This window comes from Lactuca sativa, chromosome 5 (genome assembly GCF_002870075.4).
Source record: "Lactuca sativa cultivar Salinas chromosome 5, Lsat_Salinas_v11, whole genome shotgun sequence".
Lineage (NCBI taxonomy): Eukaryota > Viridiplantae > Streptophyta > Magnoliopsida > Asterales > Asteraceae > Lactuca > Lactuca sativa.
Genome location: NC_056627.2, coordinates 94103567 through 94175655, shown reverse-complemented (window position 1 = coordinate 94175655; position 72089 = coordinate 94103567). Strand labels below are relative to the sequence as shown.

At 37.3% G+C, this 72089-nt stretch overlaps 3 protein-coding genes and 1 long non-coding RNA gene across 5 annotated transcripts in view; 2 read left to right on the top strand and 2 right to left on the bottom strand.

The window, feature by feature from the left end:
* Positions 1–2798, top strand: part of LOC111900797 (putative F-box/kelch-repeat protein At1g15680) — an 8198-nt gene extending 5400 nt beyond the window's left edge. The window contains exon 2 of the mRNA XM_023896678.1: positions 1196–2798. Coding sequence (XP_023752446.1) covers positions 1196–2638 — 1443 coding nt within the window. The 3' untranslated portion in view covers positions 2639–2798. The remainder of the gene's footprint in view (positions 1–1195) is intronic.
* A 44831-nt stretch (positions 2799–47629) lies between these two features.
* Positions 47630–48436, top strand: LOC128134171 (uncharacterized). Its single transcript, XM_052771646.1, has one exon. It carries the CDS (start codon positions 47630–47632, stop codon positions 48434–48436), a length of 807 nt encoding a protein of 268 aa, XP_052627606.1.
* A 3828-nt stretch (positions 48437–52264) lies between these two features.
* LOC122198238 (uncharacterized) lies at positions 52265–54747 on the bottom strand. Of its 2 annotated transcripts, none has more exons than XR_006192266.2 (6): positions 53930–54747; positions 53708–53834; positions 53471–53517; positions 53233–53272; positions 53028–53123; positions 52265–52712 (listed from the first exon to the last, which is right to left on the bottom strand). It is a non-coding gene; the product is annotated as an uncharacterized LOC122198238 (long non-coding RNA). The 2 variants fall into 2 exon arrangements; XR_006192267.2 differs by having other exon boundaries at positions 53233–53517; positions 53930–54401; positions 54492–54746.
* A 3966-nt stretch (positions 54748–58713) lies between these two features.
* Positions 58714–63528, bottom strand: LOC111900795 (F-box protein At5g49610). The gene is made up of 2 exons (XM_023896677.2): positions 62108–63528; positions 58714–58810 (listed from the first exon to the last, which is right to left on the bottom strand). Exons 1-2 carry the CDS (start codon positions 63377–63379, stop codon positions 58745–58747), a joined length of 1338 nt encoding a protein of 445 aa, XP_023752445.1. The 5' UTR covers positions 63380–63528; the 3' UTR covers positions 58714–58744.
* Between the last annotated feature and the right edge of the window lie 8561 nt (positions 63529–72089).

Sequence of the window (72089 nt, the reverse complement as noted above, 5' to 3'; positions counted from 1 at the left end):
TTATGTTTCGGTATTGACGATGACATCCCAACTTTTTAAAATGAATAAAAATGTATTACTTCGAAAATTCTTTGATAATATATTTATCATGTTTTTTTGGAAACAAATTATGCAACATTTTCTTAAAATGGTACTTTGATTTTATATAAAGCATAAAGAAAATCATTATTTTCCGGCCGTAAAAACGGAGATGTCACACAAAGCAAGATGTCGACTTTATACCTCAAGAAGACTGATATTGGTGAAGAGTTTTTGGATCTATACTCCTTCTAAGCTATATGTTTCCAACTTCCAAGCTCCTTCCAAAGAACCACCAAAATCTATTCTCAAAGCTCTCACACACTCAATCTTGAAAGGATAAACGAACTTAGGGTTTATGGATAAAGGGAGGTTGGTAAGGAGGCCAACCAAGGGGGTTAAGTCCTTTAAATAAGGTGCAACACCCTAAAATTAGGGTTTCATCTTCAGCCGTCAACTCTTCGAGTTGGGACACCCCGACTCGTCGAGTTGGGTCATTAAAACCCCCTGCCACAAAGTTCTCAACACGACGAGTTGGAGCTCCCCAACTCGTCGAGTTCCCACAAAATTCAAATATTTGAGATATGATTCATACATGAATCAAGCGTTACATATCATAGAATGCCAAAAAAAAAAATGAAAAACATAAAATTTTCAGCTTTGATATCCCGATTTTGAGAGACTGTAAGTCAATGAATATAAACCCAAAAATGACAAAATTACAGTCTAAAATCAAGTTCAAACTATAAAATACATTCTGGAAAAAACCTCATGTCAATCTGAATTAAACGAATGAGATATGCATGGTTTTAAACTTTTCGAAAAAATTGGTTTCGGTCCCTAAAACCGGTTCTGGTTCCTAACACTGTTCTGGTTCTTAACACTGTTCTGTTTCTTAAACCAGGTTTACCCGGATCCGAAGGACCCAAAACCCAGAACCCGGGTAAAGCCATTATTTAAACCCGGGACCTTCTACATGTTCCGTTCTAACGGTTCCCGTCCTATTTCGGATCCGATTTTCCGGTTCTAAATCTCATCCCTAATAACAATCATTTTAGTGTAAGATTAAAAAAAAAACAAACAAACTTAAGGACGTAATATAGACAAAGTTAAAACCATATTACATCCTAGTTTGTTAACCCTTAAGTTAAATCAACTCACTGGTGATTAACTCTAGTCTTGTCCCGCAATCCATTACAACCCTATTAAACCCTACCTCATCTCAATTAAACCTGAATTCACTTTTAACCATACGAAAATTACCAGTTGCGGTTCATGGAAGACGACGATAACAGTAATTCAAGAAAGTCAATTTAACTATGATGCCGATGAGAACCGAATTGTTCAGCAACTTCTGCTCACCAATATTTCGTGCAAGAGCAAACAATTGTTTTGGTATGATATTCGAAACTTTCCTGATTCGTTGCTTATTGAAAATCTCGCTAGATTACCCGTCAAATCGATTTTTAGTTTTAAAAGTGTGTGCAAGCATTGGCAAACCCTAATTTCTCACCCTTCCTTCTGCCGATTCTATTACTCCATTCTCAATTCATCCCTGCGGCCTATCAGAATCTTGGATAGGTACACTTGGCTACCGAACTTCAAGGAGTTTGTTAATCGTCTTGGTACTAAAATCCACAGTTCGTCCGAATTTTCTGTTCTTTTTCTTGCTACCTATGAAGAACAACAACGCGGTGCAAATGATCAATTTAGGGTTTTAGATATGAGTAATGGTTTGATTCTGTTTTGTTCGAGGTCGCAAGCATTTGTTTACTACATATGTGATCCACTCACTCGACAATGGATCACTTTACCTAGCAGGAAACCCCGATTAATAAGTTTCATTAGTGAGGGGCTTATTACTAGGGTCGATGAAGATTATACGCTTATTGGTTATACAATTGTTACAGTGGAACTCCTTAAATCTCGATCGAATTATGTCAATATAGAGATATTTTCATCTGGAACAGGCAAATGGATGGTCTACAAGCTACCTTGCGATAGTCCAATCCGATTGTGGAAAGTGGTCAGTGGCCCAATATATTGTTACGGGGCTCTTCATTGGCAAGTTATTAAATATGATAGGATTCATGGCTTGCTTGCGTTTGATCCTTACAAAGATCCAAAATCGGTTCGCCTAATTCCACTCCCAGATGACAGAGATCTCCAGAGTGAGGATGTCGACATGGGAGTTTGTGAATTATGTGGTGAGAGCCAAGGGACCCTTCGTTATTTCGAGGTGGCTGATGATTCCATTTACACCAAGTTCTATTTGTTCAGCATGTGGGTTATGAAGGATTATGAGAAAGGAGAATGGTGTTGTGAGTTTAAGGTGAGACGTAGTGATCTTCATTGTAACGATCTGGAATTGAATAATTGGCTGTTGGACGTCCGAGGGTTTCATCCTTTATCATTTCATCCGTTGAATCCAAATGTTGTGTATTTGCAATGCATGGAGCCTGAGCGTATTGTTTCGTATAATATTATGAATAGAAGGCTGGATGTTGCTTCTAAACGTATTGATGTCGGTCAATGCATTTCATCGTCTCTTGGGATCCCGTTTGTGTTACCTACATGGCCGGTGCTTGTTCCACCAATTGCCACTGTTAAAAGCAAATAGAGAGGGTAAAGTGCTGACTGGAGAAACACTATTCTTTTTTATAAAATGAGAGTATATTCCCATTGTGCCCTTCTGTCTATATGAGATGTTGAATAACAAATGATTGTTTATTCGAAAACTCTTTCGTTTAAAAAGAAATGTAAATTCATATTTTAATTTACCGGCTACTATTTGTTTTTTTTTTTAGATTTTTTTTTGTTTGTTTTTTTTTGCTGTCGATTTTTGTTGACTATCAGAACCACAGTTTGAAGCAAAAACATAATTAACTTCAGATAGGCTATGCAACCATTTTTTCTTCTATTATTTGATTGCCAAACATTAACTAATCAGAATCATATATATATATATATATATATATATATATATATATATATATATATATATATATATATATATATATATATATATATATATATATATATATATATATATATATATATATATATATATATATATATATATATATATGAAGGTTTTTTGCCATATGTCAATCACCTAATTCAATATGCCACATGACATTTTTAAAAAAATTTCAATTTCATTTAAATCTATTTGGCAAATTGTGGTTTTTTGGCTTTTTATTAAATTATAAAAAAACTAGGGTTTAGGTCATTTTTGGTCACTTACTTTTGATTTTGTGCTTATTTGGTCACTTAACTATTTTTGAGTTTTAAAAGATTATCAAACTTTTGACTTTGTGTTCATTTAGTCACTTAACTTTTGGTTTGGTCACATTTAGTCACGTAACTTTTAGATTTATGCTCATTTAGTGACCTAACTTTTGAAATTGTGCTCACTAAAATTCTAAAAAAATTTAAAAGTTTAATTTAAAAGTTTAGTGACTAAATTAGCACAATTTTAAAAGTTAGGTGACTAAATGTGGTCAAAATAAAAGTTAATTCACTAAATGAGCATAAAACCAAAAGTTTTGATGACATTTTAAAACTTAAAAAGAGTTAAGTGACCAAATGAGTACAAAACTAAAAATATCGTCAAACCACATAATTACCCTTATAATCCTTGGATGGTTATATCTAGGGATTATATTAAAAAAAACGATGCATATTAAAAAACGATGCACATATCATTTTATAGCACTTGCACAAGGAGTCACATGTACCAAGGGTCTAATAGGTTTTCTCCATTATTTCTCGATCGAGACCGTTCCTAATCTGCATATTGCCTCTCTATTTTCCCTAAATCGATATCCCTCCTCTCGATTTTTCTATCAGACACTTGATCGATTCAGAGCTTTGATTTATGGAAACTCCATGGAGGGTCAGATTCCTATTTTGGAAACGTGTTGGAAACGGATACGACATGAATACGTCAAAGAAACGTTTCGTTGAAAAATCGGGAATGCAAGAAACGTTTCGTTCAAGTTTCATGAATGTTTCTATTTTATTTTAGGTTTTCCATGGGCTTTTTTACTCCAAAAACAGCTAATGGGCTATCCATATACTTCTAATTCCTAAAACGATCAACTTTTTAACTCCGAAAACGTTTATATATCCCATTTGTCGTCGATCACCAATTCACCATTCACCATCAAGCATCATCATTCATCTATTGATTATGGCTTCTCAAGAATAAGGAACACAATGATCATCATCAACTACATCAATAGACCAACCTCTGTTGTGGGACTATGTGGCTAAACTAGAAAAACTTGCTGGAGCAGGAGGATGTTGGAAATTTAAGTGTAACCTTTCCGTTGAACCCTGACAAAAATCATATTCTAGAGATAGAGCACATTTGCTTTGTATAAAAGGTAATCTTTGCAGTGTTTGGATTATGGTTTTCTAATTTTCTAATCCCTGGATTTCTATTTGCATTATATGTAGTGAGATTTCTATTTGCAAGAAAGCAACAATGACTGACAAACTTAAGATGAAACAATTAGAAGATGTGTATGAAGAGAAGAAAGCCGAGTCACAAGCGAAAGAAGTCGAGTTTCCATGTGAATTTGGTGTTGGATTTAAGAAAAGAAAGGTATTTCAACACCTATTGAAAGAGCTTTTTGTGTTGAAATTAAGGACCAGCTGGATCAAGAAATAGCAAGGATATTTTATACCGGAGGTTTTCCTTTTAATCTTACAAGAAATCCACACAATCTCAGGGTTTTTCAATTTGTTGCTAACAAAAGAATTGATGGTTATGTTTCTCCATGTTATAATAAGCTAAGAACAACATTACTACAAAAAGAAAAAGATAATGTTCACAGGCTATTGGATCCACTTAGGTCTACATGGAAAGAAAAATGTGTGACTATTATGAGTGATGGCTGGAGTGATCCTACAAGAAAGGCTCTTATAAATTTCATGGCAACCTCAGGTAATGGTCCTTTGTTTATATAGGCAGCGAATTGTTTAGGGGAAGTAAAGGATAGATTTTATATTGTCGAATTAATGAAAGAAGTAATCAATGAGATTAGTCATCAAAATGTTGTGCAAATCATTACAGACAATGCAACAAATTGTAAGGCGGCTGGAGAGATTATAGAGTCAGTTTCCTCACAACTATTGGACGCCATCTGTTGTTCCTACGCTTAATCTTGATTTGAAGAACATTTGTTCACCAAGGAATGCGGAAACAAATGAACTAACATATAAACAATGCAACTGGATAAAAGAGGTTCATGAAGATGCGCTTGCAATAAAAAATTTCATCATGAACCATAACGTGAAACTCTCGATTTTCACCAAGTTTACTCCTCTTAGACTACTTTGGTTTGTCGACACTCGCTTTGCCTTCATTATTATAATGCTCAAGAGATTGAAACTTATCAAAATGGGTCTTCAAGCTGTAACATCTGGTTTGAGAATTGGTTGGGAACTCGTCATATAAGAAAGTTTTGTGCATGGATTCGGTGAGTTGGGAGTCCAGCTCGCCGAGTAGGGTCGCGTATCATGAACACGGGTCCGAACTAACTCGCGTGAGTCGAAGGACCGACTCGACGAGTCCAGCCTGTTTAAGGAAAAACCTGATTTCAGGGTTTGCCCCCTATATAAGCCTCATTAAATGCTCTTGTAGCCTCCCTTACCATCATAAGAGACTGTGTACGGCTGCAAACTCCCTAGTGTGTGAAGTGTGTGCATTTGAGAGCTTGACTTTTGGTATTTGGGAAGGATTCCAAGTTTGGAGAAGAAGAATCAAGGGGAAAACATTGGATCTAGCATCTAGTTCGTATTGGGCATCAAATTGAGGTATGAATTTGTTACCTTAAGCATATATTCTGTTTGGGAGTTCATGACCAAACTTTGAGGAAATGAAAGAAAGCCTAGATCTGGATCTATCACAAGGGTATGGTTCCAGATCTGAAGCTCACTAGGTCCTAAATATCATAAAGTTGAATGCTTTGTAAGCCTATTCCCTCCCCATGTATGAAAACCTTGTTGGAGGATCAGTTTTGGTGTTTACGATTATAAAAGGACCTGCATGCACTTAAAGTTTGTAACTTTACGTGAAACCTACAATAGGAGATGATGGATCTAAAGTTTGGGACCTTAAGTCCCACTGGAAAGGACCGAGTACGGGGGAACTTGTCGAGTCACTCTAGTGACTCGGCGAGTCGGGAGGGTGTACGGCCAAGGGTTTACGGTCAAAGGTATAAGGTTGGTGGTTTACAGCCATAGACATCAAGGAACTCGACGAGTTCCTCGGGTGACTTGGCGAGTCGATGAGTTAAGCAGGGAACCCGACGAGTGAATGATTGTACTCGACGAGTCAAGGTCAATATGGACTGTTGACCTTGACTATAGACTTTGACTTTGACTAGGGTTGACCCTGGGGGTATTTATGGGATTATGCTGAGTTATTTACTCAGTGATTATAAACAGTTGGGAAGAGTAGCACGGGACATACCTGAATTCAGTTGTCGAATCAGCTTTGTGAGGTGAGTCTTCTCACCATACCAACGGGTCTAAGGCACCAAGGCCGGCCCATTTTCTTTTTGTTGGTTTACTTGCTTCGTAGCGGTGTGATATGTATGAATGCATGGTATACGGTAGAGATAGCCCTTGTGACTACTGGTAGAGATAGCCTTATGAAAAAAGGAAGAGATAGCCTTATGGCTAATGGTAGAGACAGCCTTTCTGGCTGACGGTACAGATAGCCTTTTGGCTAATGGTAGAGATAGTTTCATAGTTAAAGGATGTGTGTTATGTGTTAGAGATAGCTTTTGTAGCTAATGTGATATGTGGCTTGTATGGGGTATGCTCTGAGGAACTCACTAAACTTTCAGCTTACAGTTGTGGATTTGTCTCAGCTACATCGAAGCCCAAGGGTAAAGGCAAGGCGTGATGATGTGGCATGCACTCTATCTCTCTCTTTCATGGTTTGGGGACACTCTGATTTTTTGAAAATAATGTTGTAATGATGATGGATTTGAAAAAAAATATTCGGGTTTTTGTGAATTATTAATTATGACTGAGTAATCAAAAATGAAAATTTTCTTTATAAAGTTTTGGGTTATTACACAAGCTATGGTCCTAAGTGAAGAATGGTCTTCTTATAGATTAGGACACTAAGAAAGTAAAATGTGTGAAAGAATATATTTTAAATGATGAATGGTGGGACAAAGTAACATATATTCTTAGTTTCACTGGACCTATATATATGAGATGATTAGCGTTTGTGACACCGACAAACCATGTTTACACTTGGTGTATGAGATGTGGGATTCGATAATTGAGAAAGTGAAGATTCAGATCCACAAGAAAGAAGAATGTTTGGCATCTCAATTAAGTTGCTTTTATGATGTTGCACATCGTATTTTAGTGCTCGATGGGCAAAGAATAACATTCCCCTACATTGTTTAGATCACTCTTTAAATCAAAGGTATATGATTTTAAATTATACACTTGATTTCTATTTTATACTTATGTTTTAGATATTATAGTGATGCATGGTTACTTGAGGATTCTATAAGATGTTCTCCACATAGGGATGGAGAAATTTCATAAGAAAGGATGAAATGTTTTCAAAGGTTGTTTCCTAATGATGATGAGCATAGCAGAGTCCGAGTCCTTGATGAGTATGCAATTTTTCAATGAAGAGTGATCCTTTTGACCGTTAGAACTAAGTTCAATTAGGATCGTTAGATTCTATGCAAGCAAACAATTATGAATGTAAATATAAACACGAGTATGGCTTTGAATATGTCGTATGATTAATACTTCAACACCTCAGAAGAGCTAGATTAAGAACTTCGACTGTAGAGGTGTTTAGGGTTACAAAATAATAAATGCAATACTCGACAGCGTATAATGCATACATGCATGCATACTTATAGTAAAACCCTACTGGATAAATAAGGATGGACATGCCCAATCTGGATACAAAATATAAAGCCCATGACGCAACACAATTAAACTCAACAATCTCCCCCTTTGCGTCAATGGAACCGAAAGCTAACTTCGGTTGAACTACAGAAGACTTCTTTATGGTTTTGAACACCTTCGGAATGATAGCCAAAAGATGATGACGGAACATTATGTACCACCGAAGCATGTCCGTGAAGTTCTTTTTGTCTGCTTCTGAGTTCTGCTTGCACCGATGAATAATGTTGATGATGTGCTCCAAGCAGTCAGTTGAAAATAAATGTTTATCAACAAGAGAAAATAAAAATATGTGACCTTCGCCTTTGGTAAACATCACAATGAGATGTGTTGAATCTATTTGGCCCATCTTCATCTTATTTACATCTCCTGGTTTCGGTGTTGTCTTGATGGTCGGTTTCCTATTCATCACTCTCGTTATCTCTTGATCCATAGCTACAACCTCATAGATATAAGAAGCCAACATCCTCTTCAAGTGCTCCAATATCGGCTCATATTCCCTCGAATTTGTGAGCAGAATATTAAACAAAAGAATCCAATCGTGAGGATTTAGATTTGGAAGATCTGCTAGGGAGATAATCGACACCGAGTTTGCAGATCCTCGTGTGATTTTGAAATTGACATTTACAAATTTCCCAGCAGTCGTAGGTTTCAATACCTTGATAGTGACTATCTTCTGTGTGCTCCATGTCAAGTACTGAGGTTGCCCATACTTCAGATAGAAATCAATAAGCTCTCGGTCAACCTTTGGATGAGGAAAAGGAACCTCGGCAGTCGAATCAAAGCAGAGAAACGTGAATGCCTTTCGTATTATCGGCATGTCAAACTGCGAGTCCTTGGAATTGTCACAGTCAAACGAAGCAATAGGTTCCAACCAATAAACACTTGGAAACTCTATAGCTTGATTGATAAGTGCCTCTTTTGTCCATAAGGGAAACAAGGCCTTCTTGCAGTTCAAGGCTTCTTCTTCTTCCTTATTTCTCCTTTCCCTCTCCTCTACTTCCCTTGCAATTTTTAGATTTTCATTAAACTCTCGGTCTCTCTTCTTTCTTTTGAGAGCCTCAGCAATGGTTTCCTCAACATCATCATCGCTATCATCTTCAATCTCCTTTCGCTTCGCTTGTGAACCAGAACCTGAAGCTACATTATCCTTCAGTTCGGTTGTAACTTTATCAGTTTTAGTTTTAGCCTTCGGTTGATGAGCACCCTCTCCCCCTTGTTTTGGAGCAATAAATATCTCCAAAACACCCTTCATCTCGTGTAACAATGCAAGGGTAGGAAGAAGTTTGGTAGTGAGATGATTCCGAATGTTTAAAGTGAGGATAGGATCATGAGAACCAAGAATGTTGGTGAGCATATCCATTACATCCCCTGCATAGCTGCAAAAAACAGCTCTCTCTGTCTTCAACAAACCAATTTCTTTTTCAGCTTGAGCTAGCTGAACCTTCTGAACTTCAATCGTGGAGGCTTGTCGAGCAAGTTCTTCTTTCAGAGCACTTTCTTTGGCAAGATCAGCATAAAGAGATTACATCCGAGAAGACATTGAACTAAGAAGTGAAGTGTTCTTTGCGTGGATGGAAGAATGAACATCTTCAAACTTGGTGTGCTCTTCTTGACCGGACTTAGAAAACGAATCCATAGAGGCTTGCACCTTGGCTGCATTTATATCAGCATGCCCTTTAAGAGAGTCGAGAAAAATCTGAGTAGTATGAACAATGTCCGCAACATCAGCAGAGGCCTTTTGACAGGAAGAAATAGATTCATTAACAGCCTTAGTTGATTTGTCGATGGATTCAGTGTATTGCTGAATGGCAGTTTCCATAAAGGCTTTTAGCACAACACCACTATAGGACTTGTTGTCAGCAAGTAATTTATCCAACTTCTCATGAATGCTCTACAAGTGTTGGCTGGTGATTGGAGCATCATCATCCTCATCAGTAGGAAGCCGATAAGGACTGAAGTATGTAGAGTCATACTCATCATTAGTACCACCGAGAGTGGCACCAGAATCGGTTGAGTGTGAGGTGAAAGAGGTTTAGTGATGACAGGAGGTTCGGTTTTAGTAGTTGCTACTGTATCAGATACGTTGACTCCTACTGTCGGTTCAGGAATAATAGTGGTGGTGGATTGGGAAATTACAGTAGGTGGTAAGGAAGTTGTAGAAATAGGAATCGAAGAAACTGGTAGTGGTGGTGGAAAAGAAGGTGTTGTTTGTGATGTGGTAGGTGGAGGAATCGAAACTGGAACTGTCTGGTTCGGAGATGGAGGTGGGGTTGGAAGTTTGTTATGAGGAGATTCGGTTGGAGTAGGAGATCTGGGAGGAGTATTACCTCTCGGTGAGTCATGATGAGTTTCCTCTTCTTCATCTTCCTCGTGATTTTCTGAGCTAGGAGGAGTAGGACTCTTGGACTTTTTCGCCATCTTTTTAATCTTCCTAGGTTTAAAAGAATCCCCTTTTTCTTACTTGCGCTTCTTTGACTTAGAAGACTTAGACTTAGCTTCCTCGATAGCCTCCTTCTTAGTTGTAGCCCGTTTCCCTCGGTTGTCAGGCTTGTCTACAGCCCCCAGGGCAGCCTGCTATTCTGGAGATAGGAGTCTCGGTTCCTTAGGAGTAAGTTTGCGGTAATCAGCCATAACATGACTCTTGTCTGTGACACATCGATACATAGACTCAGGAATAGATCCATTGTGAGGGAACTTTCTTGGATCAGAAAGGATGATCTTCTTGGTGTGAAACGTAGCAATTGACGCGACTAGGGCATCCTTCATTACAGGAATATCCAAAGTATCAATCGCCCTTCGTGTAATAAGAGTCCAGAAAAGACCACATGAAATTTCCGAATGCCTCGTAGAAATGTTAAGGCTCTGCGCCACTTGAGACCAGATAATTGTCCCATAATCAAGATTGAGACCATTGTAAAGGCCATAGAGGTCAGGAAACCCTTGTTGGTGCCATCAGATCCAACACTCCTCTCTGCCAAACTCTTGATGAGAAAAGTAAGCAATCCATTCCACTGAGATGGTAAACAAGACTTCTTAACCTTTGTAACTATGTTGAGTAGATCCGTATAACCCATCTCGTAAAGCATCGAAAACAATTGAGTAGTTGTGATGAAGTCTGGGGAGATAACGGAGGAATCCACGGCAAGATGCAACAACGAACAAAATCTACCTTTTGAAATAGAAGCCTTTTGAGAATGGATTTGAAAGTAGATTCGTTCTTTGTTCTTGTCATATGTGGCAGTAGAGTAAACATGGGATAAGAGTGACATCAGGACGGCTTCCACCTGCGTTAGGGCTAGAACCAGCGATGAATACTTCAAACATTCAATTACGTGCAGCATATATGAATCATACAGAAACAGGTTGAGTTCGAGGATCATATTATGATTTGGCTTGATCAAAAGCAATATGGACGAAGCAGTCTGATCGTGAACTGATGAAGAAGTCGCCATTGTTGATCAAAGAAGGAAGATGAACAGTTTGAACTTGCCTTGTAATTTGAGAGACTTTATTGCTGGTAAAAGACAAATAAAAGTAGAAACCCTTTATATACCATTGCCAGGAGAGAGAAAAATCATTATGATAATGACATGATCACTAAAACGTCGCCTGAAAAAGCGCGAGGTGACAGGTTGGTTACTCCTAGGTATACGTCAGCACACGTGGGTATAGAGACCGTTCAAATTCACGCGCCCAAATGCTTATCCTCAATCATCGTTTTGAAATTCAGTTTCGCTACTAGAAATAAGATTACCCCTATTTAGTTAAAAGATAAACAAAACTTGAACTTACAGCCACCAGAATATTGGAAAATTAAATTTTTTGTGCAATCACAAGGGACCCACTTCTCATCCTAGGAGTTAGCAGGTATGAAATAGTCCCATCTCCGTCTCTCCGAGTTTCTACTACTAAGTAATAGGGTGACAAAAGATAAAGAAATAAGGCAAATGTGTATTGGATGTGAGTGATGTCTTATTATAAGACAAAAAGCAGGTGATTCCGGGAAAGAATCGCTTCCTTCAAAGTCAAGAGAGACTTAAAGTGCTTGTGTGGTTTCTCGAAAAATACGATCAAGTGTTTATAAAGAAACATTGAAAGGCTTCTTTTTAAGTCATAGGCTTAAGGTGGCTTATCTTCAACCGACCGTCGATTCTCAATGTAAGACTGAACATTGGAAGAAGTACTTGTGAGACCGATGTGGTCTATTGAACAAGTAGGTAGGATATATTTTATAATGACTAAAGAAGTTATAGAAATCTCAAAAACAAAAATAAACTAGATCTTTATGGGAAGAAAATCCTTGGTGTTAGACAATTTCATGAAAGATCACTCAAAAGTAAAAAAAAGAGATTTCAGTAGGTAACCAGTAAGATCTTAAATATAATAATTCACCGTCAATTCATTATAGGTGTTGGATTTTGGGTTTCACTCAGCACGTGGTATACGTATCTAAGATCACAAACACAAATTTTATGCAACCATAAACCTCAGTGGTAATAACCGAGAGACTTAAGGGTTACAGTGGTGAACCGAAAGTTCATGGAGAATGTAGCGAGGATGGCTAAAGAAGCGAAAGTACCTTCTGCGATAAAGACGTGACTAAGCAGAAAAACTCTTAACTCATATGAGAAGAGTAAGTTTTCTCTAGACCGAGTGGATTTTAACAGCCTGATTTGGAAGAAACGATAAGTATAGATCGAATCATTAAGGCCTTGCTCTAAGTCGTAGAGGCGTTGGTCAACATGCAGCAGCATGCTTCTAGGGACCCTTAACTAGTTCATAAAATAATAATCATACATGCCTCAGCTCCAAATTCTGTTGTACTGGTATACTTGGAACCTATTTAAAAGAATGAGCAAATAAACACACCACACAAACAAAACGAACAAACAATTTTTTTTTGAGATTTTGATATTTTCTAAATAAAAACAGAAAGAGAAAATATTTTTGGATTTTTGAAGTTTTCTGAAAAATAATAATAAAAAAAAAGAGAAAGAAGAAAAAATATTTCTGGATTTTTGAAGTTTTCTGAAAAATAAAAAAAAAAACAGAAAGAAGTTAAAACAATAGAGATAATAGAATATACAAAATATATAACCAAAACATTATCTTTATTGAGTGAAGCGAAATAGACCGAGCGTTCGGTTCCTTAAAAAACTTGAGCCAAAATAGACTGAGCGGTTGGTTCATTTCGGTTCCCAAAAATTATGGAGCCAAAATAGACCGAGTGTTCGCTCCATTTCTCATGTCTAATTTTAGTGAAAGATTTGAGGATTCGGTGCCGAATCTGCTTCCATCATTCCCAGACCTTGTAGAATTTTATTGAAACATGTTTCAGGTAAGGCTTTAATGAATATGTCAGCCAGTTGATCATAGGATCGAACAAAATGCACTTCCACGTTCCCATCTTCTACATGATCCTTGATGAAATGATATCTAAGTGCAATGTGCTTAGTTTTTGAGTGTTGCACTGGATTGTGAAAAATCCTTATTGCACTTTCTGAGTCACAATAGAGAGGAATCTTCTTCATACTTAGCCTGTAATCTCTCAGTTGACTTTGAATCCATATTACTTGAGAAGTACAAGATGTTGCAGCTATGTACTCAGCTTCTGCCATTGAAAGTGACACACAGGTTTGCTTCTTGGTCTGCCAGCTAACAAGTTTTCCGTCAAGAAATTGGCACCCACCTGTAGTGCTCTTCCGGTCCAGACCACATCCTCCAAGATCAGCATCAGAAAAAGCTTGAATAAAGAATCCAGATTTAGCTAGATACTAGAGACCGAGAGATGAGGTTCGCTTGAGATAACGGAAGATATTCTTCACTGCCACCATGTGAGGTTCTCTTGGATTAGCTTGAAACCTAGCACAATAACAAACAGAAAACATAATGTCCGGTCTACTAGCTATTAGATACATAAGGGACTCTATTATTTGACGATATAGTGTTATGTCAACAACAAGTTTTTCCAGAGATGGTGTTAACTTAGTGTCAAATGCCATATGAACCTTCACTTTAGAGTCTCCTGTCATGCCAAATTTTGTTAACAGGTTCTTTGTGTACGCCTCCTGGTTGATAAAGATACCTTCTGGTCCCTGTCTAATATTTAAACCAAGGAAAAAATTAATTGGATCCATTGTGCTCATTTCAAATTTAGTCTCCGTCAACTTTCTGAATTCAGTTGTTAAGCTAGGATTCGTAGAGTTGAAGATGATATCATCAACTTAAATCTAAACTATCATTAGATGTTCGCCTTCTTTCTTTCGGAAGAAGGTTGGGTCAATCGAACCTTGCTTAAATTTTGACATTTTCAGAAAACGAGTTAAAGTTTCATACCAGGCTCTTGGTGCTTGCTTCAAACCATAAACCGTTTTATCCAGTACATAACAATGATCAGGAAATTTCTTGTTCACAAACCCGGGAGGTTGCTCAACATACATTGTTTCTTCTAGTTCTCCATTCAAGAAAGCACATTTGACATCCATTTGGAAAACTTTGAAGTTTTTATGAGCAGCATATGCCAGGAAGATTCTAATTGATTCCAACCTAGCTACAGGAGCGAAGGTTTCCTCATAATCTATCCCTTCCTCTTGGCAATATCCTTTCACTACCAACCGAGCCTTGTTGCGAATGACGTTCCCCTCTTTGTCCAATTTATTTCTAAAGACCCATTTCAAGCCGACCACAAAAGCATCCTTTAGTGTGGGAATCAGCCTCCAAACTCGGTTACGTTCGAACTCATGGATTTCATCTTGCATTGCTTGAACCCAATCAGAATTATCTAGTGCAGCATTAACTGTTTTCAGTTCGATTTTGGAGATAAACGAGTTAAACAAACAACATCTAACTTTAGAAAATAATGCAGTTTTTTTCGCTTTCAACTGAGAACGAGTAAGAACTTTCTCAGAAGATTCACCAATAATTTGTGCTTTGGAATGGTCCTTTGTCCATTTTACCAACGGAGGATAATTTGGGCCATAAGCTGGATCCAATTCAGCATTCACTTCCTCTTCAAATTCTGATTGATCATCCTCGCCTTCTTCAGTTGCATTCTCTTTCTCCCCCTCAATTGGCGAAGTGTAACCTGTGGCAGCATCAGAGTATGCATCATCTGTGGGAGTTGGATTCTCCCCCTCGACTAGGCCTTTATGAGTTGGGGACGATATTGAATTCCCCCCTCGAAAGATACTTCGGTTGTCTTTGGTGCTGATGAACTCTCCCCCTTGAACATTGAGCCGTTGATTGGCGAGTCAATTGAGGGTTGTGTGCCTGTAGTTTTAGGAGGTTCACTTTCCGTTTCTTTTGCAGCTTCATCGATGATCTTTTTGAGATTATCAATTTTGTTATCTGCTGCTTTCGCCTCTGAGTGTGCCGCTTTCTCTGGTTCATCAAATAACCGAATGTACTCTTCGAACAAGTTGGATATGGGAACTGAGACTTGTCCTGATGCAGGAAAAATTTCCCCTAAGTCACTTTCGCTCCTTTAAACTTTCTTCATGTAATTATCGTCAAAGGTTACGTAATATGTTTCTTCAATCCATTTGGATCGTTTATTCAAAACTCTGTAACCTTTTGAAGAGAGTGAATAACCAAGAAAGATTCCCTCATTGGCTTTGACGTCAAACTTGTTTCGGTTCACCTTTAAGTTAAAGATGAAACATCTTGAACCGAACACGTGGAAAAATTTAACATTGGGCTTTCAATTATTTAAGATCTCATATGGAGTGATTGATAATCTTTTGTTAAGGAAGGAACGGTTCTGAGTGTAGCATGCGGTTGCAACTACATCAGCCCAAAAGTATAACAGAAGATAGGCGAAACTGAGCATGGTTCTAGATGCCTCACATAAAGAACGGTTTCGTCTTTCAACAATCCCATTTTGTTGTGGTGTATAAGGGGGCGAAAAGTTGTGAATTATCCCTTATCAGCCACAAAGTCCTCAAAATCTTTATTCTTGAATTCCAGCCCATTGTCACTCCTGATATTCCTTACCGTCTTTCTCAGCTGAACTTCCACTTGCTTAATAAATGTCTTCAACTTTGGAGTTGCGTCTGATTTCTGTTTAAGAAAGAAAACCCAGGTGAAGCATGAAAAATTGTCTACAATGACAAGAATGTACTTACTACCACCGATGCTCTCGATAGACGAAGTTCCACATAAGTCAATGTGCAATAGTTCAAGAGCTTCAATAATCTTTGTATTGACTCGTCTAGGGTGGCTCTTTCTGCTCTGTTTGCCCATCTCACACGCTGCATTGTAACACCCGTTTATTTAATAAATAAATAAATTAATTAATGATTGTATTATAGCCCTAAAATCAATAATTATTTAGCAAGGTGTGATTTCGAGGAGCAAATTGTAAATATTTTAGAAGTCGGGGGTTAAAAGTGTAGGTTTCAGATGGGTTCCGTAAAGAATTATGAGGGCAGGGATTACTTGGTAATTATTGGGACTTCATTTGAAAATAATTTGTAGAAGGAGGGTTGTTGAGTAAATTTTGGACTTAATTCGAATGGATTTTAGTTGCCAGGGGTTAAAAGGTGTCACACCCCAAAACCAAGAACGGCGGAAACGTTCTGGGGCGAAGGACGTCATGTATAATATCACAACAATGTAAAGTAGTAAACAAGCAACAACATCATCCATTGCATTAATAATATAATTATTATACAAATGTGTTCTGTCAAATTTTGATAAACACTAAAGCATAAATCAAAATGAAAGATGAGTCTTGAACAAGCTCCGTCTTCCTTTCTCCTTGCATCGGTACCTGTCTATGATGACCTGAGGATACAAGTAATTTTGAAAGCGAGTATCAGCTTTGAAGCTGGTGAGATCATAAGTATTTTAGTGTCTTAATTTGTATGTAAGAATTTGTATATGAACTGTAAGTATGAAGATGTTTGTAAAACAACTGTAAACGTTTGAAAAACCCTAGAAATCCCTATGATTCCTATTAGTAACAAAAGGAGTCTTCTACCAAGACTTAACTGATCTCGATGTAGCCTTCTTCCAAGGCAATCTAGTGTCTATGTGTGTCTCTAGTAAGAGTGTGTATTTTCCCAAGTCCGACTACTATTAGCCAAAAATATAGTTTTCTACATTATCGTACGTCGTGTGAAATATTCACGAAGTGAATGTAATGGGAAAATGAAATAGTACTATGGTGTAGTACCGAACTACAACCGTACCAATTACCTTAAGACCAAGGTAATACTTATGAGTACTGCAGCATTCGAAATAAATGACTACATCGGTACCCAACTGCCTTATTTGAGGGATAAGGTATAATGTGATGTCTAGATCCCAGACTATACGCTCCCCTATCAAAGGGATTTTGGGACCTACCCATGAATCCTGCATGTATGCAAGCATGAGCATCCACATTACTATGATCATGTATACTCGATATAATGATCACAATTGCGTTGTGATTCATCGGTATAATTAGATCCTGAACTCGTTCCATGCTATAGCACCTAGTGACGTCTGTCCTAAGTATATGTAAGCATACTCATGTAAGTGTGATCATGTAATTGTACTTATGTAAGTGTGATCATGTAATAGTATAGTAATGTACTATAATGTTCCATGTGTGCTAGCTGTAATGTGTGTTCTCTCTATCTAGCAAGTATAGTAATGTACTGTAATGTTCCACGTGTGTTAGCTGTAATGTGTGTTCTCTCTATCTAGCAAGTATAGTAATGTACTGTAATGTTCCACGTGTGCTAGCTGTAATGTTCGTTCTCTCTATCTAGAAAGTATAGTAATGTACTGTAATGTTCTAGAAAGTATTGACTCATGAATGAACTGACTCGTTGTATGATATCGTGTTCTAGTAATAGTTCTAGTATCTTCCTAAACTACCCATATGGTAGTTTACTAGTAATCTAACTGATACGTATGGACGTGGAGGTATACCCTTGCTACCCAAGGGCATCTGGTGAACTGGAAGGACCTTTTATGACTATATATGTACACATGATATATAACTAATATTTAAACGACTTTCGGACGAATACCCGATGTTCCATCAGACCACATCTCAAGCGCGAAAAGGAAATAGGGTGGATAGCCTTCCTAAGTCTTTTAAACATTTCTTATATAATTATACATATAGAGGCATGCAATTTATAATATAAAAGCATAAAATAAGATTTGTAAAACCTTTGAACATAAATATTTTCTAAGAAAAGATCGACTTGATGTTGATCTATAAAATAGTTTTGAAGGCATGGGTTTGATAAAGCAGTTTAGTATAAAGAACATTTGTTTGAAAACACAATTGTAAATAAGTTTGAAATGTAATATACAGAGTAAAAATATACAGTGTAATAAGGAGTTTTAAAAACATATAAAATGTTTATGAAAAACATTTGAAGGAAACTGTTTTGGTAAAACGGCTAATGTGTGGTAAATCATTTGAATATTGCATATTAATCACATGTGATTGATATAATAACTAGCGTAATTCTACTTATTAATCACATGTGATTGATATAATAACTAGCATGATTCTACTTGTATCCCCCCCATAAAACATTTAAAAATAGTTTAAAACATCAGTTAAGGGGTATGAACTCACCTGCAGTAAGTGACTGGAATCGAACGGACTGTTATCGTAAGGAAGGATCGGACAAGTGCTTGGTGTCAAGTGAAGACTTTAGACACACACAATGATCCTAATTACATATGAAGACATATGTATATAAATAATTAGTGATTAAAACACTAATTATACAAGTATAAACATTTAAACGCGAGGAAAACACTTTTGGTCAAGTGCTAGGAGGCTAATGGGTTGCAACAAAGGAGTGCAATGCCTTTAATGGAAGTTTATGGTCAAATGACCATATGTCTTGAAGTTTACGGCCCAGGGGAGTAAAATCCTGGCCGTAAACTCTCAATAAAGCCCCTAAATGAAGTCTAACAATTATACAACTCATGTGGTGAATTGTTTCAAGGCTAAATCAAGTGTTTGGGTGTCATAATAACTCCTTTAAGGAGTTTACGGCCCACGGACCATATACCCTTGGGGTTTACGGCTGTAAACTCCCTTGGGAGGGTGTTTATGGTGTTTTCAAGTCTCTAAATTAACTAGGAACTACACTAGGCTTTTGTACTTGGCTTTAGAAGAGTTTATGGCACCATTTGGCACCATTTTATGGAGTTCACGGCCCTAGAACCTTTTGGGCCGTAAACTCCCTTACTCTTGGTGTTCTAAGTGTTTTAGCTAGTCCAAAACTCATTTAGGTACATGCCCAAATTGGTCTCTTGGCTTAAGGAAGGAGTTAGGGTGTCATTTGACCCCTTTATAGGTGTTTACAGCCCAAGAACTTGTCTTGGCCGTAAAGTCCTCAATACTAGTGATTCCTTATGTTTTCTAGGCTATAAACACTTTAGGGTACTTGTCCTTATTTAAGCCTAAGCCTTAGGAAGTTTTCAAAGCATTTTGGCACTTAAATATGGAGTTCACGGCCTAAGAAGCTCCTTGGCCGTGAACTCACTTCTAGCCATGAATCCTAATTGTTTTGGTGTTCTAAATATGAAATGAAGGCTTCTAGTTCGAGTTCTAAAGCTTTGAGGGTCATTGGGACACTTTAGGACCTTAAAATGGAGTTTACTCTCCAAGAACGTTCTTGGGCGGTAAACTCCCGATCCTTACAGATTTGATATGAAATTGATGTTTCTAAACACAATCTAAGCTATATAACATAACTAGATCGAGGTACTCACAATTTAGGATAAAAACCCGAAGATCCGTGAGAGCGAATTTTGACTTTTCTCTAAATGGAATTCAACAAATGAACCAATTAGGTTCAGAATTCTATTTATAGTCCTGAGTTATTTTTGGCAGAAAATATTTTTATTCCTAGAACGAACTCTAATGTCCTAGAGTATTGGAATAACAGTGTTGCACAAAACCCTAGTGCATCCACTCTCCTAATATCTCCTTAAGTGTAATATCCCGAAAATTGCCAAACTTATACTCGGAATCTGAGTTTTCACTGGAACTGTTCTACATCTATTGGCTTTATATGGTTTGTTCGGAATGGAAATTTCGGGTTGTCACAAAAGGTAAAATGGGGGATTCGTTTGGAAAGAAGAGGAGGGCGGAGGGACCATTCTTGACATTATGTAAATAAGTTTGGAAAGGCACGAGTATTAAGCTCCCGTCTAAACCCTAACCCTACCTTATTATTCAGTCACCATCTATGGATCTTCCCCACTGCCGTCTGTCAACCTCCATGTGCTGCCCTCCTTCCCGTAGCATCAGCCGTGGACGAGTCGACGACGGGTTCGAGTGGGTTGTTGCAACCGTTCACGTCTTCAGTTGTTGTTCGCTGCCGCTTTTGGCTATTCCGGTGCCTTTCCAACTGTTGTGTTGCTGCTATTGGGTTCGTCCTTGCCGTCGCCGCTGCAGCCGCCATCTCACGCAGCTACTGCCTATCGCCGAGACGTTTCATGCCGTTGTGAAGGGGTTATTGCGTTCGATATTTTGCCATCAGATGAGTGTTTGTTGCTGTGAAGTAATGGGTGTTGTGTTGTTGCATTATAAGGAACAAAAGGAATCACCGCCACCACCGTGAGGTGGTGGTTGCCGATGTGAAATCGTTCTGCTACCGGCATCTGTCACCGCCGGCCACCACAGGTGGCTGTATGTGCAAGTTACCGTGAAATTAGGTGTGTGTGTGTGCTATGTAATCGAGAATTTATGAAAAACTCACCACCACCACCACAAGGTGGTGGCTGCCGCCATGTATCGTCGTGGATGTGTGTGTTTAGTAGGTGTGTGCGCTTTTATTTGAGTTTTAAGCAATGTAAAGTGTATTGCAAAATGTAATAATGAAAGGAAGTTGAAAACCACCACCTTAGGGTGGTGGATGCCGCCATCGGCCGCCGTGTCGGGTGGCGGTGTGCTCGTCTTGTGAGTTGACTCGATTGGGGATGCTTGAAACCCTAATGGGCCTTGTGAGCCTAATGGGCCCAATGAAGCCAAATGGGCTTAGTGAAAACCCTAATGAGTCTAATGGACTCTAAGTGACCCAATAAACCCTAATGGGCTTAATGACATTTTAGTGGGCTTAATAGACCCAATAAAGCCCTAATTGACATAAAAGGCCAACAAATTGATAAATGGGCTAATATTTGGATTGGAAAACCCTAATGCAATCAAAACCCTAATTTTGGGAAATTAATCGAGACACACGGGAATTATTTAATAACTTGAGATATTAAATAATAATGATTGGCAAAGATTAATCTAAGCAATATTGGACTTAATGGATTAAATCCTTAGTGGATGAAACCCTTAATGGGTTATGTAGGAAACTTAACCCTCACCGTCATTTGATGAGAAACCTTAATTTCACTTGGGTTTATTTTTGGTCCCTTCTACCGGGCCTTGGTGATCAGGTTATTAAATGGGACATACAAGATCAAGCAATTAGAATAGAATAATCTAATTGGCCTAGGGTAAGGCCCATGTAAGGGTTTGGGGCCAATTTGGAAAATTGGGCCATAAATGGGCCATAGTTTGGGCCTTAATGATTGTATGTGATGTTGGGCCTTAGAATAAAGTCACATAAAGGGTTTGGGCCCAATTTGGAAAATTGGGCCATATGTTGGACTTAGAGTCCTATTCGACTTTGGGCCTATGAATTGGGCCTTCGGCTTGAATAAGCAAAGCTGGGGGGGGGGGGGTAATATAGTAATTACCCAAAGTATGTATTTGGTTATGTAGTGGAACCCAATTACTAATTAGGTGATGTTTTGTTATTGACAAATCGGGAATCTGTCATCCAGCAGCTGGGGTTTAGTCCGCGGGACTTCAGCAATGTGGGGTTGAGTCTTCGGGACTTCAGCAATATGAGGTGAGTTACCTTCCAGTAGCGGTGGGTTAAAGGCCACAATGCCGACCCACCAACAAGGGTAGTTAGTAGATAATTGTCTTTGTGATAATTATCTTGGTATGTTTATGTGATATGCTCATGAGATATGCTTATGTGATGTGCTTATGAGATATGTTTATGTGATATGCTTATGTGATATGCTATGTGTGTTAGTGGTAGTAGCAGGGAATAGTTTTTCCCTGACTCGATCGTTAGGATCGAAGGGTAGGTCAGTACCCCAGAAATGCCTGACTGTATGATTATATCATGATATTATATGATAGTAGTAGGGGTGAAATAGTCACCGGTTACCGGTTGAAAGATACCGATGGCGGATACCGGTTGAAAGATACCGATGGCGGATACCGGTTGAAAGATACTGATGGCAGTTACCGGTTGAAAGATATCGAAGGGGTATACAGAACCCATGCAATGCTTATCTGTATGTTTATGATATGTTAGTATGTGATCAGTATGTTTATGATATGTTAGTATGTGATCAGCATGTTTATGATGGTAGTATGTGATCAGTATGTTTATGACATATTATTATGTGATAGTGGTAGGGGTGAAATAGTCCCCGGTTACCAGTTGAAAGATACCGATGTCAGTTACCGGTTGAGAAATACCGATAGTGTTATGTGGTATGTGGTATGATGGGGGAACTCACTAAGCTTCGTGCTTACGGTTTACAGTTTTGGTTTCAGGTACTTTGTTTCAAAGGAAAGGAGCCAGCTTGGTCGCAGCGCATCAAACTATGTTTTCCGCACACGAGATCCTTGGGATTATTCTCTTATATGGTTTCATAATATTATATTTTGATTATTCACGCTTTGGTTTTATGTAATAACCTAATTAAAAATGAAATTTTTGGCCTTAATTATGGGATGTTACATGCACACAGATGTTCCTTGTCAAACTTAAGAAGAGGGAGGCCTCAAACATGATCACCAAGCACCAACTTATTAATATCTTTGAAGTTTAGATGCGATAGTCGTTGATGCCACAACCAACTTTCATCTGTGTTTGCCTTTGACAGCAGACATATTGCTGGTTTTCCTCGTATTGGGTTGAGATTTAAAGGATACATCTCTCCCTTGCGTTCAGATTCTAGCAGAACCTTTTCGATTACTTTTCAATTATTTCAGAGCCCTCATCATCAAATGATACTTTCAGAACTGTTCCCACAACTAATTGTGACACGCTGATGAGGTTATGCTGCAATCCTTCCACATACGCCACTTTTCGAATCGAGAAATCTCCATTGGTTATCATACTGTATCCCTTGATTGTTCCATAGGAGTTATTTCCATACTTTACACACCTACCATATTTTAGGGACCAAAACTCCCTCAGCTCTTCGTTCCTTCCTGTAATGTGACGCGAGCAGCCACTGTCTATATACCATTCATCATCGAACTTCGCGTCACTAATTACCTGCAAATTCAAGCAGATTTTGGAACCCAAAGTTTCTTGGGTCCTGGTAAGTCTTTCACAGAAAAAGGAATTACAGAACAAATGTCAACCAAATATGTTCTTTTTTACTATAGTGGTTTGATCTTTTTTTAATGGTATACACCTTGATTTTGGTTTTATCTTGTTTAATTTTTGGTGCATTAGTTGGTGTATTGTTAGATGGTTTAGGATTTTTCTTTTGAATCCTAGGGTGAGCTGACTTTTTCTTATTATGGAACTCAGAATCTGATGCTAGCTTTCCCTTTCCTTTGATGTCCTTCATAGAATTTATTTTGCATTGTGAGTTAGAAGGACCGAAACTAGACTTGGGACCGAAACTTGACTTTCAGTTTTGAGAGCTGATGTGGGGACCGAAACTTGACTTTCAGTTTAATACGCTTGTTTGGGAATCGAGAGTAGATGTTTGGTTCGGAAATTTGGAATAGTAGGAATTTGGGCTGAAATTTTCTTTTCCTTTCAGTTTTTCCTTCCCTTTATGCGTTGATTCTTTCTTAGGAGGTACGTAGTTGAGATTTTGAGATTCACAGTGACATTTTTGCTCATTCAGGTTCTTTGCGTATCTTTTATTTCTTAAGCGTTTCTGTTCCGCTAACCCTTTCTGTGACTTGTGGATATTGAAGCTAGCCTTTGGCTTCTGATTTTGACTTTCGGTTGTATTTGTTGGAACATTTGATTCTGTCATCCGTTCTTCAGGGATTTCTTTAGTTCCACTTGTGCTTGGTTTGTCGAAACTTGAGGGTTTTTTGATGGGTTCAGCAACATATCTTCCTTTAACCCTCCATGAAGTTTGCTCAGATAAGCCTACGGTTTCGTCTGCGTTGTCAATAGGTGCAAACCAGAAGTAATCGTCGCACCCTTCAACATTGTCTTTGTCAACCAAGACTCTTAATTCTGCCGTTTGTTTTGTAGTGACCCCTGTAACTGCATAGACCTAATTTGGCACAGTTTGAACCTTTTTATAAACCATAGCTTTTTCTTTGAATTTTTGTTGCTTGTCTTTTGACATGCAAGCGAATTCAACCAAATTTTTAGAAATGAGGGGTTTCTCATTCTCGGTTTCGCTCTTCATAAACTTAGAGCAATCAACTACGTCTTCTACTGAGATTTCACTCATCTCACTTTCCTCATCAAATTCAGACGCATTTTCTAAGTTCATTTTATTTTCTTGAGTTAATTTGGAATTAGACAGATCAAATGATTGAATAGTGTCTGACTTAATTTTCAACCTATCGTTTTCATCTAAAACATCTTTTAGCATACATTTGTGTTCCTTTGAATCAATGAAGGTTTCTATCTTGTCCAGTCCAATTTTGTAAGACATGGATGTCTCTTCTGATGACACTACTGATTCACATTCTGCTATGACCTCATCCTCCTTAAATTCAAGGAAGGGTAAAATCATCTTATGAATTTTCTTTCCCATCTCACAGCTTAAATGTAATTGAGCGATATTAGTATATAAACGCTTAGCAATTAAACAAAAAACATTCCTTTGTTTTAAAAACTTTAAATTGTCTCTTTGCAAATAAATACTTTCATCCCTAGCCTTACTTAACTCCGCCTCCTTCAGCTCAATCCACATCCTTCTCACCTCACTATTTAAAGACACCCTGCTGATGTCACACCCCAAAACCGAGAACGGCGGAAACGTTCTGGGGCGGAGGACGTCATGTAAAGTATCACAACAATCCAAAGTAGTAAACAAGTAGCAACATCATCCATTGCATTAATAGTATAATTTTAATTACAAGTGTGTTCTTTCAAAGTATGAAACAACATAATGAATAATCAAAATAAAAGACGAGTCTTGACTGCTCCGTCTTCACAAAACCTTGTCATCGTACCTGTCTATTTGTGACCTGAGCATACAAGTTATTTTGAAAGCGAGTATCAGCATAAAGCTGGTGAATTCATAAGAATTTTAGTGTCATCGATTTTTAAAGCTTGTAATGAAAGACTTGTAAAACTTGTACTGAAAGACTTGTAATTGTTTTGAAGAAAAGTTTGTATAAGTATGAAAATGTTTGTAAGAAATTGTAAACATTTGAAAACCCTAGAAAATCTTATATTTCCTACTAGTATAAAAAGTAGTCTTCTACCAAGACCCGACTGATTTGAAAATAGCCTTCTACGAAGACCCGACTGTTTTGAAAGTAGCCTTCTACCAGGACCCGATTGTTTTGAAAGTTTGAACCTCTACATAAGTCAAGGTTCTTCACTTATACAACTATTATTATTCAAATCTAATCTACCTCATCGATTATGTGAATGTCACCCAAGGTAAAGGTAATAAGGAAAATAATATAATAACTAAAATTGTATTCTTTTGTATCTGTCGAATGTAAAGTGTAAGTACTGTAGTATTTGTAATAACTGACTACTATTGTACTAATTGCCTTAAAATGAGTATTAAGGTATAATTTGATGGTTAGTTCTCATACTAAACGCTCTCCTTGAGTATTAAGGTACGTTTCTTCTCAACAACTCTTATGCCTGTGTCTTATTCGATAGTGGTGCAGAAAGAAGCTTCATAAACCAAAACTTTAAACACTTACTTAAACAATCCTCTCAACCACTAAAAGAAACATTCGTCGTAGAGATGGCTAACGGGAAGACCGAAAACTCTAACGAAATCTACATAGGTTGTACCCTCACGTTAGACGATCACTCATTTCCAATCAATCTCATACCAGTCTCTATCAAGAGTTTCGATGTCATTGTCGGTATGGACTGGTTGAGTCTCCATCGTGCCAATATCCTATGCTTCGACAAAGCCATTCGCCTAAATCTTCCGAACCACAAAACTCTATTGATCTATGGGGATAAACCCGGTACAAGCCTTCGCATCATCTCTAGTATCCAGGCTTAGAAATATTTGCGTAAGGAATATCGCGCCTTTCTTGCTCACATCGTCGACACAAGACAAAAAGCGAAAAATCCAAAAGACATCCCCGTTGTATGCGATTTCCCCGATGTCTTTATGGAGGACCTTCCGGGTCTGCCTCCCAAGTGTCAGGTTAAGTTCAGAATCGACCTAGCCCCAGGAGCTACCCCCGTAGCAAAGTCTCCCTATCGGTTAGCACCTGCCAAGATGCAAGAACTATCCGGTCAACTTAACGAGCTGCTCAGTAAGGGCTTTATAAGACCGAGTTTCTCACCTTGGGGAGCTCCGGTCTTGTTCGTAAAGAAGAAGGACGGATCGTTCCGTATGTGCATCGATTATAGGGAACTCAATCAACTCACGGTCAAAAACCGCTACCCTCTTCCTCGTATAGACGACATGTTCGACCAACTACAAGGGGCGAGTTACTTTTCCAAGATTTATCTTAGGTCCAGGTATCACCAGTTACGAGTGCTTGAGGAGGATGTTCCAAAGACAGCCTTCCGAACCCGTTACGGGCACTACGAGTTCGTGGTGATGCCCTTTGGACTGACTAACGCACCCGCGGTATTCATGGACTTGATGAATAGGGTATGCCGTCCATATTTAGATCAGTTCGTCATCGTCTTTATTGATGATATACTTGTCTACTCTCGGAGCGAGGAAGAACACAGAGATCATTTACGACGAGTCCTGGAAACCCTACGATCAGAAAAGTTATATGCGAAGTTCTCTAAGTGCGAATTTTGGATTCGAAGAGTTGAATTCTTAGGACACGTGGTTAGTGAAGACGGAATCCACGTGGATCCCTCCAAAATTAAAGCTATTGAGAACTGGTGAGCACCGAAGACGCCTAAAGAAATTCGTCAATTTCTAGGCCTTGCTGGCTACTACCGGAGATTCATCCAAAACTTCTCTCGGATTGCGAAACCTCTCACCATGTTAACACAGAAGAGCGTAACATTCGATTGGAAGGAGAAATAGGAGAAGGCATTTTAGACCCTGAAGCGAGCCCTATGCACCGCACCAGTATTATCCCTTCCCGAAGGAACAGAAGATTTTGTTGTATACTGCGATACATCGAATCAGGGGCTCGGTTGTGTCTTGATGCAGCGAGGCAAGGTCATCGCCTATGCCTCAAGACAGCTAAAGACACATGAGGTAAACTACACTACTCACGACCTCGAGTTAGGAGCAGTCGTCTTCGCACTAAAAATCTGGAGACATTACCTGTACGGCACGAAGAGCATAGTGTACACCGATCATAAAAGCCTCCAACACATATTGAACCAGAAAGATCTCAACATGAGACAACGCCGATGGGTCGAGCTACTCAACGATTACGACTGCAAAATTCGATATCACCCGGGGAAAGCCAACGTGGTAGCAGACGCCCTAAGTAGGAAAGAGTATTTTGGTCAAAGAACCAAGTCATTAACGATGACTATCCATTCGCATCTATCCGCACAGATCAAGGAGGCTCAGTTTGAGGCCTTAAAGCCTGAAAATGTGACGGGAGAATCCCTGCGTGGAATGGATAAGAGTTTGGTGGTCAAGGGTGACGGATCCTACTATCTCATGGGCCGAATCTGGACTCCGCGCCACGGAGGTTTCAGAGATTTGGTCATGAAGGAAGCACACAACACTCGATACTCCGTCCACCCAGGTTCGGATAAGATGTATCGGGATCTCAAAAAGCTATACTGGTGGCCTAACATGAAGGCAGAGATTGCTACCTTCGTGAGTAAGTGCCTTACTTGCGCAAAGGTCAAGGTTGAATACCAGAAGCCGTCGGGACTCCTCCAACAACCGAAGGTACCGGAATGGAAGTGGGAGCGGATCGCAATGGACTTCATTACCAAGCTACCCAAGACAACGGGTGGGCTGGATACCATTTGGGTCATCGTCGACAGATTGACCAAGTCCGCACACTTCCTACCCATCAAGGAAACGGACAAGATGGAGAAGCTCACGAGAACATACCTTAAGGAAATAGTACGCCTGCATGGCGTCCCTATATCTATTATCTCGGATAGATATAGTAGATTTACCTCGAGATTTTGGCAATCACTACAAAAGGCTCTAGGGACGAGGCTGGACATGAGTACAGCTTACCATCCGCAGACCGACGAACAAAGTGAGAGGACGATCCAAACTTTAGAAGACATGCTGCGAGCTTGTGTGATCGACTTCGGTAAATCGTGGGATACACACTTACCTCTAGTGGAATTTTCCTACAATAATAGTTATCATACGAGCATCAAGGCAGCTCCATTCGAAGCCCTCTACGGCCGATAGTGTAGATCCTCTTTGTGTTGGGCTGAGGTGGGTGACACTCAATTGGCTAAAGGACGAGTTCCTGATAGCGCTCTCACTGGTCCGGAGATCATTCGAGAAACAACCGAAAAGATTGTACAGATTCATGAACGATTAAAAGCCACTAGGGATCGACAGAAAAGCTACGCGGACAAACGAAGAAAACCCTTGGAGTTTCTGGTAGGAGACCGAGTCCTTTTGAAGGTCTCACCCTGGAAGGGCACTATACGCTTCGGGAAGCGTGGAAAGCTGAACCCAAGGTACATAGGGCCTTTCGAGATTCTTGCTAGAATCGGCCCTGTAGCTTACAAACTCAACTTACCCCGCGAGCTAAGTAACATACATCCTACCTTCCACGTCTCAAACTTGAAGAAATGCCTGTCCGATGAGACTCTTGTGATTCCCCTCGACGAGATCGAGGTCAATGAGAGCCTCAACTTTGTGGAAGAGCCTGCGGAAATTATGAACCGAGAAGTGAAACGAACGAAACAAAGCCGCATCCCAATTGTGAAGGTTCGGTGGAACACCAAACGGGGACCGGAATTCACTTGGGAGCGCGAGGATCAAATGAAACTCAAATATCCTCATCTTTTTGCATAGTAGTTCTGTAATTACCCTTTGTAGTAATTCTAAATTTCGGGAAGAAATTCCCTCTAACGGGGGGATAATGTGGAAACCCGAAACTTTCATTCTATGTAATTGGTCCGCGTATTGTCTTGAATACATCATCCTTTGTAAACCTTGTGGTTCCAAATGCGTGTTTTGGACATAATATAATCTAGTTATTGGTCTTAGGAGGAGTTGGAAAAGTGTTTTGCATCATGGAATCGGATCAAACACACCAAAAGAGGTGTGTGCGGCCACACTCTTGTGTGTACGGCCACACACCCATGTGTGCGGCCGCACACCCAACCGCACACCCTCCAGCCTCACACCCAAACATATATATAGATGGATACCCTCTTCATTCACTCGTTTGGATGCTCCTTACCCTCTCTCTACTTCTTCTCCCTAAAACCTTCAATCAAGAACACCTTGAAGGCCTCATATTTGTGGTCTAGTTCATCTTCAAGCTTATTAGTGGTAAACACTTGAATCCCAAGCTTTAAAACTCATCATGTTCATCATATTCATAGTCCCTTAAAGGTGTACGGCTGCACACCTTCATGAGGGGAGCAGCACACATTGAAATCTCCTTTGTGTGAAGAGCAAACACTTCATATGGACTCACAAGAGGAGTGTACGGCCGCACACTCTTGTGTACGACCGCACACACACTCTGAACTGCCGCACACACTTGTGTGCAGCCTCACACACCCTTCTGGCCGCACACCTTAGCCGCACACTCAATTTCAAGGCCATGCACTCACTCAAATGTCCACTTTTGGCCCTAAACTTGCATGAATCATTAAGTATTGATCATTAGACACTTGTACTCAGTAATGTCGAGCCTTAAGGATGTTTTTCCCATCATGTATAAGCATGAAACACCCTAGTTCTAACCCAATTATGTGTTATCACATGATTTATAGGGACCATTGGCATTCAGGGCATCCGTTGACACTCGAACCCTACGATAAACTGTGAGTTCATACCCCTTTAATGAACCTTTCAAATGTTTCTATATGTTTTAGGGGGGGGATACAAGTCAAATATACATGTTTATGAATATTAATCACATGTGATTCACTACCCGTAGTTCAAATCGCATGTGATTTACCACTATGTCTTATAAAAGAACTTTGGGTTTTCGAAACTACTTTGGACAAATGAACTATTTTCTAAATGTTTTCTTTGGGCAAGATTCTTATTAAATAAATTTTCTTATAAAATGTAACCACACTAATATATTTATATAAGTAAGACTTGAAGGACTTAGAACCGATAACTCGCCCTATTTCCTGTTCTTGTTTGATTGTGGGCTTAAGGTAGCTGTTATCCGTCCGACTGTCGTTGATTTCTTAGTTATATATCATGTATATTAGTGTTGGATACGAACTTTTTCATTTCATTCGATGCCTACACTACTTATTTGCAAAGAACTATACACACTAAGTTAACTATAATATGTATAGTTAAGGTTACTACTACTCATTACTACCACTACCGTACACACTATAATACCCACTATAATACACACTATTACGAGACGATACACTAATAAGGGAACTCACTACGAACTATACAAAAGACTACTACACTATAATACAAGAGGAAGCACTAATCAAGAGATAACGCACTAAATCACTATGAGATACGCTATTCGCTACATACTGTGCCCAGAGTTTTCCGGCAGGAAGACGACGCTACATGTATAGATCTATACGGGGCAGACACTATTACATCCCGACTGTCAATTTCAGTCCGAGCCGCGCATGCCCAGGGATGCTACTACTTCACTACATTGTGCATGACCGGGAAGGTCATGGGGTTCGCTATTACTCTCACTATCAGTCACTTACAAGGAACACACGATATCCACACTAAAATACTAAACTAAAGTCTACATTAACATCCCGAATTAAAACAAGTATCTATCGTTAATGGGAGTTTTCACCACTATTACTTACAACAGGCAAAATTTCCCTTATTACACTACTTATTGGATACTCACTATTATATTCTTACATCTAATGATTTTTCAATGATGAAGATTTCCCATCACCTAAAGGTTTTTCACATATGATGCATTTTCTGGAAAATATAGGATTTTCTAGAGTTTTCTATTACATACGAATGTAAACAGCAACTTTTCACACTATCTGTACTAATGCATTTTATACTAAAACTCACACTAAACTCTTATGAACTCACCAGCTTTATGCTGATACTCGTTTTCAAAATAACTTATATCCTCAGGTCAGAGATAGACAGGTACAGACGCAACATTTTGGAGAAGGTGGAGCATACAAGATCCATCTCTTATTTTTGTTATACTTTTGGTGTCTATTGAAACTTTACAGAACACACTTGTAATTAAACCCACTATGTAAACGAAATGGTTGTATGTTTCTTGTTTTTACTATTATGCAATTGTGATGATACTGTACATGACGTCCTCCACTCCAAAACGTATTCCGCCGTTATCGGTTTTGGGGTGTGACATTTTTCATGATCTCTTCCAACTTGCGTATATAGTACACCTCATCATCTTCACCATCTCTTTTCTCATCCATTTTCCTTAGCATGCAATCTTTGGCAAAGTGGTTCTTACCGTGACAGTAATTGCAATCGAACCTAGAGTCTCCTGCAAGCTTACTCTCCTTCTTGTCTTCATCCTTTTGAGAAGAGATTTCCGTTTCATCCTTCACCTTCTCAAAACTATAACTTCCTTGCCAGTTTCGGTTCTTGTTGACAGGAAATTTTCTTCGCGCAAACTTCTTTGGATTGGTGACCATCATAGCGTACTCTTCGCTTGTAAGATCATACTCATACATATGAGACTCTTCTTTTTCTTCTTCTTCTGCAATGTTTTTTTTCCTTTTGAGACAAGGGCCAGCGATCCCACACCAGAAACTACCTTCGCTTCTTTGGTTACTACACTCTCATGGGACTTAAGTATTCCCACAAGTTTCGCCAGTGAGTAAGACTTAAACTGTTCGTGTACTTTCACGGTTGAAACCACAGCCATCCATTCTGGTCTCAGTCCGTTCATGAAGGTCACCTTCTTCTCGATCAACTTTCTTTCTATTCCATGCTTGATCATCCTACTTAGGAGATGATTGAACCAATCGAATGTTTGTATGAGTTTCTCCTCTGGTTTCTGTTCGAAGATGCCAAATTCTGACATCAGCAAGGTTTGAATGGAGTGTTCTAGATCTTCATCAGTTGAATAAAGTTCTTTCAACCTATCCCATATTTATTTGGCAGTCGTGCATGAACCTACCAACCGAAAACTGCCAGATTGTATGGCGAATCTGATTATTCTCATAGCCTTCACATTACACAGCAACTTGTCTTTCTCGTCCGGTTGCATCTTATCTACATCCGCCACCAGCTTGTTATATTCCTTTTGAGAATTAACAGTTGTGTTCGTTCCTGAGTGAACAAACGGCCCAAGTGTGATAGCTTCCCAGATGAGATAGCCATTATCTTCCGATCCAACCACGTAGTCTTCAAAGTGATGTGCCCATACATCATAGTCTTGAGTGTAAAGAATGGGTATCCTGGTTGTAGATCCAATGTTGTTTGATATGTTGATGGGATTTGTTTGCGAATCTTCGTGAGACATGGTGAGCTGCTAGAATCAAACCTGTAAACTTGAGATTAGGGTTTTATCTGAAACAGAGTTGCCGTTGATACAAAGAAGATGGCTTCTATTTATACGATAAAAGCGGAAACCGTAAAGAATTCTGAATACAGAAGGAATGTGTATTGATCACACAGTCTCCTGCTCTGATACCAATTGTTAGAACTAAGTTCACTTAGGATCGTTAGATTCTATGCAAGCAAACAATTATGAACGTAAATATAAACACGAGTATGCTTTGAATATGTCGTATGATTAATACTTCAACACCTCAGAAGAGCTCGATTAAGAACTTCGACTTTAGAGGTGTTTAGGGTTACAAAATAATAAACGTAATAATCGACATCGTATAATGCATACATGCATGCTTACTTATAGTAAAACCCTACTAGATAAATATGGATGGACAGGCCCAATCCGGATACAAAATATAAAGCCCATGACGCAACACAATTAAACTTAACATTGAGGATTTAACTAGCATTTCAAAGATGGCTACTATGGAACCCAATAATTGGTGGGTTAACTTTGGTGCTCAAACTCCTTTTTTCCAGACTATGGCTTTTAGATTACTTGGCAACCTAGTTCTTCTTCTTGTATTGGGCGTAATTGGAGTACTTATGCATTTATTCACCTGCTTAAGAGGAACAAGTTGACTACAAATCGTGCTCAAGACTTGGTTTACATCTACAATAATCTCCGACTTTTGTCAAGGAATCCGAATGATGATTTACAAATGTAGAATGTGGGTGGAGATGCTTTTGATTCAATGGAAGATGTAGGGTTTTTGAAGGTTGTCGATCTCTTAAAAGATGAACTGGATTTTGAAAATGATTTGATTATTGATAATTAATTACCTTTAAAAGATTTAGTATTTTTGGAGTATACTCTTTACATCAATATATATTGGAATTTCTTATATATATATATATATATATATATATATATATATATATATATATATATATATATATATATACACACACACACACACTAGCCGTTTACCCACGTCAAACGACGGGTATGAGTAGTTTTTTCAAAATTTAATTTCTAGAAACGATTAGTTATTTTGTGTCAATAGTTTACTATATCGAAACAATTATCAATAAGAGACATGCTAGCATAAACGGAATCCATAAAAATAAAAAAATAAAAAGTCAATTATTTTTTACAAATTTACATGAACACATGACTGATTGTTCGTTAGGATTCACTAATAGCTTTGTATTGATACTTGATATCTCTCTGGATAATGTCACATAAAGTTTGTCATGCGAGAAAACCATTTACGCGTAAAAGCGGCAAGTGGTGAATAGTTGTTTTGACAATTATTTTCATTCAGAAACATGTTATATTTCAAGGAACAAAAATTACTTACGAATCATTTTCTTTCGGTGTTTATTTTTTATTCAAAAATGTCCATTTTTATTTTTTTTTGGATAAAAAAGAATAGATGTCGATGTTTTTTTGTAAAATAAAAAAGAAAGTTTTGTTCTTGATTAGAAATAAATATACATTGTTTTTTTTTATAAACGTACATTGTTGATTAAAACCATATTAAAAATTTGTTTTTTTAGTATAATTATGATTTATGTTGTTTTTTTCAAAAACAGACGGGCAACTGATAAATCAAGGCCTAGTTGGAGAACACTAATTGATGTAGGCGGTTGACTGATGTCAAATGACTAATCGGCGTTCAGGCGGAGATCCTTAATTGTATAAAAATTTATTTTTTAAAAATTAAATGTTACTTATCTCCTAACAAAATTAGTAAATATGACAGTTATTTTATTGCTATTTACCTAATTTGTTAGAATATAGACAATCTATTAAAAAATATTCAAATATTTATATATCCTAAGAAAATAAATATTTAAAATTTTAAAATTTTGGTGAAGTATTTAAAAATTTTAATATTTAAAATTATTAATATAATATTTAAAGTTTTGAAATTTTAAAAGTTGAAAAATTTAGACTGTCTAGACCGATGTTGACCGCCACTATGTCTGTTTAAATTTTAAGTTTGCTTATTTAGAAAATTTATGCGGACTGATAACTTACTATTTATTATTTTGAGAAAAAAGATAACTTAATAATTTTTACTTAAAAAGGAAAGAGATGAAGAGAAATGATTCTATTTTTAGGGCTCAATTGCTTCAACATTTAATTCTGAGAAAGAGACAAATAATCTTAACTGGAGCGAGATAGAGAAAAAGACGCATTTAGGAAAATATTTGAATCGCTGCATCTAATGAGGATGACGTAAAGCGGGCACTATAAATTTACATTGGCTATTTGATTTATATCATCATGTTATCTTTCTAATGACAAATTAATCTAACTATATCCATGTGATTTCTAATATTTACCGATTTTATCTTCTAACTTATTTTAAATTAGCAAACAATATATTATTTTTGACCTTAATAGAATAAATATAGTATTTATTAGTAACACAAAAAACACCTAAATTCATTAGTTCCAAAAAAATAAGGATGGTTACCTAATAAGTAACATAAATAGTTAATTTACGACAAACGAATAAGATATTGGTGTAAAAACAAAAACACTGTAACTATTAAAACATATGACCATTCATAGTCCATATATGATAATCCAAATTCATACACCGATAATATAACAAGAAAACAGTAAATATAACAATATGTTGTAAAGATATAACTTAGAATTTGAATATGCAAAGAGTATATTAACCAAATATAGTTCCAAAAAATAAGGATGGTTACCTAATAAGTAACATAACTAGTTAATTTACGACAAACGAATAAGATATTGGTGTGAAAACAAAAACACCGTAACTATTAAAACATATGACCATTCATAGTTCCATATATGATAATCCAAATTCATACGCCGATAATATAACAAGAAACAGTAAATATAACAATATGCTGTAAAGATATAACTTATAATTTGAATATGCAAAGAGTATATTAACCAAATACCTTCTGGTATGTATATGTCAACCATCTCTATACTTTATCATTAGTCTTTTTAAAATATTACATGGCTTTCTTGTCTTGACGCTTTCTACTTGTCATACGACAAAGTCGCAAAAGTTTCTGTAAATTCTTTTAACCAATTTTTTTTATGAATGATAATAACCAAAGTGCTGACATTTATGTTCTAACAACTAACAAATATATTACACAAACGCGAAACAGATGATTGTGCAGTACATTGGATACATGATTTTAAAGTAAAAAAGCAAAACAGAAGAAATGGGATTTTTATGTACAAATAATCAAAAAATTGGGTCAACAAACCTATAAAGTGAGAGTGGTAAACAACAAATCTTTAACCTGGAAGAGTGTGATTGGCCATGGAAATGGCAATCTAAACAAACGATAATATTTTTAATTATGCACATATTTCTTATAACAGTGAAACCAAAAGAAAGTTTAGAAGAATCCTACCATCCACAACCTCTAATGGAAGTGGTATCGTAACAGGAGAACCAATTTACATTGTCTACCTAGATTCACTACTATGAGCTCCTCACCTTGAATCTCGGAAGACGTTTCCAGTCTTCCCCTGTTGTAAATAAAACCCACATCAAAATCTTATTCCCTATGAAACTTAAGTAAAACAAATTACGGAAGAAAATAACCACATTTTCCAGATCTAAACAACACCTAGGTTTTAGAATTTTACACTAAAAACATGATGTTGCAGATACTTTAATTTGTATAGCAATATACTTTCAACAATTTTCCTAGGGGTGTCAAAAAAAACCCGAACCCGATCAACCCGACCCAATTCGAACTCGAATACGGTAATTAGGGTCGGGTTTAATAGGGTTAGAACTCTTAATCGGGTTATTCAGGTTAACCCGACTAACCCAAATTATTATTAGGGTCGGGTTTAGGGTTGATTTTTTCAAAACAATTCGGGTTTCGGGTCAACCCGAATAACCCGATTAAGAATTTATTACCAAATTGTTTTTTATTGCGTTGAATGATATGAATTCAAGATCCCATGAGATTTTACAACCAATACATATTTCTTATTTAAACAAACCAGATAGTAAAATTATTATGTACAGAGATGTATCAAATGACATAACTTTCCTCTCTTCTTAATGTAGTACGATTGTGTTGTAACAATTTTACGAATTTTATTCACTATTTACATTACTAATATGGTAAAAGAAACTCCAAAAATTCATATGGTATACCAACTTTACAATTTAAGTCCATATACATGTTGATTATGTATTAAAATAGCACAACATAAATTCATCTTACATTTCAACCTCAATCCGACTAACCCGATTAACCCGACCCTACAAACCCGAAACCCGATTAACCCGAACCCGACTAACCCGTAACTTATTAGGGTCGGGTTTCGGGTGAATATTTTTTCTAAAAAAACCCGACTAACCCGACCCGTTTAACCCAAAACCCGATCGGGTTAACCCAATTAACAACCCTAAATTTTCCTATTGGAACATTGTACTTTAATATGTTACCCAATTAAATACCAATGTATGATATCCTAATTAGAAAAAGGTTGAAAGTAAAATGCTTTAATTCATCTTTAGTAATAAAAAACAATATTTTCTTAAAAAATGAATTTCTTTTCAAATATTTCAATTTGATGACATGTGTGTGTCCCAATATGCGTGGTTATGTGTGCGTGTGTGCATGTTACAATTTGAATTTCAAACATGATTGAAGAGGATTGTTTTAGCATTTCTGCATAAAAAAACATAGCGATATTTTGGTAGTTAGCACTTGAGAGGTTTGTCTTGGCCATTTGACTTTCCAAATGCATTTAACCAATCACCTACACCAGTCAACCAAAGAGAAGCTCCAAAACCTAAACACAAAAACCAAATCAAGAAACACAGTACCCATTAAGCACCATAATTTGAAAGACAAAAATATGATTGATAAATATTCATTTGGCCTTAAGTATTCAAGTCAGGTCAAGTATTTTAATCTCCTACATTACACGACCTTTAAACACATACACAAAAATGCAAACATAAACATACAAACACAAAAACAAACACATATATGGTTAAAGATTATATAAAAAGAGAGACCTCAGTTATGGAACACAGGATCAGATCCAGGTCCATGATTAAAATCCTATAAAAAAGAAAACAAAAAACTTGATGAGAGAGAGAGAGAGAGAGAAATAGTTTGTGCATTTATCTAGGTATTAACACAAAAATTGTTAGGGTACAAAGTTTTCCATGAATGACTTTGTAATGTTTGACTTTTGTAAAACCCACTTGCATGTGGAGTATTTGCCTTTTGACACATGTGTTAGTGAGAGTGAGAGAGAGAGACATGTAAACACTTCTATATAAGTGGGTTTAGTCCACTTATAGAAGTGTGCTTGAGAGATGTAAAAGTTGAGTGTGTAAGTGTGTGTTATTTATGTAGTCTAGATCTAGATCCTTTTTGTAACACCATATGCAATCCATACATCTCTTAAACACCCAAATCACCATGTTAAATTGTACAAGCTTTAATTCCGCATGCCAAACCATGTTCTTTTGTCACTACAAAAATATCAAGTCTTAATTTTGTTTAAGGAATTAAATCAAATAGTTGGTGAGCATGTGGAAATGCACATGGATATGTACAAAGTTGAAAACTACCAGTGACCTTTACACAAGCGGAAATGCTAGAAGATAAACTACCCTTATAACCCTCATCAACTTGCCCTCTTAGCTAGACCTTCCCCACAAAAAAAAATTTAAAAACAATTAAACCATGCCTTCAGTTATTTACATATTCACAATATGCAGTCCCATAAAATTAATATTATAATTACTCAAATAACTTTAGATAAAGAAATATAATCAACATAAATAAGAGGAAAAGTAGGAAACACTCACATAATCAGTAACTCTATTAAGTATTACGGTTGTTGGTGAGAGAGGGCCGAGATTTGGGACCTGTAAACACAAACACACACACGCACATTTAAGGATATAAGGGGGTTGTGTGCGGTGGTATGGTCTATTTCTTCTTACCCAGATATTGACGGATATGGAGAAAGGAATTAGATTCTTGACCTGAAAACACAAACAAACAAACAAACGTTTACATAATGTATGCGGTGGTGCGATTGATGGTAAAAGGTGGCAACTCTGGTGGTTGAAGGCGGTCTTAGAGAGATAAAAATGGACGAATAGAGGAGATAATCCGTGAGTGATGATGCGATGGTTTGATTAGATGTGGGTGAAATGTCTGGTGGTGGTAAGTGATCCAGTGGGTGGTTGTGGTGATGCATCGGGAAGGGAAAGGGGAACAAAAAGAGGAATAAAATGGCAAAATTGGGGATGCCGATTAAATCTGTAATTTGAAAGAGCTATATAATGTTTGATATAACCGATTCAATTGGTTTTGACCAATTCAATTGGCTGAAATAGAGGGAATGTTGTTCAAATTTTGACTTATTCACTTCTTGACCAATAAAACTTGCAATGCATAAATTCATTGTACAAATCGCATTATACCTTGGACCTCTTAAAATTCAGCATTTTAGGCTAAATGCTTATTAAGGTATAAAGATATAGATATATATATATATATATATATATATATATATATATATATATATATATATATATATATATATATATATATATATATATTGCTGCATCTCTGTCGTATCCGTATCTTGAATTTTGAGTTTTGTTGTTTCTCGTTTCCGATCCGTATCCATTTCCCGTTGCCTTATCTATTTCCACGCAACTTAGATTTAGAGGAGGATAAAGAAAAAATGTCGATAGATAATTTGAATTGGTCATTTGATTCATCGTGGCTAGAGATGATGGTGATAATTGGATTTGAAAATGACATCCTAGCAACAGAGGAACAGCAAGTGGAAGCAATATAGGGAAAAGGAGGTAGACTGTTGTTTCTTATCTCATTGAGCTGAATGTTGATTTGAGACCGGGCATTCAAAATAAATATGTTCCTTTTGATCTGAGGCCAAATCAGCTATCAAATCTATTCCTTGGTCTCGTGGAGCGCAGGCATCAGAGACTCGGATGTGAAGTTACTGATGGAGGTATCTGATGTTGGATTAGGTGTTTAATCTCATAACTATAATTATTATGTACTTGACCTGATAGTAGCATCGTCCTTTTGGGTTGTCTTCACCATAGCAACTTGACTGGATGAATTATGTGAAAAGAGGTTAATTGTGATTTATTAATATATTATAAGAATAATATGTTAATTGAGAAATTAGATTATTTAATTAGTATTGATCAGAATTTAATTTGGAATTAAGTTGGTGATCAAAAGAGAATAATTAAATTAAGGGGACTAATATTGTAATTATAAGATCATTGCAAAGTTGGGCTTATGTATCCCTAAGGAAGGGATGAACGAATTCTATGGAGGATTCCACATAGATTTTGTCCATAAAGCCTTTTGGAAGGATCCCGTGGGCTACTTGAGGACTAAGCAACTGGATTAAGGTTTTGACCGAAACCCTAGCAGCTCAACTATATAAGGAACCCCCTGGATCCCTGAAATCGGCCACTTGCTTCCTAGAGAATACCCTAGCCGATTTCAGGTGCCTTCCAACCTCTCTCATAATCTTCCAACTTGCTCTTGGTGTTTGTGACTTATTAGAGGTATCGCATTTGAGGTACTAAGCTCTTTAAGGACAATGATTACTAGCAACAAGAAAGGTATTCATCAATTCTTTGTTTTTATGTTATAAATTTGTAAATTGTATGCTAGTTAAGGTACATGCTTTGGATGACTTAATATTGCATGATAACTTAAGAAAAACTTAGATCCAAAGCATTAGGGTTGCATGTGCACCATAGGAATGATGTAGTGCTCAAAACCCATCATCTGAGTGGTGCAATTCAATTTTGTTCTCAATGGATTTTCAGTGGTGAAATTCAATCTCAAGAAGTGTCTCTTGTTTCTATGAGATCGAGTTTTAGCTACTCTAATTCTATTTTGTCTGCTATCGCTTCTCTTGTGTTTCCTGAAGCAATAGGAGATGATTCCAAGAGAAAGGTTGTAAATCTTATGAAAGTAATATCTATACTGAGTGAACAGGTGGAGTATCTAACACAAAGGCTCGTATTATAGAATCTGATCTTAAAAAAAAACATGGATACAATTGAAAGAAGCAACTAAGTAAGTTAGTGAAAAATTCTTGGTTTATTTAATTTTGTCTGTACTTTCATTAAGTTAAAATAACAGACTGAGTAGTGAAATACTATGACAGGTGGAGAATATGACCACAAGGATACCCCATCGATCTTGTTTGAGATGCAGGGTTTCAAGTTCATACACTGGAAGACCTTCTATCAAAAGGCAATTGAGCCTTTAAGGTATTTTCTCTTCATTTGCATACCTTCATTTTCAATTCTGATTATCATCAAGTGGTTAAAAGAGAAATATGTGTCGATTTCATTTCTATTTGTATCGCTTTAAATAAACAACATTGTACATTAATCCTAGTTAGGAAAATAATTCATACAAGTTCAAGTACCATGTTAATGTCCTTTTTGTGGTGAAACATGGTAATGTGATAACTTAATTTTACAGTGTGACTGAAATGAAATGATTCAACAATTTGATTTTCTTTTTTCCTACACCTAGATGAAGCCAAAATAGAGGATCGGATGTATGTTCATCTGTGAACACATGTTCATCTGTGAACACATGCTCATCTCTAAACATATGTTAATCTATGAACATCATGTATTTCATCAATATTTATAAATAATCATGTATTTCATCAGTATTTATAAATAATCATTGTTTCTAATCTTCATCTCATTCTTTTATATATTTCAGGTCAATTTTGATTTAGAAATTGTTGAATCTAAAGGTGAAATTAAAGTTGATATTGTGATGAAGACTTAAAACAAAATAATATATGCACCCACATGAACTTATGTTCATTTATGAACATATGATGAGTTTGCTTTGTCCTCCCCTTTATGATATGTTCATTTATGAAAATATTAGTTTTTTTCTTTTACTTTCAACTGCTTTTTCCACTTTCTACTTTATTTTTCTGTAAAATATGAACATATTTTTATTTATGAACATATGCTCATATATGAACATATATGTTCATATATATATATATATATATATATATATATATATATATATATATATTTATAATATACTAAGCGAATGTCCGCGTGTTGCGCAGAAACACTTATATAGTTGAAGTCTTTATAAATATATGTTTTTTTTAATATAAAAATAACGTTGTTGTTAAATTTGATATAATAATTTGTATACTAAATTGATATAATATATTGATTATTTTAAATATATGATAATATATACATCTATTATAGCTTCATAATCTTAATCGTTTAAATGACTCTACTTGCGAGTTACACATGAATAAAATTAAATATAATATATGATTTAATGTTACTTATAGTTGTTATAGTTGTTGTTATTGTTAATTAATTTTTTAGTATTTATTTGCTTAATGTTTTAATTTCTATCATTATAATTGTTTAGAAAAATCAAACATTATTTTTTTATTTTAAAGGTAACAATATAATCATTTATATAGAGTTATTTTTAACTATTGTTATTGTAAGTTATTTTAAGCTATTTATTTGAAAACTTTTAATGATTATAAAAATATCTTTAGGAAATATTTTAGTTAAATTGAGATTAAAATTTAGTTTTTGTATTTATCACTACAATTTATTACTTTTAACTATTTACAAAATATTCTTTGGTTTTTTAAGTGGAACTGAAATTTATATTTATGTTGACATTATAATGTTATATTTAAGTTAACAATTTAAGTATTTTGTCCAAACTGTTCAAAAGTTGTAGTTTTAAACTGATAATGGTTTACATATAACAACATATTAAATCTAATAAATTAAGTATAATATGTTAAATGTTAAAGACATAACTTTATACGTAGAAGTAAATATATTATTTTAAAATTGAAATTTAGTTTATTTATGATGACACTTTAGGATTGGTATTTATTTAACATTATTAACCAACTTATAATCATTATTAGAAAGACACTACAATTTATCACTTTTAACTATTTACAAAATATTTTTTGGGTTGTTTAAGTTAAATTAAAATTTGTATTTAAGTTTACACTGTAATGTTATATATTTAAATTAATTATTGAAGTACTTTATAAAAATTGTTCCAAAATTGTATCTTTAAAATGATAATGCTTTACATCCAACAATATATTAAAACTAATAAATTAAGTACTATATGTTAAAAGTTAAAAAACATAACTTTATAAGTAGAAGTAAATATATTATTTTAATATTGAAATTTAGTTTATGTATGATTATACTTTAGATTTGATATTTATTTAACCTAATTAACCAAATTATAATTATTATTAGAAAGAAATTGAAAAGTCATAGCAGTTTCAAATGAATGTGGTGAAAGGAAAAATGTATGGGAGTTTCAAATGAATGTGGCGAAAGGAAAAATGCTAACTTTATAAGTATATAATGATAATGATGTTCATATCAATGTTGAAAGGTGAATCTGCTTATGTTAATCTACTAATTTATGTCCAATTTGATGGAAATTAGATTTGTTCATATGCATTTCTTTGGATTGAAATTAATTGCTTGCATTGTCCCTTAATAAAACAATCTAATCTAACCGCCATGAAGTTGGTTATGTGGTTAGGTCATATTATTAGGTTATGTGTTGAAACCACCGATATATATATATATATATATATATATATATATATATATATATATATATATATATATATATATATATATATATATATATATATATATATATATATATATATATATATAGAGAGAGAGAGAGAGAGAGAGGACGGAGTTTAATTGAGAGAAAAAAAAGGGTGAGAATAAAAAAATGCATCTAAGTCACTCATTTCAAATATGTCGGTTAAGCGCTAAAGCATACTAGGCCAACTGAACAGATCATATTCATATATGATTATATGTATTCATATACGAATACGTTTATTCATATATGAATAAGTATAATGAAATTGATTAGTCATATACAAATATTGCGACGATGGGTGGTGGCAGAGGTGGTGGTAGCGATGGTGGTTGGTGGTGGTTAGTAGCGGAGGGAGGTGGTGTATTCATATATGAATACACACACACACACACACACACACACACACACACACACATATATATATATATATATATATATATATATATATATATATATATATATATATATATATATATATCTACATATCTTCTACCCTAATAAATGAAAATGTCATTGCCACATGTCATTCTCTCATTTAATTGGCCACATGTCATTTTTTCATAATTTTGAAATATATTTATTTTTCACTTGTCAATTACTTCATTATTCATTTCCATTATATCATTAATAATTTAGTTTCCATAAATTAAACCTATTATAATGACTATTAATTTGAAATTTGAAATTTCAATTTCAAATAAATTTACACTTTAAACCTTTGTTTTTAACATTTTATTATAATAACTCGTTTAGTACACGAGTCTAACAATTAAACACATAACTTTAACTATAATAACTCGTTTAGTACACGAGTCTAGCAATAGATGATCCATGAATTTGATGAAAATTTTGTTTGAGTTCATCTAATAAAGTCATGAGTTATGTTTTTTTTACCTAACACAAAAAGACATTATCGTTTTTCTTATATCACTTCATTTATAAAGTAACCTATCTAAATATGAGCACAAAGTGTTGATAATATTTTCAAACTTCTTTATTTCTTTTAAACAGCGAGTCTTCGTGTATTAGAGTTAATAACAACATTTGTCGGTAGAAGTTATGTTGTTAACCAAATGAAAAACGATCTAGATAAAAATATTTTATTTAATTGTTGATGTTATTAAATATTAGTCAAAATTTAAATTTGCTATACGTTGGGAAAAAAAAGTTAAAATCTAACATGTTTAACATATTTGACTATTTCATATGGAAATCAACATGTCAATTTATTTTAAATAGTTTCATTAAAATTTAACCAGTCTAACTCAATGAAAATTAAGAGCTTTAATATTGTCCACGCACTAAGACAATAATACAAATTTATAAATCAATAAAAAAAAATTATTTTATTTGTCCTCTTGTGAAAAGTATGGCTTTTACTCGTAGAAAAAGTGGTCATAAGTAACATAAAGAATGGCAGAACATCAAACTAATTCACCTTAAATCGTAACATTACACTATTGATCAATGGATTAAAACTCATTAACCGTACATAAGACTCTGACTTCTTTATAACCTATATTACATTATTACTTCTTTTATAATCTATATTATGTTGCAGATGTTTTTATCAATACAGTGTGTCGATTAGTTTTGTTGAATGCTGGATTTCATTCCTTTCCATTAGCCACTTCCATCAAAATGTCAATTAACAACCATATGAGCCTGCACGTAATGCTACAAACACAAAAGGTAACACACAAAGATTTATAAATCATATTAAATCACCTTACACATAAAAATTCATATGATTAATATACTTTCTATCCATCTTGTTATTATATTATTTTACTTACAACATGCTATACCCTCATTCTTCATATTCGAAGCAATTCCTAAGTGAGCATTTATACAACTAACCATAAATCGAAATGTAACACCCTAATACTCAGCTTGAAGGAAGGACTTGGTGAAGAGAACCCTTGAGGAAAGCAAGCTAAAAGGAAGCAAAGAACTCGTGGGAATTCAAGATCTTCATCTGTGAAGCACTCCCTGAAGGCAGTTGAGTTGGGGCAGCCCATGGGGTATATTCCAGTCGAAAAGGTGTCAGTTCAGCATTCGTGTCAGGTGAGTCTTCTCACCATACCTATGGGTCTAAGGCACCAAGGCCGGCCCATTATGTGATTATGGTAAATGTGATAGATATTCTGTGTTTGTTATGATATGTGATTGCATGTTGTATGAAGACCCCGGGGGAGCCCGTGGCATTGGATGTAAGACCATGTGGGGTAGCCCATGGCAGTCCTAGGTGAAGACCATGTGGGGGAGCCCATGGCGGCCCTAGGTAAAGACCATGCGGGGTAGCCCATGACTGTTACAAATTTTATGTATGCATGGATTATGTGTTATGTGTGTAGCTTTTTGGCTATCAGGATATGTGATGTGTGGATTGTCTGTGGTATGCTCTGGGAAACTCACTAAGCATTTCACTTACAAGTTGTTGATTGTTGCAGGTACTTCGGAGCCTAAGGGCAAAGGCAAGGCGTGATGACGTGGCGTGTACTCTACCTCTCTTTTGGATGTTTTGGGACTCTCTGATGTTTTCAGAAAAAGACAACAATGATATGATAACTGTGAATTTGGAACAAATGTTTTGGAAACCTATGGAATGTGTAATCGGTTTGATTAATTCAAATGAAAAAATTTCCTTTGTAAAAATTTGGGTCGTTACAAGTTGGTATCAGGGCCTTGGTTTGAGAGATTCGGACACATCCTCGGATGTGTCAGGACTCAAATTGAGGAAGCAGTAAAATGTTTTCAAAAGTAACTTAAAACGGATTTTAAGCCCAAAAGAGGAGAGTACAACATGCGTGATCAGTCGAGCCAAGTAAGTATTTTCCCAGTTTGAATAGGCATGTTATACTAATAATGAGCTCTGTTGATTATGTGAAATTGCTAAGTGTATGTTCAAAAATTATATACGGTTAGGAGTTGACAGCCTCCGAATGGGTGATTTAGCCTTATTTCCTTTTCCTTGTTTGGATGTGGTCTTAGGATAGAATCTCTTATTCAAAATTCTATTTGATCCTTTCTGTGTATAATTTTCATGCCTTATAGCAACCTGCAATGATTGGTATGATTGTTATGAGTAGGAAAATCATAAGGTGTCCGGGGATTGATTCATGCGAGAGCTGTGAGTCGTAGTTTTACAGATATGATAGATTTAGAAGTACTAGGTAAAGCAGCAGGGAAAGGTACGGGTAGGTGTGGAAGGTAGTATTGTGCCCATACTATTGGAAGCACAGGACCCGTACCCAAACCCATGTTCTACCTGGGAATTCCAAAGAAGCGGTATGGATGTAATCTCGATATGGGTATCCTGATCTTTATGTTTGTGTTATGACAGTTCAACATGGTGGTTACGCAATTTGGAGCAGGGGGATCAGGATTGGGATCGGGATCCGGGGCTGGGTCAAGCGGCCCTACTGATGGTATTGATGAGAGGTTGCGTGAGTTGATTGCGGCCGAGGTTACGAGGGGCATCCCTGACACTACCCCAGTCATCTTTGGGACGGTCAAGGAGGGCATGATGGAGATTATGGAGGAGAGACATAGAGCATTCAAGCCCGATATTTCTGCGGGCCAGGGTGGAGCTCAAACTCCCTCGTTTAGGTAGTTCAAGGCATGTGGAGCTCCGGCGTTTTTGGGGGTCAGGGATCCCATTGTGAGTAGACGTTGGGTGGCAAACATTAAGAATGCTCAGCGTACGAGTTCTTACCCGGAGGAGGCAAAGGTCGAATTTGCTTCCTGTATGCTGAGGGACAGGGCCCGAGATTGGGGGGTCGAGGTTACTAGTCAGATGGGAGCAGCCGGTGTGGCTGACATGACGTGGGTTGAGTTTGTTCGACGTTTGGATCAGGAGTTTGCACCGCCTATCGAGGTGCAACGGATGGTGAGAGAGTTTCATGATCTACAATAGACTATTGAGACTGTGGCGGAGATCACCACCATGTTTTGAGAGCGAGCTTTGCTGATCCCTCAGTATTCGACAGATGAGGACATGAGGAGGACCCGATATCACTCTATGCTGAGGGAGGACATTCGGGAGTTTGTGAGTTTTACAGGGTGCAAAACCCTGAATGAGATGGTTGAGAAGGCCCGTGAAAGGGAGATGGAGTTGGAGTCCCGCACGAAGCAGAAGACTGAGCAGGTACAAGCAGCGGGGACTCAAGCTAAGACGCCTAAGACCTCTGATTCTTCGAGTAAGGTCCAACAGGGTCGGGGCCGATGTGCCAAGTATGGAAGATTTCATAGTGGGGCTTGTCGGACAGCCGGGATGTCAGGAATCTACTCTTGTGGCCAACAAGGGCACTTAAGTAAGGATTGCCCCAAGAAGGGCTTGATATGTTTTCAATTTAACCAGACAGGTCATAAAAAGGCCGATTGTCCAAGGTTGCAGGGTGGAGGAGGAGGATCTGTGTCGGTGCCCGCGCCCGCCACTATGAGGATTACGGATGGCCGCCTTAAGGCGGAAGCTCCAACAGTGAAGAGCCGCACTTTCCAGCTGACTACCGAGGGGGCTCGGGCAGCACCAGACGTCGTGGCAGGGACCTTCTTGGTCAATGGTATGTCGGCCCATGTTTTGTTCGATTCGGGGACAACCCGATCTTTTCTGTCTCTTGCGCTTAGCAAGAAGTTCCGAGACGCACCGGGAACCCTAGATACCCCGCTCGAGGTGGAGATTGCAGATGACCGCACTGTGAGTGCTGCGAGGGTGTATCAAGACTGTGTTCTGAATGTGCATGGCGAGAGGTTCCGCGTTGATTTGGTCCCCATACCATTGCGAGGATTGAAGGTGATTATTGGGATGGACTGGCTGGGGACCAATGGGGCCATGATTAATTGCGAGCGGAAGATAGTCCGGGTTCGAACCCCAAGGGGGGAGAACTAGTTATCCACAGCGAGAGGGCCTTGCAGGGGTCGACCCTCTGTTCAGCAGCGAGGGCGAGGAGGTTTTTGCAGCAGGGTTGCATGGGATTTTTGGCCTATGTTTCAGATACGCGGGTAGAGGCAGTGTCAGATATCGATAGCGTGCCGGTGGTGAGGAACTTTCAGGACGTTTTCCCCGAAGAGTTACCCGGAGTGCCTTCGGAAAGACAGGTGGAGTTTCGTATCGATTTGGTACTAGGTGTCACCCCGATAGCGAAGGCACCATATCGGTTGGCGTCACCCGAGATGCAGGAATTGTCTGCACAGCTCAAAGAGCTACTAAATCGAGGGTTCATCCATCCGAGTAGTTCTCTGTGGGGAGCTCTGACCCTTTTCATGAAGAAGAAGGACGGGTCGCACCGGATGTGCATCGATTATAGGGAGCTGAATAAGCTGACGGTGAAGAACCGCTATCCCTTGCCTATAATTGATGACTTGTTTGACCAGCTCCAGGGGGAATCGTGGTTCTTTAAGATTGATCTTCGGTCAGGGTATCATCAGATGAGGATTCGGGATGAGGATGTACCGAAGACAGCTTTCAGGACTCGTTATGGGCATTACGAGCTCGTGGTGATGCCATTTGGGTTCACTAATGCTCCGGCCGCGTTCATGGATCTCATGAACCGAGTGTGCAGGCCGATGCTGGATCAGTCAGTGATTGTTTTTTATTGACAACATCCTGGTCTACTCTAAGACTAGGGAACAGCACGAGCAGCATTTGAGAGAAGTACTGGAGACCTTGAGGACGGAGAAGTTGTATGCGAAGTTCTCCAAATGTGAATTTTGGTTGCGGGAAGTGCAGTTTCTGGGTCATGTCATCAATCAATAGGGTATTTCGGTTGACCCAGCGAAGGTGGAGGCGGTGATACGATGGGAGGAACCGAGGAATGCCTCCAAGATTTGTAGCTTCTTGGGCTTAGCGGGTTATTATCGGAGATTTATCCAGGATTTCTCCAAGACTGCTGTGCCATTGACCCGTTTGACCAAGAAGAATGTGACCTTTCGATGAGGTGAGGACCAGCAGAGGGATTTCGAGACCCTGAGGCGGAGGTTATGTGAGGCTCCAATTCTAGTTCTGCCCAAGAGATTGGATGATTTAGTAGTGTATTGTGATGCATCTATTTCAGGGTTAGGTGCAGTACTGATGCAGAGGGGGCACGTGATCGCTTATGCCTCGAGACAGCTGAAGCCTCACGAGGCTAATTACCCCACGCATGATCTGGAATTGGAGGCAGTGGTGTTTGCCCTCAAGATATGGAAGCATTACTTGTATGGGGTGAAATTCATTGTGTATACCGATCATAAGAGTTTAAAGTATTTGATGGACCAACAGAACTTAAATATGCGACATACGAGATGGTTGGACGTGCTGAAGGACTATGACTGCGAGATACTATATCATCCAGGGAAGGCCAATGTGGTGGCCGATGCGTTGAGTCGCAAGGCGACGGGGTCGTCAATCAGAGGTATTTGTATGAGGGTGACGGTAAGCCCCCCTTGATTGACATGATTCGAGGGGCTCAGGTCGAGGGGGTAAAGAAAGAGAACTGGAAATTGGAAAGAATTCGGGGGCAGTATCCTTTGTTTGTTAAGGATAGTCGCGGCTTGTTGACGCAGTGTGGCCGAGTGTGGGTGCCGATGTCATGGGGAGTGAGGCAGAGACTGTTGGAGGAGGTGGATAAGTCCAAATTTTCTATACACCCAGGTGCAACAAAAATGTATAGGGACTTGAGGTTGGGCTATTGGTGGCCTTGCATGAAGCGAGAGGTCGACGGGTATGTGGAGCGGTGTTTGACCTGCAGGAAGGTCAAGGCTGAGCACCAGCAACCTCATGGCAAGGTTCAACCATTACCCATTCCCATGTGGAAGTGGGAAGAGATCACCGTGGATTTCGCCATGAAGCTACCGCGGACAGCGAGGGGAGTAGATGCCATATGGGTAATCGTGGATAGACTGACGAAGAGTGCCCACTTCATCCCGATCTCCGAGAGTATATCTGCAGAAAAGTTGGCGGACATTTATGTTCGAGAGGTGGTGGCTAGGCACGGAGTGCCGGTATCAGTGGTTTCAGATAGGGATGTTCGGTTTACATCCAGGTTTTGGAAGAAGTTTCATGAGGAACTGGGTACCCAGCTGCATTTTAGTACGACATATCATCCCCAGACCGACGGCCATAGTGAGAGAATGATCCAGACACTGGAGGACATGCTGCGGGCATGCGTGCTAGATTTCGGTGGAAGTTGGGATGCGTATCTCCCATTGGCAGAGTTTTTGTATAATAACAGATATCATGTCAGTATTGACCGAGCACCATTTGAGATGTTATATGGGCAGAGGTACAGGACCCCAGTGTGTTGGGACGAGGTTGGACATCGGGTTTTGGGGAGCACGGAGGTGGTACTCGAGACCACCGGATTGATTCAGCAGGTACGCGACCGGTTGCGGGTCAAGCAGAGTCGTCAGAAAAGTTATGCGGACCGACGGCGATCAGACCTCAAATTTCAGGAAGGGGACTTTTTCTTACCAAAGGTGTCGCCCTGGAAAGGGATTATTCGGTTCCGCAAGAGGGGTAAATTGGGGCCCCGGTTCATAGGTTCGTTCAGGATCATAGCCCGGGTAGGCAAGGTGGCATATCGATTAGAGCTTCAAGAGGAGCTTAGTCGGATTCACAACACCTTCCATGTATCCCAGCTTCGAAAGTGTGTTGCCGACGAGTCCTCAGTCATACCCTTGGACGACATTCAGTTGGATGGGAGCCTGAATTATGTCGAAAGACCAGTTGCGATTTTGGACAGGACGATGAAGAAGCTCCGAAATAAAGAAGTGAAGTTGGTAAAGGTGCAATGGCAGTACCGAAGAGGTTCCGAAATGGACCTGGGAATCGGAAGATGAAATGCGAGGTTTCTACCCGGAGTTGTTTGGACCAGCAGGCTTCGAGGACGAAGCCTAATTCAAGTGGGGGAGAGTTGTAACACCCTGATCCTCAGCTTGAAGGAAGGACTTGGTGAAAAGAACCCTTGAGGAAAGCAAGCTAAAAGGAAGAAAAGAACTCGTGGGAATTCAAGATCTTCATCTGTGAAGCACTCCCTGAAGGCAGTTGAGTTGGGGCAGCTCGTGGGGTATATTCAATGTGTCAGTTCAACATTCGTGTCAGGTGAGTCTTCTCACCATACCTATGGGTCTAAGGCACCAAGGCCGGCCCATTATGTGATTATGGTAAATGTGATAGATATTCTGTGTTTATTATGATATGTGATTGCATGTTGTATAAAGACCCCGGGGGAGCCCGTGACATTGGATGTAAGACCATGTAGGTTAGCCCATGGCAGTCCTAGGTGAAGCCCATGTGAGGTATCCCATGGCATTGGGTGTACGACAATGTGGGGGAGCCCATGGCGGCCCTAGGTAAAGACCATGTGGGGTAGCCCATGGCACTATTACAGATTTTATGTATGCATGGCTTATGTGTTATGTGTGTAGCTTTTTGGCTATCAGGATATGTGATGTGTGGATTGTGTGTAGTATGCTCTGAAAAACTCACTAAGCATTTCGCTTATAGGTTGTTGATTGTTGCAGGTACTTCGGAGGCTAAGGGCAAATGCAAGGCGTGATGACGTGGCGTGTACTCTACCTCTCTTTTGGTTGTTTTGGGACTCTCTAATGTTTTCAGAAAAAGACAACAATGATGTAATAACTGTGAATTGGGAACAAATGTTTTGGAAACCTATGGAATGTGTAATCGGTTTGATTAATTAAAATGAAAAAATTTCCTTTGTAAAAATTTGGGTCGTTACACGAAAGGTCATATTTCCTTAGAAGTATTCCAATAAACTAATAATTAAGGAAAAGCTCACTCCCTGCAGGATATGATCTCTCGAGTATCAAGCAAAATGCATTTAACACATTATTTCTAGTTTTGGTTTATTTTATTCAAAACCTTTCTATTTAGCCTGTAAAATTAGTAGCTCCACCATATATAACAAACTAAACTGAAACCCCAACTAAAAAATCCCACATAATTACTTCACCTTGAACGACTCCACCACATTGGCATGTGCTTCATATTTGGTGGTTTTAACATATAAATCCCTTGATTGATTAAATTAATTTCTCAATGTTAGTAGCTTCCATCACTTTCCTCTTTCAGAGGAAGCCTAGTTCATTCCAACAAGTCTGAACCTCTGCGACATCAATAGTGGCTTCCTTAATCTTCAAATTCCCAATTGAATTTTTTGAAACTGCCAAACACAAATGGAGTAGATTCATAAAACCCACCATAAACATAAAATATAGAAACAAAAAAAGAGGTCATTAATAGGATAATAAGATGGTAGATTTGAGATTTATAGGAGGGAAAGCTGTAGTGTAAGATCTATATTGACTCAATCATTTATAAATAAACAATATAACAGAAGTCCTAAAAATAGTTCAACCAGGATAATGCATCATCTAGTAGCCTGAATGTATAAGCATCATTGTCAACAGGAGCAATAGCTCCATACCCTTAAAATAGGTAAGCCCCATAAAATAGACATCATAAGAAGATAGCATACATTTTCTGCATGTGTGAGCTCTTGAGATTCATCATCAGATTATCTGTTTTTCCTTGCCAAACAACCCACAAGCTTATAGATTTATCCTGGAAACATCTGTAAAAGGATAAAATGGAACAATCAAGATAAGTTTTCCTACTTTATGAAAATTAGGTGTAATTACACAAATGGAAAGAAAATGATAAAAAAGGATTAGAAATCATACCACAAGGGAATCATTACAAGGAAACTGAAAGTGAGTCAACCTGAAATCGTGAAGAAAAACAATGAAATTATGAAATTGTGAAGAAAAAACTTACCTAGCCAAGAAATTGTGAAATAACTGAGAGAGTGGTGCAATATAAAACATATTTAATGTTGACTGATTCAATCAACTTGAAGGTAAGGAATGATTGATTCAACTTTGACCGATTCAGTTGGGATAATATAATTGGGTGACTCACAAAAATAAAAGTAGCTAGGATAATATAACTGGGCAGCTGCTTTCATCCTGCAATAACCATATTCACAATATAAACATAATACATGCTATAGAATATATATAATTTTCTAAAAAACAAATAAACCGTTTATACTCAAAAGCTTAAATTATAGTGGTTTTTCTTGGTTGTAATCCTTTGTTATAGATATATATGAGTAAGTGTCAAATTATAACGATGTATAGAGATCACTTAACATACTTATATGATGGAGAACTACATGCTTTTCTTATTTGACAACTGGTTACTCCATTTCTTCATAGCCTTTCCATAAACCCCAAAACATAATGGAATCATTTTACCTATCCCCATATCCACATATAAGCATCTGTAGGATTTAAAAAAAAAAAAAAGAAGAAAAAAAATGATAATAATAAATAAATAATTGTAAAATTCACAAAAAAAAAAACCATTCGAACTTACCTTTAAATAATACGGAAATGGAATTGAAAATTACTGCAAAAACATTGTTTAAAGGTCACATGGAAATCTTTAGCTAGGAAGCAGAGATGTTAGCAGATTTGTGTGCGGAGGTCTGTGATGAATCACAGTCAAAAGAAATATTGATGGGTGTAAACGGCGGCCATCCTCTTCATCTTCTATCACAGAGAAATTGAGGGAGGGGATAGCGAACCCTAGAAGGTCGCCGACTACAGTAAAGAGGTTTAGAGAGAAATAGAGAATTACATGAAATTCAGATTTGAAAATTTCAAATTTGAATATGTGGTTGAGAGAATGAAATCCAATTTCAAATTTTGAATCCCATTGTGAGTGTAGTATGTGATTGAGGTTTTGAAATGCCTTTGTTGATACATGTCAGAGAAAGAGCAAAATAGTGATGTTTATGGCTTTTTGAGCAATAGACGGAGATGAGAGCGAAACAGAGAAATTACTCCTAAAAAAACCCAACAAATCAAACATTAACTTAAATTGATTCCAAAATAAAAAACAAACAAATGGAAATAAGAAAGAACAAAAATTAAACCTTTTTACAGGGGAGAGGAAGAATCTAAAAGAGAGGGGAAGTGGTAGGGGTACAAATGATTTTGATCGAGGGTGGTGGTGGTGTAGGGGAGAAGGGGATACAGATGCGATGAATGTGACCTGGAGACGGAGACGATAGTGAAAATGGAATATACGATCTAGGGTTTTGGAGTGGTTGTGAAGTGTGATCAGGTTTGTGGAATTGGAGGAGCACATCAGTATAATATAGAAGGAGATAGTAGAGATAGGGGCCGAGAATAATGGGAGTTTGGTATTTAAATAATCCATTAAATCACGGTTGGATAAGAACTCAAATCATTGCCTTGACTTTTTCAGCCCAATTAACTGTTAGAGAATAGGGGTTATAATCTTAAAATTCAACATCTGTGGTAAATGCTTATTAAGGTATATATATATATATATATATATATATATATATATATATATATATATATATATATATATATATATATATATATATATATATATATATATATATATATATATATATATATATATATATATATATATATATATATATATATATATATATATATATATATATATATAGGGAAAAGGGAATATACATTATAGCCCCACCTAAGCTTAGGTACAAAACCCTCTAAAATGACGTCGTTTTAAAACTTAAATACCATCCCGTCGCATTTTCTTCCTCTGAATAGTAATAACCATTATTTCATCTGTTCCCAACATCAAGAACACAATCAGCCCTTCCTTCTTTCATATCAAGATTACAACATTAATCGTGAATCCCCAGCTTAAACCGTTAATCGAGAATTCCCATATCGTCATCTTTACCAATCAAACATCTTCCCTCTTTCTCTTCATTGACTGATAGTTTTAGTTGATTAAAATCAAATCACTCAATTTTTTCATTTCATTTGATGTTCGTTAACCTAATTGCACCACCATGGATGAAGAATACGATGTGATAGTACTCGGCACCGGTCTCAAGGAATGCATCATCAGTGGTCTCCTCTCCGTCGATGGCCTCAAAGTACGTCTTTCTCCAAATCATTTGTTGTGCGTATATATCTTGGAATGTATGTATGTATGTATATGTGTTCAATTTCTCATACTGAGATGCATTTTGTGATTGAAATGATCAAATCAATTTCATTAATCTCGATCCTGCTATTCGTTGTTTGAAATTTTGATTCCGATTATTTAGATCGTACTTTTTACTGCTGCAAATTGATGCTGTGTTCTGGTGCTCCAGTCCGTGGTATGAATTCATTTTCTGCTCCGATAAATTTTATTCTGTAATTGCTTTCAGCTGCAATTAGTATGTATATCGAGATTCAGCCTATTTTGATTACGTTCCTGTTCATGAAAACGCCTTTTTTGGAAGTTCGTCTTAACATAATAACGATGGTAACAAAATTAGACACAACGAAATCTAATGGCAAAACTAAAAGCTCATAATATACGAGCCTACTTGTTCCTCAAGCTCTTCATGTTGAAATTCGTGCTAACCAGTAATTAGACTCCATCGGCCTAGTATGCCGAAGCGTTTTGCGGCAAAAAATTAATGATTGAGTGAGAATGATTCTCCATTCTAAATATTTTTTATTTTCTCAATTGAACTTTTATATATATACACACACACACACACATATATATATATATATATATATATATATATATATATATATATATCACATAATAAACTTATTATTGAATATATACAATATTTTTCTTTTTCCCGGTTATTATATTCGAATAAAAGAAAGTAGTCGCATTCACTTTATACATGTATACTTATATCAACTATATCAGCTTCAACCAACCCAAAATCATTTTCTCTACAGTAACTTATGTGTTGGTGATTTTGCATCATCAATGTGTATTTAAGTGTAATGGATTGACTTGTTGACTAAAAATCAATCTTGATGAATATTAAACAAGTAAGGAAGGTGCGGAGTGCACACTTATTTGAGTTTATTCAAGATTCAAAGTAGACTGTCATTTTGGGGCGAAGCCCCTAAACGAACGGGGGTCCGGGGGCAGCGCCCCTAGGAGCGGGGTCCAAGGGGCAACAGCCCCTGGCGGGGTCGAAGGGGCAGAGCCCCTGGCTTTTTCTATAAATGCCTTAGAAATCTGAATTTTCTATAAATGAACCCGGTTTTTTTTACTTCGTTTTAACCCTTTTTAATGATCCGGTTTTAGTGATAGTTTGTGACTGTTATAAACCGTTTTGACAGTTGCAGTAGTTTTTGGACAAAGAAAACTGCCTTGACAGTTTTCAGACAAATGATATACATAATCATTCTTTGGTTATTATTATCCTGGTAGAAGAACAATCACGAAATCATAACTTCATATTCTCTATTCTAGAAACTCTTCTGAGTCTTATCCGATTAAAGGTTGGGAGTACCACCCAAATACTTTAAGCTGAAAGTGTTTAACACGATTCTTAGGATTTCCATGTCTTTCCATACCCCAATTTTCTAACAAAGATTAAAGTATTTCTGTGATCATGGCAAGTGGCGATTCTGTGAAGATATGACAAGCAAGTTTGAAAAATTGAACAAGTTTGAAGGACAAGATTTCCGTAGATGGCAAAAGAAGATGCACTTTCTCCTTACCACTCTGAAAGTGGTATATGTTCATGCAAAAGCATAAATATTTTACGTAAATGCGAAAAAAGATTTTCTCTTATAAAAATCAACCACAAGTACTATAAAGATTAAATTTATTAGCAATAAATTAAAGATAATAAATTTATATTGGATTGTGTTATGACAATATATATATATATATATATATATATATATATATATATATATATATATATATATATATATATATATATATAGGGTGAGGTTCAATAGAGAACCATAATTAACCAAGGAACCATTTTTTTTTTTTTTTTTTAACTTTTACAACTTATTTTTTATCAAAAAAAAAACAAAAAATACAGAAATTCATAACTTTTTATCATTTTTCCAATGATATCAAAGTCGATTTTTTTTACGTCAAATTCACAATGTGAATCTTTGAAAATTCACAATGTGAATCCGAAAAATATTTTTCACATTCACAATGTTAATATATAAATTTAGATATTTTTAAATATTTTTTTCGATAAAGAATAAGCTCTAGAAATTGAAAAAAATATTTGGTTCCTATATATATATATATATATATATATATATATATATATATATATATATATATATATATATATATATATATATATATATATATAACAATAACTTTAGGTGGGCGTTAAAAACAAAATTTGGCCCAAAAAACTAATAAATAAAAAGAAGATAACTTTGGGAGGGTGTCTATAGGTGTACAAAAAATAAAGAAAATTTGCCCAAAAACTAATAAATAAAGAAAAACGTTTTTCCTTTTAGCCATAAAAATGTAATATATTTTTTCACTAGGTTATAACCCGTGGAAACCACGGTTAAGAAAAAAAATTATATACATATAAAGGGCTAGTATCAAAGTAACATTTTGGGCAGCCATTGACTATGTAAATATAAAACAAAGATAAATATGTCGATTTAGAATATCAGTAAAAACATTAAAAAAAATGTTGTTTTTTACATATAAAACCAGTCAAAAAATGGCGCTTGTTACAATCGAAAATAATAATAACAATATATTTTAACAGCAACATAATTTCCATTAAAACAATAATAGAGCACACATGACACAACTACACATAAACAGAAATAAAAACCTAATTTCGCTTAAAACAATGACAACAATATTAAAAATATATGCAATACTTAGTTAAATGTATTTATTAATAAAAAATTAAAATAGATTTTGTATAACAGGTTGGAATAGTTTGTAATTTTGTATAACACATTTGAAGAGTTTGTGACAAATTTTGTCCAAAATGTAAATTTGATTCCACATATCGACCAAACTTTTTAGAAAAAATCGGATAACCATCTAAGATCACTTGACATACACACATTACATTCACTACCTATCATGTATGTAACTTTTCATGAGCAAGCAAAATTTCCAAAACTAATGTCAAGCTTACAATTTCTTATTTCTTAATAGAAAAGTATAATTTGTTTTTTAAACTTGAGATAAAATTCCAAATATCTTTTTTTAGATGCAAGCAATACTCATCAAATGCCAATTTAACAATTCCCAAATGCAAAACTTTCTTTGAGAATGACCCAAATGCAAGACAATAATCATCAAAAAACATGAAGGCAAATTAAGAATATTTTTAACCGAGCTTTGTAAAATTAATGATTAGGTACTTAAGCTTATTGTTGAGAGTGCAAGGGCGTTTTTGTAATATGTGATTGCTTCAACAACCTGATGCAAAATCATAAAAAAATTCAACACATTAAAATGGAATTACATCAAACCAAAGTAAATAAAATGTTATAAACCATTCAATCAAAAAGATGGGTGACGAAAATAGTAGCAATGGCTCAAAGCATCCTACCTTGGAGCAATTAATCATAGACAAAACTAAGAATAGTAAGTTGTGTCTTGGCTCCCCAAGCTTCTTTTTTGCCTACTTTTGGTTCTGCCATGGCCTTTTGTAAGACTATTTATTTCATTTGCATCTTATTTATAAAAGTCTACCGAATTATATCAATATCATGGAAATACAATGTAGTCTTCATTGCTATTGGGCATAAAAAATGAAAGTACAATGCTATAGTTGAGTAATACTTTCAAACTATGATATTATAATACATATAAATAAAAGTAGAACATTATGATGTACAAATAATGAAATTGCATTGCTATTTCCTCTATTTAAAGAAATGATAAAAATATGTTAAAATTTAACACCTAAAATTTGAAGTTATAAAACACAAGGCTCTATATAAAGAGCCAAATGCAAGTGGTATTTTCATAGGTAATGCACTGCAGAATATGATTGATCTTTCAAAGCAGAATGTGTTACTAAATTAAAATTTATCAAAATTAAAATAAATAATAAAGTTGAAATAGATTTTCAGTGGGAGGTTAGAACCTTGAACTCTAGTATGAGGATAATATTTATAAGTTCAAAAAATATGAAAATAAATCAAACAAAATTAGTGGGGATTTATTCCAACAAAATAGGAATCGTATATTGATTAAGATGAACAATGAGTACTTGCATTTTTTGAATAATTATTCGAATAAAGGTTTCCTAATATATCGGCATTAACAAACATGTTTAAATGGCATTTCGAATATCATGGATGATTTAGATGCATTGGAAAATCATTTTATATTAATTTAATGGCTGATTTTCAGGGATTGTAAAATCTTTTTTGAATTCGATACACATCAGGAGGGTAGAATGGTAATTTTGATGGAAATGCAACATCCGGGAAGCAATTAAGAGGGGGTATAACAGTTGGCGATTGTAATATCATAGTTGATTTTATGTGATTGTAAAATATTGTTTGAATTCGAAACAATGAGGAGGGTATAATGGTAATTCGGTTGGAAAAAGAGCATGCGGGAAGAAAATACGAGGATAATATAATACATGGCATTAAAAGGATCATGAGGGAAAAAATAAGGAGTAGTTGGTTTATAAATCATGACATAAACATCAATTTTCCTTAACAAATTTGTTGCCAGTGGTACAATTTAAGGATATATTCATATTTTGAATGCAAGTAATATGTAGGCGCATATTATAGTTAAAAAAAAAAAGCACATCTTGGACTTGTAATTGCACTCTTATTCTCAAACGATTCAAGATTTGTTTATTTTTTTAATATATATTCTATAAATTCAGGGTATTATACTGTTTTTGCAAGTTTATTACTTAATTATTCCATTTTTTCCATACAATAAGTACATATATAGTGCATACATACACTAACACAAACACACAAATTATAGCAATGTGCTTTGAAAGTAAATTGCTATAAGTTTTTTTAGAAAAATTACAAATAGGGTACAGACATACACAGACACAATACACATATACATCATAATTTTTTTTTTCAGAAAAATTATGAATGCAGAGTCGCAAAAATAGAATTTTTTTTCGCAGACACAATAAACATACACATCAGAATTTTTTTCAAAAAACTTACAAATAAGTAGTCACATATTGTGTTATCAGTTTTAAGGGCTAACCAATCAAAATGACTGTTATACCCCTGCCACATACCCCACATATGTACCATCCAACCGTGCTCAAAAGATTATACAATCTTTTGACTATTATATGCATTTAGCAATTTTGTGGACAGTGTCTGTATGATGAAATCAAGGAAGAATGGAATGGAATGAAGCAAATGTAACAAAAAAAACTAATCTTTAATTATAGAAGAAGAATGAATTTGAAACTGAACAACACTCCAAGATGATATAAACAAATGAATAACACACAACCGAAAAATAAAAAATAATTACCTTACTGAAATAAATCTTCAAAGCTATGCAAAAACCAAATGGAGTTGCTGCCTCATTGAGGCAGAAATCGAAAGCAGTGTAAACTCTTGTTCAGTTAAAGAAATATATAATGCTTTATGTACAAAAATGTAAGAATGATCTACAGTGTTGTTGAAAATCAGAACCTCTGATATCAAAATAAATGATATTTGAACCTATGAAATGAGAAAACATCACAGTCGAACCTTTGAATAAAAAAATATGATGAAAAATCAAATACCAAAACGAAATTTTACCTTGTCACCAGATTCCGGCGATAGAAAGAGTGCTGGTAGTTTATATATATATATATATATATATATATATATATATATATATATATATATATATATATATATATATATATATATATATATATATATATATATATATATATATATATATATATATATATATAGAGAGAGAGAGAGAGAGAGAGAGAGAGGGATGGATGGAGAAAACTAATGGTCATAGTGAGGTAATCTTGGAGGTGCGGTGGTATGTTGGTTGTCTCAAAAAAAAACACAGAGATATGGGCGGTGACAGTGGAATTAGGTAGAGGAGATCAAATAGTTTTGAGAGAGAGAGAGAGAGAGAGAGAGAGTCTGGTTTAGCTTAAGAAGAAGGAACATAATCGAATGATATTGGGAGGCGGTGATTTGCAAAGATTTAAGGTGCAAAGGGGACTGAGTTATATTAAATTAAATCCAATCCAAAATAATGAGTGCTGATTTTAAGGAATTTCCAATTATTATTCCTGATTTATAGCTTTCTTAGTTGGAAAGTCATCATCAAATTTGAGCGGGAATATGAAATAAGAGTTTAGGAGAAAACGCCAAGTGGCAAAGACAAGGCTTAGAAGACTGCCACATGTCATTTAGGGGAGGCAATTATTAGGAATGAAGATTTAATTTTGTTTTGTAGCAAGTGCTACAGTTTGGTCAAAGTCAATGAAGTGAACACAACTAAATGTTCTGAGTGTATTAAACAAAACAAAACACCATTTACAACACTGAATTTTAACCGGACCAACGGATAGGTATCATAGCTACTCCAATTTTTTGAAAAATGTAATGACTGGTCAATAATCAATTGTCCAAACAAGGCACTTAAATTTTGGTACACTTTGTGTAAAAAATGTAAGCATGATGAAATTACGAAGTACATTGCCTATATTTGTAAAAATAGTAAAATACATTGCTAATTTCTGCACTTTACCTTCTCTTTGTTGCTTTTAACACGGGCATTTGGAACAAGCACCGGCCATGTAGGTAACACAAATGGGATCACAGAACCAACACTTTGACCGTGGTCAATCGGTTTACAATCAAAATACAGCCTTCTATTCAGAATATTATACGACACAATACGCCGAGGATCCATGCAAATCAAATACACAACATTTGGATTCAACGGATGAAACGATAAAGGAAGAAACCATCCGTCCAACAACCAATTACTCAATTCCAGATCATTAGAATGAAGGTCATTACGTCTCACCTTAAACTCACAACACCATTCTCCTTTCTCATAATCCTTCATAGACCACATGCTGAACAAATAGAACTGCTTGCGACCATGAGCCACCTCAAAATAACGAAGGGTCCCTTGGCTCTCACCACATAATTGACAAGCTCCCATGTAGTTACGCCCACTTTTGAGATCTCTGTCATTTGGGAGTGAAATTAGGCGAACAGATTTTGGATCTTTGTCAGGATCAAACGCAAGCAGGCCATCAATCCCCTCATCATAACTAACTTCCCAATGGAGAGCCCCATAACAATAGAATGGGCCATCGGACAGTCCCTGCAGTTGGATAGGAATAGGGCAAGGTAGCTTGTAGGAGATCCATTTGCCCGTTTCGGATGAAAAAATCTCTAAATTTAGATAATTCGATTCAAAAAGTTTTAACATCACAACTATATAACTAGTAAGCATATGATCTTCATTAACCCTAGTAATAAGCCCTTCCTTGAAGAACTCGTGATACTTGGGTCCACGTCTAGGTAAAGTGATCCATTGTCGAGTGAGTGGATCACAGATGTAGTAATCAAATGGTGTTGGCGAACGCCAGCAACACAAAACCAAACCATTACTCATAGATAAAACCCTAAACTGATCGTATAGTAATTGTTCTTCAGGGGTAGAAAGGAAAAGAACAGAGAATTCGGACGAACTGTGGATTTCAGTACCAAGACGATTAACAAACTCCTTGAAGTTCGGTAGCCAAGTGTACCTATACAAGATTCTGAGAGGCCGCGAGGATGAATTGAGAATGGAGTAATAGAATCGGCAGAAGGAAGGGTGGGAAATTAGGGTTTGCCAATGCTTGCACACACTTTTAAAACTAAAAATAGATTTCACGGGTAATCTAGCAAGAATTTCTATAAGCAACGAATCAGGAAAGTTTCGAATATCATACCAAAACAATTCTTTTGTGTTTCTGGAAATATTGTTGCTGCACAATTTGGTTCTCATCGCCATCATCATCGTTGTATTGACTGCTTGTATTGCTGTTATCGTCGTATTCCATGCACAGCTGTGAGGTGGGTTTAGTAAAAGAAACCCAAAACCCCACTTACTTAGGTAATTTTCGTATGTTTAATACATTTGAGGTGGGTTTAACAGGGATTCAATGGATTGCGCAACAAGGCTCCATTAATCAACCGACTTATTTAATAGGCTACTTTAATGTTTCAATATATCTTTTTTTTTTAAATATTTACTTATAAGAAGTATATTTATAAAAAATAATTAAAATTTTATAATAAAACTTAAAATTATTAATCAATTATTTTAAATAAATTATTAGTTAAGAGATATTTTTTTTATTTATATAAAATTATAATTGTTGATTTAAAAACTTTTGTCTGATCTATGCACCTTCTGAATGGACAATCAGTGTTGCTGGTATGGATATCCATTGTGAAACACAAAGGTTTTGTCGGGGTTGGATTTATTGAGCTCATTATTGACTAGTTGTTCCCCGGTATTGGATTTGTAGAGGTTGTGAAGGTCTTCTAGTCACGTGAGATCGGTTTTTGATAGGGCTAGTACCGATGCCTCTTCGATTCAACTAAGGGTGTCGACGGCGACTTTTTATTTCTTTAGTTTATAGAAAATTTGAAAATCAAACCCAATGAGTTCCGAGGCCCACTTGTACTGTTCTGGTGTCTGGACAACTTTTGAGAGCAAGTGCTTCAAACTCTTTTGATCTGTGAAGATCTAGAACTGTCTTCCTAGAATGTATTGTCTCCATTTCTTTACTACCTCAGTCATAGAAAATAGTTAGCATACATAGGTGGAAGCTACCTGCATGCGAGGCCCCATTTTCTTGTTGAAGAATGATATGGGTTTATCATTGTGAGAAAAAACTACCCCTATCGCCACATTAGATGCATCCGTAGTGACATCAAAAACAACATCGAAATTAGGGAAGATAGGAAATGCTAATTATGACATTGCTTCCTTGAGGGCAATGAAAGATTGTTGAGCTTCTTTGAACCATTCAAATTGCCTATTTTTCAGTATATCATTGAGTGCAGCGGCGATGTGAGCATAGTCGCGCACGAAGCAACGGTAGTACCTTATTAGGCCGAGAAACGCTCTCAAGGTTGTGAACGATGCTGGTGGTGGCCATGCTTGGATGGTGTTTACTTTATCTGGATCGACAACAACTCCTGTTGATGATATTACATGTCCCAAGTAATCAATGGTTGGGGCTCTGAAAGTACACTTGGACTGTTTTTCATAAAAGTGTTTCTAAGCCAATGTTTCAAGGACATATCAGAGGTGGGCATAATGTTCTTCTGTGGAAGAGCTATAAGCCAGAATATCATCGAAGAAAACTAATACATAGCGGCGTAGAACGGGTCAAAAAAGATCATTCATGGTTGCCCAGAACGTACAGGGCACATTTGACAAGCTATACGACATTACGAGAAATCAGTAATGTCCATCAGTTGTGCAAAAATGTGTCTTATGAATGTAGGTTGGCGTCACTCAAATCTGGTGGCACCCTACTCTTAGGTTAATTTTTTAGAAGATAGAAGTTCCATGCAATTCGTCCAGTAATTCCTCTACCATAGGAACAGGGAAACGATCTTTGATGTTGATTGAATTTAGGGCTCTGTAGTCGACAATGAAGCGCCATGTTCCTTCCTCCTTTTAATGAGTAATACCGGTGAGGAGTACAGACTTTGACTTGGTTTGATAACGCCTTCCGAAAGCATCTTAGAAATAAGGTTTGTCATTACATGCTTTTGGTAATAAGGGTACCTATATAGTTTAACATTAATTGGGTCTGTTGCTTTTTCGGTGGGAATATGATGGTCTTGGGAGCATGGAAGTGGTAGAGTGTTTGGGTTGACAAAGATGGAGTTGTATTGTTGTAAAAGGTGGTCAATAGTTGGGTTATGGTGAATATTTTGTGAAGACGTATTAGGTAGTGGGTTTGGTTCACAATTAAAATAGAGGGTGTGGAAGGAGGCAACATTTTCATTGTGATTTAGAGTTTTCAGGTTGAATTTGGACACAAATGTGGAGTGTTTGGAGCGATAATAACCCAAAGAGAGCTTGAATCGAGACACAATGTGAGGTTGAATAATATTATGTGTACTACCACAGTCGATGAGGATTGTTACTGGTTGTTGTTTATTTGACCGGTGATTCGGAGTGTTTGGGGAGATGATAACCTAAAGAAAGTTGTTGTGGACAGAGAGAAAAATTATTGTTGGTCTGCTGGTGGTGAGTTAGTCATGGAAGTGCTTTGGGGGGGGTGTACTTGTCCCCTGGTGCATACTTCTTACGAAATAAGAAGCAAATCCATTCTGCTCTACATTTTTGCAGTGCTTCTAGTGATAAACGTGTAAAGGGTAGCGGTTTGAGAGTAGGTAGGATGTTGGGGTTAGGCTTAGCAGTCGTGGTTATTGAGGTAATGGTTGTAGTGTGGGTAGTGTTTGTAATTAGTGAATACGACTGAGTATAGTAGGTGGGGTTGGAGTAAGGTTGTTGTAGTGTGTAGCGATTTTTTTGGGCATGTGTAGTTTGTCTTCAACCAGTTTAGCAAGCCCGCAAGCCTGGTGAAGTGTTGTGGGGTGAAGAATTGCCAATTCGTTTTGTATGTTGGCCTACAATCCTATTATGAAGGAATTGAGGAACGCTTCATTGTTTAATCATGTGATACAGTTGCTTATTTTTTTCAAATTCCGTCTGGTAGGTCGCCATTGATGAATTTGCTTGATTTTAAATAAGGGTGCTTGGTGATTTTCATATATCGAAGGGCCAAAACGAAGCTCCAAAGAACTCTGGCCAAGTGTTGAGTAAATTTGTGTTAGGCAAATGTTGGTACAAACCTAACACATCTCCAGTAAAGTAAAAGACAGATAGTGATATTCTTTGTAAAAGGGCAATGCCGTAATATTGAAAATAGTTATTTGCTTGAAATAACCAATCCAATGGGTTCGTTCCATAAAATATGTACAGAAGGATTTTGGGTGGTCGTGGGTTGTAATTTGGTGGTGGTGGTGGATGTAACAGATGGTTGTGATTATTGGAGGCGAGGAGGTTGACTATGGTGGCCATCATTTCTATTTGCTTGGTCATGTTGGTGTTTTGGGTTGTAAGGTGTGTGGTGATGGTATCAAGTCGGTTAGTAGTGGTTGTGGAAAGATGGATAAGAGCTTGTAGCTGATCTTGAAGAGATGGCGGTTCTTCGACATTGGTCTCGTTTTTGGGAGGCATGCTTAGAGTGATGAAAGCACCAAATGATAGTTGCCAATTTGAGGAGGTAAATCTCCCATGAAGTTTGAGAAGAAAAATAGAGTCAATGGAGTAATTTTCTGGATACTAATTAACAACTTGAAACTTACAAGGAAGAACAAGGAAGCAGTAACAATAAACTTGGACGAAAATATGATAAGGATATGTCACCACCCATCATCAATAGCAAGTTCGAATGGTCGAAGAAGAGGAGATGGGTATGTTGTGGTAGCCCGAAGGAGAAGACGATCGATAAGAGGAAGGAGATTGAAAGAGAAGAGGATGGGTAGATCCCAATCCTAAATCGGCGTCACCATCTGGAGGGTCAAAATTAAAACCTTAGGTCGACATCGTATCTCGTTACCTTTTCGAATGTTCGTTTGGAAGAGTCACAATCATCATAGCCATCAAGATTTTTTTATGTATTTTATTGGATTTATAGAAAGATTTAGGATTTTCAAGATTGTTTTGATTCAATTTTATGGGTTTATAGAAAGATTTAGGATTTTAGAGATTGGTTTGATGTAATTTTATGGGGTTTGTTGGAATCTTTCTTGGATTGGGGTGTTGATTTACAAATTTTCAATCCTTGGCATCCATATCTACATATCTGGAAGCATTTTGTATTTCCTATTCATTTGGGTTAGCGGAGTTGAGAAAGAGGTGGTGGTTGCTGGAGTTGACCGATGGTTGGAACCAATAAGGGGAAATTTCATTTTCTAAAAATTATAATTAACAAAAATAGTGGATAAATTATAAATAACTGAAAAATAAAAGGAAAAGCAAAATAGTTCTTTTGGTAAATAAACTAACAAACCAATTCTATGACCAAATTAGTTAGTGTGGTGTGATGTTAGACATTAAATGTTAAAAGATACAGTGCTTAAGATTTTTCGAATATGCCAAAGATCTTGATCGTGCCCAAGATCCTGGGAAGAAGACAATAATATTCAGGAAAATTGTTTAATAATATTGATTTCTTTTAAAGTGTAAGCAAGCGTATTTGAAATATTTGGGAAACAAATAGTTTTGAAGAGATTAATAAATGATTTTACATAAGAAAGTAGCAAGATACTTGAAAAAGGTATCAGGATGCCACATAATATCTTAATAAGTGTAACGTCTGGTTCCTGGTATGCCTTTAAACTTATAATTTATTCATGTTTATAGATCAACTCGACGAGTTGGAAGCCCCAGACTCGTCAAGTAGGGATGATATGGACCACGGATTTAAGAAAACAACTCGATGAGTTAGGAGGCCTCAACTCGACAAGTTTGCTGGCAGATATGAAACCCTAATTTTCGGGGTTTGCACCTTATTTAAACAACTTAATCCCTAGGATCTTGCCTTATTTCTAGCTTCCAAGTCCCTAAACCTTATCCTTGAAAACCCTAAAGCGATTTGAGTGTTTGTGAGCCATTTTGAGTGTTCTTAGTGTGTACTTGTAACAACCCGGATTCCCAGGTATTATTCATTTATTTATTTTTGATAATTTGTGAGGAGACTCGGCGAGTTGGAGCCTAGAATCGCCGAGTATGATCGCGGATTTGGACGCGGGTTTGTGCCTGGACTCGGCGAGTCCAAGGAATGGACTCGGCGAGTCCGCGCTGTTTAATGAAACCCTAATTTCCCGGCCTTAAGCCCTATTTAAAGGACCTTAAACCCCTTCATTGCGGCTACCTTCGACCTTGAGAGCACCAGAGCAGCTGAGAGTTCTTGTGAGTGAGATAAGAGGCCATTATTCACCATTTTTGTGTGTGTTTGCAAGAAAGGAAGAGGAAGGTCAAGCTAGGAGAGTTGGGGAGCTTGGATCTACTACCATTTCGACAGAGGAAGCTACTTGAGGTAACATTCAGAGCTTATTCTCGTGTTTTTTCTTGATATGGTCAAATCTAGGGTTTCTTCATGCCTTGTTTGCCTTGTATTTGGAGTGTGAGAGGTCCCATGGGGAAATGGTACCTAGATCTAGACATTAGTAGGTCCAGAGAGTCCCAAATGCCATGCTTTATGCCTTCCCTCTTGAGTTGGAGACTTAGGTTACCAATTTAGATGTCATATCATCAAAAGAAGCCTTGTAGGCGTTGCATGGTATCCAAGATTGTGACTTTACGTGATGAATGTGCTTGGGAGGGCTAGATCTATGAGTTGTTGGAGCGGATCTGACCTCAGAAGCGAGATTGAGTTGATGCATGGCATGGACTCGCCGAGTCCGAAGAACAGACTTGGCGAGTAGCATGAAGATTGTCCTTAACCACTCAGCGAGTGGTCTTGCCGAGTTAAGGGTTGACTCAGTGAGTCAGGGAGAGTTAGAGAGGGTTGACAGGTGGACTGAGTCGAGCTGGAACTCGCCGAGTTGTTCTTGAGACTCGACGAGTTGAGTCGTGGTGGCCCCGCGATTCATGCCAGGTGGAACTCGTCGAGTCAGGGAAATACTCGACGTGTCAAAAGAGGATCCTAGGGAGTCAGTGAACTCGTATAGACTCGCCGAGTCGCTCTAGTGCACTCGTCGAGTCCGGTCAAAGTTGACCGTTGATCGTTGACCAGAGTTGACCAGTGTTGACTTGATGGGGGTAGTCAACCTTAGTTGAGAAAGTGTTAATTAGAGATATATTGTGTTATAGGAGGATTATAGCTCGGAGGATCGAGCGCAAGTGATTTCCGGGATTTGCGAGTTATCGAGATACGCGAGGTGAGTCTTCTCACTATACTTTACCTTGAGTAGGTAATCAAAGTTATGTGACAGAGTATTTGTATGCTATATGTATGTTATGTGTTGTACTGCATTATTTCTATGTGATTTATGCTGTGCATGTTTATAGAGTTGGAACCGGAAGGTTCCCAGAGTTAGAACCAGTGGGTTCACAGAGTAGGGTCTACAGACCCACAGAGTTATAGCCTTGAGTGGCTAATATGTGTTATGTGTGGTATTTTGGGGAACTCACTAAGCTTTGTGCTTACAGTGTTAGTGTTGTTTGTTTCAGGTACTAGTGATGACCGTGGGAAGGCGCCGGCTTGATTTGTACACACACATGGGATTGTTATGATATGTGATCTTGGGATTTTTGTATGATATGGATTGGAGTCTTAAAACATTGATGTTTTTATGAAAATTAAATGAAAATGTTTTTATATTATGCGAAAAATTATTTTGAAATTCACGGTGTTACAAGTTGGTATTAGAGCCTTGGTTTGAGGGATTCGAGTACACCTTCGGGCGTATTTGAACTCAAACTGAGGATTTGAGAAGTATTTTCAAAAAGAGTAAAAGATTTTTGGAAAAACGCAGAGCAGAGTTGTGTGTACGATCAGTCCGCGCCCGAACGATGATTTCCCAAAATACCCTCATGTTATGTGATATTAATATTGATATGATGTATTCTCATGCTAGAGTAGGCTAGGTACTCCTATTAGGATTAGAGTGGCCTGATTTGTGATGCCTTAGCCTAGGGAGAGGTGATCTGCTATGAGATGCTTGAGAGTGAGTAGGTAGCAGCGAGGGGCTTATGAGAGATCTGTTAGAGAGTGGATTATGCATGATAGAGTACTTGGAATTTGGGATCCGAAGAGGAGGACTTGGGGTGTATTCTGATACGGTGCGGACAGTAGTATTGGGCCCGTACTACTGAAAGCACCGAAGCGGTGTACAGCCCAAGTAAGAATCTTTGGAATACCAAGGATCAAGGAGGAATGAGTTGTCGAGTGTAAGTATGCTCGAATGGATTCTAATTTATCGTATGTTGTATTTCAGAGGTAGATCATGGTGAGGACACGTCTGATGCCTGAGAGCAGTGAGACTAGTGATGAGGAGATCCGCCGGATCATCCACGAGGAGGTGGCTGCGGCCATCAGAGCAGAGATACCAGAGATGTTCGGGTCTATTAAGACAACGCTGATTGAGACCTTTGACGAGCGTTATGCCGCTCTTTCTGAGGCTGCTGTTGCAGCGGCCACCGCAGCTATTGCTGCCGCGAGGCCGCAAGGTGGTGATGCGTTGCTGTTCCGGGAGTTCAGCAACACAAAACCGCCAGAGTTTGATGGGACCCAGGACCCGGTGGCAGCTATGAGGTGGATTTCTGACATAGAGGGGTGTTTCTTCACTTGCTCATCTCCTGAGCATTTGAAGGTTCGGTTCGCGCTGAACCAGCTTCGCTTGGGAGCGAAGGACTGGTGGAAGTTTGTGACGGTGCACTTTACGTCTGCTGAGCTTACGGCAGTGACCTAAGAGAGGTTCACTGCCATGTTTCGAGATGAGTACGTTCCCCAGGTGGAGAGGGAGCGTTTGGCCCAGGAGTTTCTGACCCTCAAGCAGGGTACCGAGTCTGTTATGGTGATTACCAGGATGTTCCATGAGAGGGAGATGTTCTGCCCTGAGCACGTGTCCACTGAGCAGGCACGTATGAGCCGATATCTGAGTATTTTGAGGAGAGACATTCGGGAGTTCGCGGCAAACTCCTCGTACCGGACATTTGCCGAGCTTCAGGCAAATGCCCGGAAGAGGGAGATTGAGCTAGAGACTCAGGCCAGGGGAGGAGGTGGAGTCTCAGGGGAGGGATCGGTGACCGACGCAGTCTCAGCCGGCAGCCAAGCGGGCCAAGCCCGCTAATCCCAAATTAGGGAGCCAAAAGGGCCTCACTTGTGGGAAGTGTGGCAAGGGTCACGATGGAGTCTGCAGAGCGGGATCTTGCTACAAGTGTGGCAAGGAGGGGCATATGGCCAAGGACTGCCCCAAGGGGTTTGCGGTGTGTTTTCACTGCAATCAGACTGGACATCAGAAGGCAGAGTGTTCGCAGTTGCGAGGATCATCTTAGGGAGCACCTCAGGGATCTGCCCCTGCCGCCATCAGAGCTACCGAGAGTCGGCCAGTGAAGGTCGAGGCGCCGAGGGCACGAGGGAGAGCTTTTCAGCTGACCGCGGAGGAGGTCCGCGCAACGCTCGATGTCGTGGCTGGTATGTATTCTTTTGTGTATTTATTTTGATGTTGAGATATTATGCTTATATTATGTTATGCGTAGGTACTTTTCTTGTGAATTCTGTACCTACCTTGGTGTTATTTGACTCGGGTGCGAGTCGGTCTTTTGTATCTTTGGCTTTTAGTCAGCATATTAGTGTTAGTCGTGAGGCGTTGAGTCGGCCTCTAAGAGTTTCCATAGCTGATGAGAGGGTGATATATGCCACGGAGGTTCTCTGAGGGTGCGTAGTCGAGATTTTCGGTGTGGAGTTCCCGATTGATCTGGTTCCTATTGCGATGGGTGATGTCTGTGTCATTGTGGGCATGGACTGGTTGAGAAGATTCGGTGCGGTTATCGACTGCGAGCGACAGCTGGTGACCATACGAGACCCTAGTGGGGGAGTTCTTTCGGTGTACGGAGAGGGTACACGTTCAGGATCAGCGTTTTGTTCGGCCGCTAGGGCGAGGCAGTGTCTACAGCAGGGCTGTAA

What these genes read in the sequence shown, in the direction of transcription:
- LOC128134171 (XM_052771646.1), top strand. Translation starts at nt 47,630, where the DNA reads ATGGTTGAGAAGGCCCGTGAAAGGGAGATGGAGTTGGAGTCCCGCACG.
- LOC111900795 (XM_023896677.2), bottom strand. Translation starts at nt 63,379, where the DNA reads ATGATGATGGCGATGAGAACCAAATTGTGCAGCAACAATATTTCCAGA. An exon ending in TTAAAAGCAACAAAGAGAAG is followed by an intron (nt 58,811 to 62,107) that starts GTAAAGTGCAGA and finishes ATTTTGCATCAG; the next exon opens with GTTGTTGAAGCAATCACATA.